This window comes from Vipera berus (genome assembly GCF_964194415.1).
Source record: "Vipera berus genome assembly, chromosome: Z".
Classification (NCBI taxonomy): domain Eukaryota; kingdom Metazoa; phylum Chordata; class Lepidosauria; order Squamata; family Viperidae; genus Vipera; species Vipera berus.
The window spans coordinates 80,211,640-80,272,587 of NC_138205.1; the positions used below are offsets into that span (position 1 = coordinate 80,211,640).

At 38.6% G+C, this 60,948-nt stretch overlaps 1 protein-coding gene across 1 annotated transcript; it reads left to right on the plus strand.

The window, feature by feature from the left end:
- Positions 1 to 18,251: 18,251 nt before the first annotated feature.
- MRPL3 (mitochondrial ribosomal protein L3) lies at positions 18,252 to 60,369 on the plus strand. The gene is made up of 10 exons (XM_081345407.1): positions 18,252 to 18,523; positions 21,442 to 21,623; positions 23,033 to 23,124; positions 24,149 to 24,247; positions 39,318 to 39,417; positions 41,211 to 41,271; positions 46,647 to 46,755; positions 47,940 to 48,017; positions 48,778 to 48,855; positions 60,030 to 60,369. The coding sequence occupies exons 1-10, from the start codon at positions 18,411 to 18,413 to the stop codon at positions 60,180 to 60,182; spliced, it is 1,065 nt and encodes a 354-aa protein (XP_081201533.1). The 5' UTR covers positions 18,252 to 18,410; the 3' UTR covers positions 60,183 to 60,369.
- Positions 60,370 to 60,948: the final 579 nt, after the last annotated feature.

The following is a 60,948-nucleotide window of genomic DNA, read 5'->3' on the forward strand; positions in this document are numbered from 1 at the left end:
GATTGCATACAAATATTATATAATCGGTAAATAAAGGTAGAACATATGTTAAATATACATCAAATGATAATATGCTTCCCTACAAAGTCAATTCTTGCTCAATGACAGACCAAGGAGTTAACTCGGAAAGGCAAGAGGAAAATCTAGAAGAGGTCTGTGCAACTTGTAGAAGGGAAAGGCCCACACTAATAAATCAAAAATCTTTGTGGTCTACAAAGGAATGCTGATGGGCTAATCAATGATTTGGTGACTAGAGGAGCATCTACAGTGTTGGAGCTTGTGGTCATGGTAAGCCATGGAGGCACTAGGTAACATGACTTTCAGGGCAGTGGTGGTGATTTTATTACTTTTTTTTTTAAAAAAAGTCTGTGCTCTGTCCAAGGGTGCTTGGTAGGCTGCATGTACAGGCCTGGTCTAGAATTTATTTTGAAGCATTCAACTATCTAGAGCAGGCATGTCAAACTCATTTTATTTGATGCAACTTTTTATAAAAGAATCGCGATTAATTTGTTTTAATAAAATAATTTAAATCAATTTTTACTTGATTTCAAATTAAATGAATTATGTTGGTTGACAATGAGTTGTTTTTTAGTACTATTGCCAAATGCAATAAACTGGTTTTAGGTATGTGTGTGCACTAATTATTTCAACACCAATACATTTTAACAACGTATTCTATTTGTAAATGAATGCGAATGCAAATTATACATTTTTTTGTGCAAAAATAAAACAAAATAAAAGATTTAAGAGCTGTTATTATTAGTTATCCTTAGATAAAAAAATAATTCCATTATCCAAAACTTTGTTATACTGTATTTAACAAACAGATGCTTTGGGATTAAAAAAAAGACTGACTACATTTGATTGTGTATCACCATGGCATTAAAACAAAATTCGAACAGTGTATGCAAAATAAAGGTTCCCTAAACGTCTGCTGGCTATATCTATACATTTTCCTTGATATCACTCTATTGCCTTCTTTTAGCCTGTTTTTCAACTTCCCAGCTTAAAAAAGGCAAGGCACCAGGAGCTGAAAGTTACAGAGACGGTTTAAGCAGGTTGCTAGGCAACCACACTCGGCCCTTCTTACCCTCCCACTTTTAAATTAGCCTGTAATTAGCATTTCCTTTGATTTGAGCCATCTGAAGGCCCGTTGCTGCAATGCATTCTGGTGCTCTGCAACCTGGCTGCCTCCTTGGTGTGCTGCTCAGGAGAATTTGGCTCTCTGGAACAGTCTCTTTCTCTCTCGCTCTCGCGATGTATATGTTTTTCTCTTTTGACTACTTTCTGGCCACACTGGATGACATCAGTGTCCTCACTGTAGATCTATATCAGGTGGATCAACAAGTCGATGAATTGTTCACTCTTAGTATACAACATGATGTCATTGTATCCATATTTAGTTCTTTTGATTATGGGGCTGAGGGGGTTTAAGTCTACATAACAGTGGAGACAGCATATCATCTTGGTATATATTGCATTTGATGGCCACATGTGAGCTATATTGAGTTGATTTCCATTGTTCTCTTCCACAGTCCCATTGAATTTTTGAGAAATGTCTTAGTGTCCTGATTTTGTATAGCCCCAAGCATTCACAGATACATATGTGTAGCAATGAGACTTGGGTTTTCTTGTAGTCAATCTGGATGTGCTCAGATTGGTCTGTTTAGACCTTGAGTCTTGTTGACTGTTCTGTCTATGAGCAACTGGTGTTTTAAGCCTTTGATGTTGTTCTTAATGCCCTTCTGAGCTGTGCTCATGTACTGGCCCATGTGGTCCTGTAGCTGGGTAGCTACGATGCCTAATAGGATTTTCCATGTTGTGAAGAGGCAGGTTATTGGTTGATAGTACTGTCCTTCCTTGGGTTAGCCATTCTGGGTACAAGCCTGCTGCTAGCAGCTTGTTCACTGTGCTGCTAAGCATTCATGTGCTGCTGTTAGTTTGTTTTAGTAAGTAGAAGTGGGTCATGTCTGGGTCAGGTGCTGTCCAGTTCTTCATATTCTTGACCCACTATTGGATATCTGCTTCTGTGATATCAACTGATTCCTGTTCTGGGAGAATACTAGGATCTGCTCTTGAGTCCTGCAGTCACTTTCCACTGGTATTATGTGTCTTCTCTTTATCCCATATGTTCTTCCAGTAGTGTTGATGCTGGTACATGCTACTGTTGCTGTAATCCTAGAGATGATAGACAAGACAGGCACAATAGTGATACTAGATGAACCTCTCCAGGTATATGTATGTATATGTGTGTGTGTATGTATATGCATGATTGTTTGTGTATGTGTATATATGTGTATGTGTAATACACATACACACACATATATATGTTCAAGAAGAATTTATTCAAAGAAAGATCCAAAACAGAATATTCACACATTTTTATTATGCCACACAGAAAAAGAGTGTGTGAGACTAATATGTAATACATTCAATTCAAAATGTTCTTTGACAAGAAGTAAGAAACGGTCTAGCTAGATGGTCTAGCTATTCAGCGCAGATGACCATAAAAACAAAAATAAAAATACCCTATATAGACCAACCTGAGTTATTCATTCCAGAGGACAAACATACTCTGTGCCTGCTTTCATAGTCATAGGAAGGCCTTTCTGCACAGTCAAGAACATTTCCAAGAAAAGTCAAATGGTAATTGTTACATGTTACCAAATGATAGCTGTTTGCCACATGCTTAAAGCCCCTTTATGCACAACAAATAAAAAGTATGTCCCAGAAAAAAGTAATATATAATGTTGATTTGTTATGATGTACTCAGAGCACAATGGAATGTGGCACACCTACTTTAAAATCTGATCTGAAATGCATCATATTAGAATGACTTTATCAAAAATACCTGTGTATGAAAAATTTGGGTGAGAAGAATGGTGCAATATAAGCCACAAAAAAGTTACATTTTTCTCACAAGCTTTCTTCCATTTAAGGCAACTCAGTCATTAAGAGCTGAGACAGAGTTCTTGGTATCTTGGAAGAAAATCTATCATCCTTCAAAATAAATATTTCCCATCATTAGAGTTGTCTCATTAGCAGGTTAATCTCACCTTTACAAGACAATGAAGTATTTCACATCTGTCAGTCAAATTTTATATTATACAGAAGCTTTCATGTCCAATTCAGAAGCAATTATCCAAATTGATTTTACTGGTAAAGATGCAAAATTTATAACAAGAGATAGTAAACTAACAGGTAGCAATGAAAGTGTTCATATACAAGGCAGAAGCTATCAAATGTAATTGTCTCCACGTCACCATCCATTTCTGACTGAAGGAGTGAGAGGAGGTTATTTTATTTTGCACTGTAGAAAGAAAAATCACTTTTCTGTTTACAAGTTATTTCGGTTATAAGTTTAATACAAATATAAAAATGAATGGTGAAATCTTCTCCCTGCCATGTTTCTTTTTTGGATGCCTCTTCATAGGAAACCTATGCCATTTTGACATTTTCTTTGCTGCTGTTTTTACACTTTCCAAGCTTCTGTTTAAGAACCATGGCAGTAGTTTCCACACTAAATGAGCTGAAAGCAAATGCTTTTTCTGCTGGGAGAAGTAATCATGATAGTGGAAGGTATTAATTAGCATCAGAGTATTAAAAAAGTTTACAGTCTCATTTGATCAGTCCTGCCACTACAGAAAATAAGGGAGGCAAATAATGTAATTGGATATTAGAACTTCTCTGAGTTTTTTCCCATTCAACGTCAGCCATCCCTTCTCTTTGCCAGTTGTTTTTTTTTAAATATTGCTTGAAACAATTATTTTTCAGTCTGGAGTTTCTGCATCTTGCCTGTGTTTCAGTACCAGTTGTTTCCTCAACACCTTCTAGACGGCTTCTCCAAGGTCATCTCCAAAGCTTCCTACACATTTGTAGCTCAGAGACATCTGGGAGACTGCAGATCTTTCATCTCTGCTTTTGTTGAATTAAATTTCATGGGAAAAGGATGGTTAACACAAAGAGCTCTCCAGTATCTTGTCAGTCAGACACAATTTGAGTAGGAGTAGTAAAAAACAATCAAGGAGGCAGCGATTGTGGGTTTGAAAATCTGTGGTCATTTTATAATGCATTTGAATCTCTGCATAGTCATACCTGCCATTTTAACTTTTTTGACACACACACAGAGAGACACTATGGATACCTTTGAATCCGAGTCTTGGACATACAAACTTCTGCATGAGAATCTTCCTTGAAGAATCCGATTAAACTATTTTGCTGAAAGATTAAAAGCTTATCACAATAACCAACATTTCAATACTGTATTTGTAATAAAATTCAAGATGCTCCTGTTTGTTGTTTAGGTATGAGTTTATGCTACATTTTCCCCACTGCTGAGTTTAAGAGTGATTTGCCCACCTTTGAGTCAGCAGAAAAACAAATCAGCATGCAGTTAGCTGCTCTCATTGCTGGTCCCTATATTTCCTGTTACTTTGGTTGCTTAACAATGCTGAACTGATTGTGCATGATTGCTCTGACTTTGCTACACTCCCTCTATTGCATGGGTGTCAAACTTGCCACGTCACATGACGTGTCATGACGTATCACGACTTTTTTTTTTGCATTGCTGGAGCTGGCGTGGGCGCAGCCTCCACATGATTCAGCCGGCCCACGGGCTGGCAGTTTGACACCCTTGCTCTATTGCAAATAATTGGCCAGTCATATATTAACTCTAATGACAGAAAGTGAAGAGGAACTGAAGAGTCTCTTGTTGCGAGTGAAGAAGGAGAGTGCAAAAGTTGGGTTGAAACTTAACATTAAGAAAACCAAGATCATGGCATCCAGCCCTCTCAATTCCTGGCAAATAGATGGGGAAGAAATGGAGGTAGTGACAGATTTTATTTTCCTGGGCTCCAAGATCACTGCAGATGGGGACTGTAGCCAAGAAATTAAAAGACGCTTGCTCCTCGGGAGGAAAGCCATGGCAAATCTAGACAGCAGACTAAAAAGCAGAGACATCACCCTGTCAACAAAAGTGCGTATAGTCAAGGCTATGGTCTTCCCAGTTGCAATGTATGGCAGTGAAAGTTGGACCATAAAAAAGGCTGAGCGCCAAAGAATTGAGGCCTTTGAACTCTGGTGCTGGAGAAGACTCCTGCGAATCCCTTGGACTGCAAGGCGATCAAACCGGTCAGTCCTAGAGGAGATCAACCCTGACTACTCTTTAGAAGGCCAGATCCTGAAGTTAAAACTCAAATACTTTGGCCACCTAATGAGAAGGAAGGACTCACTGGAGAAGAGCCTAATGCTGGGAAAGGTTGAGGGCAATAGAAGAAGGGGACGACAGAGAATGAGGTGGCTGGATGGAGTTACTGAAGCAGTAGGCATGAGCTTAAATGGACTCCAGAAGATGGTAGAGGACAGGAAAGCCTGGAGGAACGTTGTCCATAGGGTCGTGATGGGTCGGACATGACTTCGCAACTAACAACAACAACAACATATTAAGTTTGGCTGCAAGAATCTACTTTCACCTGTAGGCTCTTTGCTGTGCTCTCTTACTTCTTTTTTTTTCATAGGCTAAAAATGTGGATTTCCATATTTTTCTTTTCTGTGTTAGGAAGCCAGTAGGAAGGGAGTCAGTGCTGTCATTTCACTGTTTCAGGCTTAGCTAAAATGATATAATCTATACAATTAAAGTTTTAACAATAGGGGCTGTTGAGCCACCTAGCATTATTGTGCAATACTGATTTAACAGACAGCGTGGTCCTCAGGATTCTCTCAAGGGTCTGCAAAATTAAACTTGCCAGATATTCGACTTCCGGTTTTTGCACCATAACACATGGTTGCGGGATTGCAAAACTCCACATCCCACTGCGGAATTTCATCCTACCAGGGGACCTACCATTCATCCTACCATTGTTTTCATCCTACCAGGGAACCCTAAATGGGTCTGAAGTTGCCCAAAGAGGCGGCAAAGGAAGAGGGGCACCCTGTTGATCACAGAATGGTGGCGGTCGTTCCGTTTCGATCTGGGGGAAGCCCTCTGACCCAACAGGAGAAAGGCTAGCCACATGCCAGCATCAAGCTCAAGCTACTGTAGCCAAAGTCCAAAAGCACTAGCCAGAACAACAGTCAACAGGGTGCTTGGAATTGGTGAGAGTATTTGATCTTTTCTCCTTTATTTTGCAACTAAGTCCCTGGGAAAGATCCCCAAAGCAAGAAAAACCTCCAAAAGTGAGGGGAGGGGACTATGGTGAATTAACCTTTAAGGAGGAAATAAACATATTGAAATTAAATTTAAAATACTACAATCTGATCAAACCTAGAAACTAAAACAAACTGCTAAGATTATATTATATTATATTCTAAAGGATTTTGATGAAATTATAAAAAAAAAGAAAAATAATAAGACTAATTTCTTGTTTGAAAGAGCTGGAAAACAAATATTTGCTAACATCTAGTGGACAATTAGAACATAGCACATTAAAGGCAATGCCCAGAAACAAAGAAAAATCTGTTCCCATGAACTCTAATAACCTTTAAGAAGATAGTTGCTAGGGAACAAAGAAGCGATTGTACACTGGACCAGCTATAAGATTGGAAAGTGTCTGAAGGAAAAGAAATACTTTGATTGTGGTCTAAATTTATGAATTGTTTACAGAAAAAGAAAAACTTTGATCTATGGCTAATCTTTGAAAGGGGAAGTTACAGGAAGGATTTAAGGTGGCTAAATATATTTGAACTGCAATTCTGACTGGTTGATAATTGACCCCTGAAAGAAAGAATTGTTATAAAACATTGATTTTACTGAAATCTTGACAATTGAAAATACAGTGGGTTATAAAAATTATATATAAAGACAAGAACTATACAAAATTAGACTGTTTGGATTTTGAGTTTTGGCCGGCTTGTCAAGGCTAATTACAGAGACTATGGCACTTACAATGGATAACTCCTTTCGACAACATGGATGTGACATATTCATCAAAAAATGACAGAAAAGCACACTTAATATCTGCTCCTGAAGGACTCAGCCTGAAAGATCAAAGACCTCTGCAAGCAACTTTGTTCTATTCCAGCCTACGACCGGCCCTGTTTGAATGTCAGGGGCAACCCCTTTTTATAGTCAACAGGCTGGAAAAATCCAACCAAATTTATTTACAAAGAAATCAAAAGTTCAAACAAGAGTTAAACCAAAAGTACAAACAAGAGTTAAACAGAAATAACAGACCAGGACTCTAGCAGAAGATCTTCAAACGGTTGCCTTAGCAACCAGCACCTCCCACACCTTCCCCTTTTATCAGCAGCCCCAAGGTGTGGCTTCTCATTGTCTTCTCCTCCTCTCACCGAGTTGCCTCATTGCCTTTCTCTGTTCTACTCTGCTGGATTGCCTCCTGCTCCTAGCGTCCCTGAATAGATCCAGCTGTGAATCATCTACGTCTAATACCTCGTGCTCACATGGCTGAGTCTGATGAGGAACATGACGGGAGGGGCCAGGCTGAGAGTCCTGCAGTGCATAGAGCCTCCCTCTGACACCAAAGGCTCTCTAAACCCCTTCTCCTCCTCTTCAGAATCATCAGACTCAGCTGTCGGTATCACAGGCTGATGCTGAATCACAACAAACATTCCAAGATAAGACAAATACTTTCCAAGAGGAAATTTATGCAATGCTACAACAGATACAAATCACAATAGCTTTAAACCAGGAGGAAATTAAACACAACTTTGATAACATAAATGAATACACTTCTAATGCAAATTTACAATAAAAAACATCCAAAGAATAATAGTAAAGAATGAACAAACAAATCAGATATTCGAATGTAAACTAGAAAAAAAATGACTTAATTGGCGAAGCTACAAATGAAGGGAATTATGACTTAATACAAACAAGAAAAAACTTACAAGATTTGGATACAAAAATAAATATGGAAAAGATACCTTATGCATTAGAACATCAAAATAAACCTGAGAAGAAAGATTTAACAAAATGGACACTACTAGAAGAATCACTGTTTGGGAGACAAAAAGCATATATCTTACACACTATGTATCTTCTACTCCCAACAACTACAAAAATACAAGAACTGTTCGACAAGTTGAAAATATTAATTTGGAAAACTATCTGGCAAAGGACAGGCTTAAGAGACTTGAACTGCCCTACCAGATGGAATATTATACGAGCAAATACTTGTTTGAATATGGCTAAATAAACAAATAACTTTGGCTATAAAGGGGCTTTAGAATAACTGGGATAAGAGATATAAGTAATATAGTATTTTTGATAAGACACAAAATGTAAAAATACTGGGATGATGTAAGTGAATGAAAAGTTTGAATTTTAAAGATAAATTAAGTTTGAAAAGATTTAGAATTAAGGAATAATTGAAATATTGAGGGGAAATTAGGCTTAATAAGAACTTTGATAAAAAGGATAGTGATTTAACAAATCAATTTTTACAAATAGAAGCGAAATATAAATTGATTAGAAAAGATGTTATAGGTAGATGTTATGATAGATATGTAGTATAGTATTTCTATAATATATGAAATGTGAAAATACTGGGATGATATATTTAAATGCAAAATTTGGATATTTAGAAGTTAATTACTGAGAATATGATTGATAAGAATTGTTTGAATATTAAGGAGAAACTGAACTTAAACAAGATTTATGAAAATAAGATACATGGTGAATCAGATGATTTTTATGAAAATAACATAAGTTGATAAAAAAAAGTTATATAGGGACATATTATTGTTGGTAGAAATATAGATTATTATTATTATTATTATTATTATTATTATTATTATTATTATTATTATTATTATTATTATTATTATTATTATTATTATTATTTATTGGATTTATATACCGCCCTTCTCCCGAAGGATTCAGGGCGGTGTACAGGGCAATTAAAACACAATATACAATATACAAAGTTAAAATAAATTAAATTAAATTAGCCCTAATAAATAAAACACATTCTAAAAGTTAAAAATTTAAACATTTAAAATCCCAATCCCTCAGTCCAGGCTGGCAAGCTCAAATAACCAAGTTTTCAGGTCAGGGCAAAAGGAGTGAAGGTCGGGAGCCATCCGGACCTCAATGGGGAGTTGGTTCCATAGGGCAGGTGCACCCACAGAGAATGCTCTCCCCCTGGGGGCCGCCAGTCGGCATTCCCTGACCGACAGCACCCTGAGGAGGCCCTCTCTGTGGGAGTGCACAGGACGAAGGGAAGTTGATGCCGGCAAAAGGTGCTCCCGTAAATAATCCGGACCCATGCCATTAGGGCTTTATAGGTCATCACCAGTACCTTGAATCTCACCCGGAAGACAACTGGAAGCCAATGCAGCTCGCGGAGCAGAGGTGTTACATGGGAGTATCGGGAGACCCCCATCACAACTCGTGCGGCCGCATTCTGCACCAGTTGGAGCCTCCGAGTGGACTTCAAGGGCAGCCCCATGTAGAGAGCATTGCAGTAGTCAATCCGAGAGGTCACGAGTGCATGAGTGAATATACGTAGGGCATCTCAGTCCAAATAGGGCTGCAACTGGTGCACCAAGCGAACCTGGGCAAAAGCCCCCTTGGTCACAGCTCCTATATGATCTTCTAAACTGAGCTGTGAGTCCAGGAGGACACCCAAGTTGCGTGCCCTATCTACGGGGGGGTAACACCTCACCCCCCCATAGTTAAAGATGGAATAGAGTGGATAACCCAAGATGCCGGTATGTACAGCCACTTGGTCTTGTCGGGATTCAGACGAAGCCTGTTCCTCCCCATCCAGACCCTTACCGCCTCTAGGCAACAAGACATCACGGTGAGGGCATCACTGGGTTGATTTGGGTTGGAAATAAAAAGCTGGGTATCATCAGCATACTGATGGTACCCCACCCCAAAACCATGAATGATCTCACCCAGTGGCTTCATATAGATGTTGAACAGGAGGGGCGAGAGGACCAACACCTGAGGGACTCCACAAACGAGAGGCCTCGAGGCCGACCTCTGCCCTCCTGCCAACACCAACTGCAAACCACCCAGGAGGTAGGAGGAGAACCACTGTAAAACAGTGCCACCCACTCCCAACCCCCTGAGGCGCCGCAGTAAGATACCATGGTCGATGGTATCAAAAGCCGCTGAGAGGTCTAATAGGACTAGGACAGAGGAATAACCCCTGTCCCGAGCCCGACAGAGACCATTCACCAGCGTGACCAATGCTGTCTCCGTGCTGTACCCAGGCCTAAAACCCGATTGGTAGGGGTCCAGATAATCCACTTCCTCCAGGAACAGAGGGAGCTGATGTGCCACCACACTCTCAACAACCTTCGCTAGCCAGGTCCAGGGCAGACTTCTTGAGGAGGGGCCTCACCACCACCTCCTTCAAGGCGGCAGGGAAGCTACCCTCCCTCAAAGAAGCAGTTATTACCGCCTGGAGCCAGCCTCGTGTCCCCTCCCAAGCTGCATATACCAGCCAGGAGGGGCACGGGTCCAATAAACACGTGGTGGAACTCAGCCTCCCCATGATCCTGTCCACTTCTTCCAGAGTCACAGGGTTGAATTCTTCCCAAATAACATTCCCAAGACCACTCGTCTCCCCTCCATCAGACTCTGCCCAGTCGGAGTCCAGACCGGCCCGAATCTGAGTGATTTTGTCCGCCAGATGTTGACTAAACTCCTTGGCACGACCCTGCAAGGGCTCCTCCCTCACCTCCTGACAGCTGGGCAATTATCTGCGGACGCGATGAGGGCAGTGAAGTAATTAAACTTCACTGCCTCCATCACTGCAAGATAAGACCTCGTGACTTCTGGGTGGCAAGGCTCCGTTGAAGACAGTCATTTTGGCTGTCAGCCCCGTTGTCTCCGTAGAGCCGCCAAAAACAGCGCCGATCAGCTGTTTGGTGGCTCGGAAAGCCGCTCCTCGGGAGAAGAGGAGGGGGGTGAGTGCCCAGGCAGGGGTAGAGCTCCCCTAGACCGCCAGAGTTGAAACTCTGGTGGTTGAAGGGTGTGAGCCCCCCCGAAGCCTGAGCTTGCTCCAGACTCCAGGACGCCTGTGCTCCAAGGCTCTGGAGCAGAGCAGGACGCTGCAACCATCCCTGCTATCGAGAGCGAATTTTGGATTACTTGAATGCAGGCAGAGCTGTGCAGGAGAATGCTGTAATAGCAAGTATCTGAACTTTAACTCAGTAAACTTTGTGGAAAATTTGTAAGCAGTGCGGAAAGTGAAAGTGCGCAGTAGAATTAAGTGGTGTGAAAATGGCTACCAAGTCAACTAAAGTTCCTAGAAGCGCGGGGGCTTCGCCAGTTCAGCAATCTTCATTACAGGCTCTAATGCCCCCTCCTCAGGCACCCGCACCCGCACCAGCTTTAACAATAAAAGATCTGCAGGATGTTTTGCAAGAGGCTTTGAAAAAACAATCTCAGCAAATAGCTGAGCTTATTGAGGAGAAGAATACAGAAATAAGGGCAGACATTTTGCTTGCATTTCAAGGAATGGCTGTTTGTATTGAACGCTTGGATGAGAAAGTGGAAGAACTTAGTCAAAATAATATGAGATTAGATGCCAAAATGATGGATGATGAAACAGTGATGGAAAAGATTGATGATGATTTATTATTGGTGCAATATAGAGAGATGGAGTTTGCTGTGAGAATTAGAGGTTTGAAAGAAGATCCTAAGGAAAATTTGAAAAAAGTATTTTCAGAAGCTCTTGAACAGATTCTGGGGCGTTCAGCAGAAGATATTATGGTGGATATAGACAAAATATTTCGTGTTAATTCCTGGATTGCAAGACAAAGGAAGCTACCTAGAGATGTGGTGGTTTATTTTACAAAGAGAGCAATTAGAAATGAGGTGATTCAAGCCTTTTATAATAATAAATTTACAGTTGCAGAGCAAGAAGTTTTAATTTTGAAAGAGATCCCTCCAAGAATTTTAAGGAGAAGGAAGGAATTTGCTTTTTGGCAGAAGAATTAAGAAGACGGGATATCCAGTTTAGATCGGAGATCCCAGTAGGTATGGTGGTGATGCACGCAGGCACGAGATATTGCCTTATCACAGTTTTACAGGCACGAGATTTTTATGCTGATATTTTGAAGGCAGGCCCCCCCACCATCTATGGAATCTAAAAGGAGGAATGGTGAAGGAGAGCGTCAACCACGAAGCGAAAGTATACAAGGTGCTGAAGGAGTTACCCAGTCGAAAGATGGAGAACTCCAGAAAGCTACAGGAGTGGATCAGATTTCAGTATCAACAGAGGAGGTTAGAGACCAAAGAATGACATGCGCTGCAGCTAGACGAATGAGACAAGAGCAAGAACAACAGAGAGCCATGATTACATCTCAAAAACTTACTTACAGTGAAGCAGTGGGAGGAGCGAAGCCAAAGAGAGTGCAGGTGATGTTGGAAGAGGCGCTCCAAAAGCTTCAGGTCGCAAAAGATGGCGACAAAGCTTCTAACCTGGAATGTTAATGGTCTAAACTCACCACATAAAAGAAAGAAAGTATTTCAATATCTAAAGCAATTTAAAAATGATGTTATTTGCTTACAGGAAACACATATTCGAGCAGTTGATCAAAAGTACTTGATAAACTTTAGGTTGGGCACACAGTTTATTGCTTCTGCACCTGACAAGAAAAATGGAGTTGTTATTTATGTCAAGAATACTTTAACAGCGAGTTTAATCGAAGCAGATAAACAAGGAAGATATGTTATAATTGAACTATTAATAGAAGGCAAGAAAACACTTTTGGTTGGATTATATGCTCCTAATCAGCAGCAAGAAGATTTTTACAATTTATTACACAGCAAGATTATTCAGTGGGATTATAAATCTTGTATTCTTATGGGAGATTGGAATGGCGTCTTGGATGTACAAATGGACAAGAGAGGTTTTTTTAGAAGTACGCCAAGTCATGCTAGACTGCCTAAATCTTTTTTTGAGATGAAGGATGACTTGGAATTGAGAGATGTTTGGAGAGAAAGGAACTTGCAAGAAAAAGACTTTACTTTTTTCTCTGATAGGCATCAATCTTTTTCCAGGATTGATTTTGTATTAATTACTAATGATTTTTTTTTCTAGGATTAAGAAGATCAAGATTTGCCCAAGAACTATATCTGATCATAGTCCAGTATGGTTGGAGATAGAAAAAGATAATGAAGACAGACGGTCTTGGCGTCTAAATGAAAATTTGTTTAGATATCAGGAAAATGTGGAAGAGTGTAAAAAACAGATGAAAGAATTTTTCAAAATTAATATGCATAAAGGTACTCCTATTGAGATGGTATGGGATGCAAGTAAAGCTTATATGAGAGGAGTATTAATATATTTGAATAATAAACATAGACGTAAATTGGAATTTAAGAGGAAAGAATTAGAGGATGAAATTAAGAAAAAAGAAAAGGGTTTAATTTTGAATCCATCTGATGGGAAGATTAAAGAGGTAATTACTTTATTAAGAGGTCAGTTTGATATGTTAATGGCAGATCAAGTGGCAACTAACCTACGGTATGCCAGACATAATACTTTTTGTAATGCTAATAAACCGATGGTTAGCCTATTTGTTAAGGAAGAAACAAAGAGCTTGTAATATAGACAGAATAGAATATAAGGGTAAAGTAGTGTACCAGCAGAATTCTATTAAAAAGACTTTTGTTGATTTTTATTCAAAGCTGTATGCTAGAGATAAGATTAGAGATGTAGATATAGATGGATATTTGCTGGAAGCTAATATCCCTGTTCTTACACAAGAACAAAAGGAAGGGATGAATCAATTGATAACTGATGAAGACATTCTTTTAGCAATTAAACAATTAAAAGTGGGTAAAGCACCGGGAACTGATGGTTTGACTGCTGTTTATTATAAAAATTTACAGTCAGAAATAGTGGAACCTTTAAGAGAATTGTTTAAGACAATTCAATTGGGAGGAGAAGTGCCTCCATCGTGGAAAACAGCCTTTATTTTGTTGATTCCGAAGGATCAGGATGCTACCCAAGCCAAAAACTACAGACCAATATCGCTTTTAAATACTGATTATAAGATATTTGCAAAAATTTTAGCTAATAGATTAATGAAGGTAATGCAGCAAGTGATTCATAGTGATCAAACTGGATTTATAAGTGGTAGACAAATGAAGAATAATATGAGACATATTGTAGATTTATTGGAATTCTTGGAAAGAAATAATCAGGTCCCCGCAGCGCTGATCTTTTTGGATGCTGAAAAAGCCTTTGATCAACTTGGTGGAGCAGTGGGCTAATGCCTCCTTAAGTAACACCAGCTGCCTGCAATTATTGCAGGTTCGCATCCCACCAGGCTCAAGGTTGACTCAGCCTTCCATCCTTCCGAGGTAGGTAAAATGAGGACCCAGATTGTTGGGGGCAATAAGCTGACTTTGTAATTATGCTGCTTGGGGGGGCCCCGAAAGCTCTAATAAGCAGACATATACATAGAATGAAGGCTATTGCTAAGCACATTTGATTTGTGCTTAGATTGTAAGCCGCCCTGAGTCTTCGGAGAAGGGCAGGATATAAATGGGATTAAAATAAAAATTAAAAAAAAACTGGATTGGCAATTTTTGGTGAAAGTATTGGAGAAAATGGAGTTTGGGGGGAAATTTTTACAACCTATTAGGGCAATATATCAGAAGCAAACAGCTCGTATAATAGTAAATAATAGTTTAACAGAAACATGTAATATTGAAAAGGGTACAAGACAGGGGTGTCCATTGTCACCTTTATTGTTTGTCTTAACATTGGAAATATTACTGATTAAAATACGAGATTCAAACGAAATTAAGGGAATCCAAATAAGAGATCAGGATTATAGATTGAGGGCGTTTGCGGACGACCTGGTTATTACAGTAACTCAACCGGTTTACTCAGTTGTGGAATTGATGGAGATAATAATGTTATATGGGAAAGTTTCTGGATTTAAGATAAATACACAAAAAACTAAAATACTGTCTAAGAATATGACTATAGAACAAAAGGTTGCTTTAGAAGAGTTAACGGGATTTGAAATAGTTAAAAAGATTAAATATTTGGGGGTTTATCTGTCAGCTTCAAATGTGAAGTTATATAAGAATAATTATGAAATGTTATGGGTAAAAACACAAAAAGAATTAGATAGTTGGAAGAAATTACAACTATCTTTATTGGGAAGAATTGCAGCAGTGAAAATGAATGTTTTGCCAAAAATTTTATTTCTGTTTCAAATGATACCTATACTTAAAAAGGATTTAAATTTGGAGGAATGGCAAAAAGGTATTAATAAATTTGTTTGGGCAGGGAAAAAGCCACGAGTTAAATTTAAGATAATGCAAGATACGCGTGAAAGAGGTGGTCTTAAAATGCCTAATTTGAAATTATACTATGAGGCTGCTGCTTTGTCATCGATAAGTGACTGGTTTAATTTAACAGAAGGGAGATTATTAAATCTTGAGGGTTATGATTTGTTATTTGGTTGGCATGCATATCTATTATATGATAAAAAGGTGGATAACGTGTTTAAGATACATATATTAAGGTATGCTCTGTTGCGAGTTTGGAAAAAGTATAGACATAAGTTAAATTATAAGATACCAATTTGGACAATACCTAAACATGCAATAGAAAATATAAACATGATTTAAACATGATGAGACTACATATAAGCAAATCTTAAGTTTAGAAAGGAATGTATGGCAATTAAAGCCATATAATATTTTAAAAGAAGAAAAGATTGTACAAACTTGATTCCAGTATGGGCAGTTACAGGCAAGATGGAAAGAGGATCAGAAAGTTGGTTTTTCGATGATTGATGAAAATTTGGTAAAACAAATTAGAGATCAAGGTCAAGCACATATAAAAAGGATATATAATGCATTGATAGAAATCGACTCAGAAACGGAACTTGTTAAAGATTGTATGATAAAGTGGGCCCAGAATTTTCAAGAGGTTATAACAATGGATACTTGGGAAAAGATTTGGGTTAGAAATGTAAAATTTACACAGGCCCAAAATTTAAGAGAGAATTTTTATAAAATGTTTTATAGGTGGCATTTAGATCCTAAAAAACTAGCAAGTATGTATCCGAACTGTCAGCCCAAATGTTGGAGGTGTGGTTGCGAGGATGCAATGTATTTTCATATATGGTGGACTTGTAAAAAAGTTAAAGCTTTTTGGATTAAAATCTGGTGGAATATGCAAAAGATATTTAAGAAAAGGATAAAGTTTTCTCCGCAGTTGTTTTTGTTGGGTATTATTACAGATGCTACTGTTATAGACACTAAATTGATGTTGAATCTAATCACGGCAGCAAGACTTTTAGTAGCGCAATATTGGAAGAAGGAGGAACTGCCGACTATAGAAGAGTGGACTCTGAAAGTTTCTAACTTGGCGGAAATGGCAAAGATTTCAGCATATTTGAAAGAACAATCGCAACAGAGATATATTGTGGAATGGAGAAGATGGATTGAATATATTCAGAATAAATACGGGACTAAAAAGTTTCATCTAGCATTTGAATAAGTAGGGGATTTTTTATGATGCATAATTAGTTATCTGTTATTAGTTATTAATATTATGACTATGGTGAGTTAAAGTGTGATAGAATTTAATGTTTTACTTTTGTTGTTAGCATATTTTAGCCTATGCTTGTATCACTATACCCTGTATTCAGCTCTGGGAAGTTGGGGAGGGGGGAGGGTAGGGTAGGGTAGGGTTGGGGAGAGGGGAAGGGAAGGAGGGAGTTTTTTGTATTTAAAAATGTTTGTAAAACTTTTTAATAAAAAAAGACCTCGTAAAGGTTCTTAACTGCAATCAGTCAGACTCAGACCGGCTGGATCTCCAACAGCTCTCTAGGCTCCGTCTCCGACGCTTCATCTCCCGGAGCTCCACAGAAAACCATGGAGCCCGCCAGGATCTGCGCCGAGACAAGGGCCGCATGGGAACAACACGGTCAAGTGCCTCCATGGCTGCCCTTTCCCAGGCTTCCACTAAGGCATCGACCGAGCTGTGAGCGAAGATGGCAAGTACAGATCCAAGCACCACCTGGAACCGTTCAGGGTCCATTAGGCGCCTGGGGCGGAACCACCTAGTCGGTTCCGTAACCCCGCAACGGGAAGGGGGCGAAACGGAAGGCCAGCCGCAAGAGATGATGATCGATCCATGACAGGGGTGTAATAACTGGAAATCCCCCTCCCAGATCATCAAGCCACCATCCAGATTAAAAAATAAGATTGAGCATGTGACCCCCCCATGAGTCGGGCCCTGAATTACTTGGGTCAGGTCCATGGCCGTCATGGAGGCCATAAACTCCCAAGCCAACCCCAATGAACCTCCCATAAGTCTGGGGAATTCAACCGCCAACCCAGAGAGGATGTCGAGGAGCTTGGGCAGGGCTGCTGCTACACAGGTAGGTGAGAGATACACCAGTAACAAACCCAACTGAGCCCCAGGGCCACATCTCAGGAGGAGTGACTCACACCCGAGTATGAAATAAAATGCTTATAAAATGCTTATATTTAATTTATATATGGAAAATATCAAAAATTATATTTGTTTAATGTTGAAGAAGCAGATACTACTGGGAGAAGATAAGATCAAAGAAATATATTATTAATTAATATGCAAATTATGGAAATATAAAAGTTATTATTGACTGTTAATTAACTATTGATTGTATATTTTTCCCAAAACAATTATGAACCAAAACAACACGCTGTACACTAGGCACTAAGATTATTTTTAAAGAATCAATACAACCTTTATAAAAGTAAATAAATAAATAAAATTGCCAGATATTAAAGATATTTGCAAAATTTTAAAACAATACCATACTTTTTTGTTAAAATAGTTTTTATGAAAAGTATTTTATGTTAATATGGGTTTAATATTGTCATTTTATATTATTCAATAAATACTCTACAAATGTGTCGATTTTAATTTTAAATACAATAAATATCAATAAATACAACCGAAACAAACAAAAATTCTTTTGGTGTCCTCCGTATTTTTTAAAAGTGGGAAAGGGTCCTAACAGCAAAGTGTTTCAAATGGATTATAAAGTGATATAAGAGTAGAGACCTCCTGTATTAGCCCGCGGAGAGAAGCTCGTTCCCTTTTTGTATTGTTTTTTTTGGGGGGGAGGGTAACCCCAAAATGTTAAAACGCCTCAACGTCTCCTAGCTTTCCTGTAAAATCCCTTTTGAAAGCAGAGCCGAATGCACGAATACCGCCTTTCATGCAGTGACGAGTTTCATTCGGTAGAGGCCACTAATCTGACCCAAACTATATTTTTACCCACCCCCCCCCCGAGATGTAGCGGGCTCTCTGGCCTCTGTGATTCTATGAACTAAGTATAAGCAATACCATTTCCTCTGAAAGTGGAGTAAGTAGGAACGAAATATTTCCGGAACTTAGGAACGGGGACTGAGCGGGAAAGAGTTTCTCGGTTGAGCGCTGTTTCGACTGGTTATTTGGTGTGGAATCATGTCGGGAGTTGGCCTGCTGTGTCGTGTAGGGTTGCGGCGGTTGGTACCTGGAGTCCTCGTTAATTCAGTTCCCGGGGCAGCGGAGGCTACGGAAGTTGGATTTAGACGGCGGTAAGTCTGCGGCGGGATGGGGCGAAGGAGACTTTTGTTACGCTACACGTATAATTCTTTTTGCGGTAGGTACTCTTTTGTGTGCAAATAGCTTCCCCCCCCCCCCGCCGCCGCCTGGTTTCCCTTTCACTTAATGATAAGAAAAGTAAAAATCCAATGCTAATCACTCGTCTCTACGCATGATTGTTTGGGTTAAAGCTTTTCTACCTCCAGGAGCTGCACGTGAGTCATACTGGGGGACAGTTTTAATATTCAAAGCAAAGCATTGAACAGTGTTGGGTCATCGGTCCTTCAGGGTCAGTAGTATTTCCCCATAATGTTTCCTATAATGCTATCAAATTAATTTTCCTCTTTTCTCCTTAATGTGATCCCCATTTTCGCTGGGATAGTATTCGTGAGAGAGTAAAAGAATTTGGAAGAGTGTATGTTAAGGATGTGCAGAATATGGGTAGTTGGAAACTGAATCGAGGAAATTAGCACCCTTAACCAGGTTTGCACATGTATCCTTGTTGCTCGCTGTAGGAGTTAGCAGCATGGGATGATTTAATAAAAAGATATATTCTTGATGCAGACAAGTGGGGAAAGTTATATAATTTCAATTTATGAATAATGCAGCCTAAACTTTCACCCCATATAAATTTCTCCCACTATTAATCGAAATGGGACAAGGGTTTCTCAGTATAATTGTACTATACACTTGATCTTCATACATACATACATACATACATACATACATCTTGATCAAACATATATATTTCAAAGACTTAAGTTTATACCAGCATGGCTGGATCTTTTCTATGCTTCAACTTCTCTATTTTTTAATCTCATACTGTATCTCTCATTAAAAGTTTTTCCATGCTTGTAACCTTAAGTTACCAGAAACCCACGGGTAAGTGGCTTGGAATGAAGCTGGCTTAAGAAATTCTTTTTCTTCCACTGGCTAGAGTGAGGACCTGATATTCTGTCTGGACTGTATTTACATGGTGAATCCTGAAGCAGTTCTTTCTTTTAATGACACATACTATTTCAGTCAGTTAGACTATAGGAGTAACTCTTGTTACTTCCATTTGTTTTTTAAATACATCCATTCCCTATTCTAACAGTTCCATCACATTATTTAAAAAAATAATGAGAGCCAGTTTGATGATGTGGTTAAATTATTAGCCTAAAACCCAGGAAATTCTGAATTCTGAGCCTCTTGTAGGCCTAAAAACTGGTTGGATGACTTTGGGCCAGTCACTCTCTTTCAACTCTAAGAAGATGGCAGTTGCAATTCTGAAAATGTTGCAAATCATCATCATCATCATCAGGGACTTGTCCAAGCAAAGAAGACTAATTCCAAAGTGTGCGCACATACACACACACACACACACATACACACACACACTCAGAGAGAGGAGAGAGAGAGAGAGAGAGAATAAAAATGAGAAGAGAGGGAAGAGAATTAGACAGTTTGTTCCAGCACAAATACAGTTCCTAACTGATTCCTGAGGGCAGTGTCATCCTCCACTACATCCTCTCTCAGTTCACCATGAAAGCAACCTCCACTTGTTGGTTATGATTCAGAAATATAATTTCTGTTTTATACTGCCTCACATAGAGCTATCGGGTTTAGCTCTTGCCATTCATTTCATTTCACTCCAGTTGCTTATGTGTGAAGTGTGAACAACTACATACCTTTCATTCACTGTCTGCTGACTGGTTTTTGGTTTCTCCTGGTTTCTAGCCTGTTGCCTTTAACTACTACAGTATACCAAACTGGCTTTCTTCACTTCTACATGCTTTCTCTTTGTAGACCACTTCATTCTCAGGTTTCAGATCTGCAGCAGATTGAATTAAGGACCCTAATTCCCCATTTCCCAATTGTGGCATTGTCCATGTACTGAGAATTCTAACGCAAGAGTTCATTAATAAGATACATCAAATTTGTATTATATCAAATTTCTTCCTGCCATCAAATTTCATGAAATGATACAACGTAGTGTTTTAAGATTGTATTTACAGTATCTACATGTTTAGCAATTATGAATTTGCTACTTCTGGTTTTATTCCAAGATTGTCAGTTGAATGTATTAATAATGAATGTTGCTCAGTTCATATGATCAAAAGATGCATGCATCTAAGACCTCCTGGGATCAAATGGTTCCAAACATTTATGACTGCTAGAGTGATGAAGAAATATTAATGTAAAATTTAAATGCCTATATTTATTTTTACTTTGTTATAATTCAAATTAATTTACATAGAATTAGATCTACATTTTACGTTATTTTTTTCTAATCCAGCTTCCTTTTTGGAGCGTAGCTCCCTGCACAATAATTCTTAAACTGTGGGTTTCAATTACTCTTTTTCCCAGTCTTGAATAATGATTTACCTCCCCCTTCCTTCCTTCCAAAATATTTATTTTTACACCATCATTAGGATTGTATCCTCAAGTCACAAACAAATAATTACAAATTGCTCCATAACCTACTGGATATGCCAGTTTGGTGTAGTGGCTAGAAACCAGGAGACCAAGTGTTCTAGTCCTGCCTCAGGCATCAAGCCAATGGGTAACCTTGAACTAGTCACTTTTTTTTTCCTTCTAAGAAAGAGCCAATGGCAAGATGCTTCTGAAAAATACAAATGCTCCAGTATTTCAGTCAAAATCTAGGAGCTGCCTTTGATCTAAAAATTTTGTGCATTTTGTGCATTTCAACTGATAATGCTCTGGGAACCTAACCCTCTCCAGTTATATATTTTTTTTCTTTTAGGGTACAGACTGCAAAAGTTTCCTAGTCATGTATTATGATAATTATTTCCTGAACCTTTCTTTATTATTGGTAGGTTGGGCAAGAAACCAAGTCAAGATTATTGTACTGGAAGTTTGAAAATGCAAGCATGCATTTTTCTGAATTCATTTTTCTTCTCTTTGGTAGGGGTCTGTGGTTGGTCACAGTTCGGCATATTATTTACAACAGCACATGGTGGGATGAGCATCTTTCAGAAGAAAATGTTGAGTTCCTTAAGAAACTTTCAACAGAAGAATATAAAGCTCAGACTGCTAGTAAACTTAATCCTCTGAAAGATGAGCCTTGGCCTCTGCACCCATGGGAGCCAGGTTGGTATACAAAGAGATAAAGTAAACAGTTATTCTGGATATGATTCTGTTCTTTTACCTCTACTTTAATATATATTTTACAGTAATTGGTGAAAGTCTAAGCCAATTATTATATAAAAAGTCAAATAATTATTTCAGCAAATACCTAATATCCAAGTCTATCTATCAGATAGTAGTAGCTGCCACCTAAATAAACTTAAATCATTAGATGAGTTAAGACAAGAAAACATAAGTTACTCTTGGTTTCAATATACCTAATTGAAAGCTAGGTGGAAGTTAGACCAAAAGGTTGGCATCACAATTACAGATCAAAATTTAGTAAAACAAATTAGAGATTTAAATTGTGCACATATAAAGAGGATATATAATGCTTTAATTGAATTGGATTCGGAAACGGAATTAGTTAAAGATTGTATGATAAAGTGGGCACAAAATATTCAGGAACCAATTTCGTTGGACACTTGGGAGATAATTTGGGTCAGAAATGTTAAATTTACTCAGGCTCAAAACTTAAGAGAAAATTTTTATAAAATGTTTTATAGATGGCATCTGGATCCCAAGAAGTTGTCTAACATGTATCCTAATTTACAGTCTAAATGTTGGAGATGTGGTAGTTTAGAAGCCACCTATTTTCATATGTGGTGGACTTGTAGAAATATAAAAGCTTTTTGGATTAAAATTTGGTGGAACATTCAAAAGATTTTTAAGAGAAAGATAAAGTTTTCTCCGCAATTGTTTTTATTGGGTATTGTTGTAGATTGTGATGTTAAAGAAACTAATTTGATGTTGAATATGATAACAGCAGCACGGTTACTGGTGGGACAATATTGGAAGAAGGATAGTTTGCCTACTATAGAAGAATGGGTGCTTAAAGTTTCGAATCTTGCAGAAATGTCTAAGATTTCTGCTTACTTGAAAGATCATTCACAGGAAAGTTATATTTCAGTTTGGAGGAGATGGATAGATTATATTCAGAACAAATATGGGACTAAAAAGTTCCATTTAGCTTATGAGTAGATTTTAGTGGGATATTGTTATTGGTACTTTGAATGTAGTTATGTTAAAGGGGAGTTAAAGCACATTATGAATTTGGTTAATTGTATATTATGCATAATTTTTATTTAGAATATGATTATTATAACTGTAATCCTGTATTTAGCTCTGGGAAGTGGGGGGGGAAGTGGGCAGGTTTGGGGTGGGGGGGATTTGGGGATATATTGTAAAATTTTGTTTTTGTAAAACTTTAATAAAGTAGTAGCTGCCACCTAAATAAATTGCTAAATGTGTTGCAAGATGTTTGTAGAATCTGTACATGCTGTGAATTAGTTTAAGAATTAATCTGCCATGGCTTTGTGAACTCCAGTAGGCTTGAAATTTAAGAAAGGATTGTTTTATTCTTTTATTCACAGGTTCTAAAAGAGTCGGTCTTATTGCAGTAAAGTTGGGGATGATGCCATTATGGACCAAGCAGGGTGAAAAAATACCTGTCACAATGCTTCAGGTAGGGCAGAGAATACATAATAGTTACATTTAATTTGTTATGTATTGCTCTTCACATAAACATTTCAATACAAAATCTTAGTCCAGGTGGCAAAAAATAAATTCAGAAAGAGAACTTTATTTTGATCAGTGATCAGTAAAAATACAATCAATAGAATGATAAAAAGTAATAATACTTACCCAAACAAATAAAGCAGTATTTTTAGAATAGAGGGTGGCTGGATTTGCTTAAAAGCTGAAATGCTGGTGATGTTTGTTCACAGTGTGCTAATATATGCTGCCTGACAGTTCCAGCTTGGTTTCCACTTAGAAACACTATAATATTCATGAATTTCCAAAAAAGAAAACAGCATCTTCTCTGAAGTGAGATTTAACAAATTTAGAGGGTCCCAACCTTCTTTATCTTCCAGAAGGCTGTTGAAGCCTGGTTTTCCTCCCAGACATTTGGTCTAGTAGTGCTTAAGGCATCTTGTTAGAAAGCAGGCGATCATCAGCTTAAGTCCTGCCTTAGCCAGTGGGTGACTTTGGGCCAGTCACTCTCTTAACCCAAACTACTTCACAGGGTTGTTGTTGTGGGGAAAATGAAAGAAGGAAGTCTGTTGGATATGTTCTTCACCTTGAGTTATTTGTAAAAATAATAAAGCTGGTGTACAAATAAATAAAATAAAAAATATGTGTATCTGTTTTCATGGAAACACTGTATGGTGCCTCAAGTTTATTTCTTTTTTTGGATTATTTTAATTGGTTGAAAGGTCTTTATGATGATTTTAGAATTGTTTGCTGTCCAGAGTTATGCACTCAATATGGCAGTCATATAAATAAATAAAGCTGTGTGCACATAAACATACCAGAATAGAATCTCACTTCTTATCATCTACAATTAGATGTAAAAGATTGTTGAAGCCAAAAAGAAAAAAAAAAGTTTAAGGTTAAAGCTAAATGTCTTTTTCTCAGTATAAGCCATACACTGGGATTACTTCATGTACAGAAACTAATATGTGATAACTCTGAATCATTTCTTTTAGGTTCAAGACTGCCATGTTTTAAAATACACACCCAAAGAAGAAGTTGATGGAAAAACTCCGAGTCTAACTGTTGGAGGGAAAAATGTGTCTGAGTTTCATGTAAGTCTGGCTTATGTTTCCTTTTGAAGTGGGACATCAGTTTTTATTGCACGCTCCAACGGAATGCATTTTTAGAAAGAAGATGTCAGAAAAATTTAGAAGACTGCCTTTTTTGTTTTTGTCTTTTTAAGGAAACTTATTTAAGAACCTTTTAGAGACTGAGTGCCCAAACTGGGATCCCAAACCCATTTATGTATCACCAGGTGCCAGGTGGGCATAGCCCATTAGATGGGTGTGGCCCATTGGATGGGCATGGCTGCGGTGGTCACGTCAAACTGGATGGGCGTGGCCACCTCGATATTGCTCGTGGGGAGGGACACCTGTGGGAGCTGGGCATGGTTGGGTGAAATCCAGGGGGTCTCTGGCGGGTGGGACGGTGGGCAGGAGGCTCATCCAATGGGGTGAGAAAGGTGAGGCAACGGCAGGGCAGGGGTGCCATTGCCGCAAGGCAAGACGAGGCAGTGGCCGGGGCAGCTGCTGACAACACCATCAGCCCCCGCACACAGCGAGCGCATGGGGGCCAACTGTGTCCATCAGCAGCAACAGCCTGCTGGCCCCTCAGTTTTAGCACAAGGTGGCTGTTTGCTGCCAGCCACAGCCATTTGCCACACCCAATGCTGCTGACATGCTGTGGAACAAGCCAGGCGGAGGTAAGAAACCGGTATACCAGTTTCTTAACCACCGCCCGGCTTGTTCCACAGCCTCATGGCAGTGGCATTGGGCAGGAGGTGGCAAACAGCCAGTTTCAGTGCAAGGTGGCTGTTTCCTGCCAACCGCAGCCATTTTCCGCCTTGCGCGTCACACCTATCCACGTCACAAATCTTTTCTGAAACTCACTGCAAAGGAGGCTCGACATGAAGGATGCCAGCATAACTCCCAGGAGCCAGAGGGGCGCCTCATGGCAGTGGCACTGGGCAGGAGGCGGCAAACGGCTGGTTTCGGCGTGATGTGGCTGTTTGCACCAGCTGTGGCCATTTGCCTTGTGCGTCGCACCCAATGCTGCTCCATGAGGCCGCGGAACAAGCTGAGCAGAGGTAAGAAACCAGTATACCGGTTTCTTACTGCTGCCCGGCTTATTCCACGAACTCATGGCAGTGGCACTGGGCAGGAGGTGGCAAGCGGCCAGTTTCTGCACAACATGGCTATTTGCCTCCGGCCGTGGCCATTTGCCACCTTGCACATTGCATCCACCCACATCACAAATCTTTCCAGAAACTCACCGCGAAGGCTGTCCGGCATGAAGGACGCCAGCACAACTCCCAGGAGCCAGAGGAGCACCTCATGGCAGCGGTACTGGGCAGGAGGCGTCATATGGCTGGTTTCAGCGTGGTGAGGCTGTTTGCCACATCATGTATTGTTCCCATTGCTGCTGCTGTGGAACAAGTAGAGCCGGTTTCCCGCTCACCTGCCCATTCAGCTACAGTTTGGTGGCTCTGTAGGCAGAGTTGTGAAGTTCTCTTCACAACTGACAGAGAAGAGAACTTCGCAGCTCTGCCTACAAAGCCAGGTGGAGTGCCGAAGGCTCGGGGAGGGCGGGCACTGAAGTGGGTAGTCAGGCCATTGGCAAAAGCAACGCGTCTGAGGGGAAAGCAGCCTCGGAACAGGTGGGGCAGGTAAGAAAAGAAATCCTTGCTCCACCCAGAAATTGCCTTTTTTTCCTTACCTGACTTCCAGCCCTGTGCCGTTTTTCCTTCGCAATCTGCCGTCACCGCCGCATGCAAGGAAACGAAATTTTTTTCAGGGAAAAAATCAATTCCTACTTCTCATGAAAGGTCGCAAAGTGAGAATTGCTTGATTGGCCTTTTTTCCCCCAAACAAATCTTTCTTTGTTTCCTTGCACACGGCGGCAGCGGATTGCGAAGGAGAAACGGCACGGGGCTGGAAGTCAGGTAAGGAAAAAAAGGCAATTTCTGGGGGGAACGAGGATTTCTTTTCTTACCTGCCCCACTTGTTCGGAAGCCGCTTTCCACTCAGACATGTTGCTCTTGCCAATGGCCCTACTGACTTCAGCGCACTCTCTCCCCACCTGCTGATTTGGTCGGCCTGCCACCCCTCACCTCAATACCCTACCCACAGCAACCCAGCACGGTTGCCGTGGGGCTGCCAGGGCCGGCCTGGCATGAAAAGGGCATGCGCCCCACCCTTCCGCCACAATGCAGGGTAAGGTTGCTACCCCCGCCCAGATACCCTCACCTCCCCCCAAAATTTTTTTTACTAACTTGCCTTTCAGCTGCATTCCATTTCTCTGTTTGCTTCTTAGCCTTCGTTGCGTGTTTGTGAGACTATCGGGGAAAAAAAAGTTCCATCAGACTTTCTAACTTCTTGAGATCTTGCGAGATGTTAGAAAGTCTGATGGAACTTTTTTTTTACCGATAGTCCCACAAACACGCAGTGAAGGCTGAGAACCAAACGGAGAAACGGAATGCAGCTGAAAGGCAGGTTAGTAAAAAAAAAAAACAACTCTTGGGGAGGCGGGGGTGGCAACCTTACTCTGCGCAGGTATTGATGTGGTTGCTCATGGACGGAACTGAAGACCTAGTACTGGGGCGATGATGCACGTGCCCATAGAGGGGCTCTGTATTCTGCCTGTGGCACGCATGCCATAGGTTTGCCAACACTAATAGGTTTTTTCATAGTGTTTTGTTTATTTTGACTGATGATTAAACATTAGCTCAGAAAACTTGTATGTACTACATGCTTGAGATCTCCAGATTTGAAATCCATTCCAAATTTTTATTTTTATAACTAATCCTCACTGAACAACCACTCATTCAGTTATGGCAATACTGAACAAGAAGGACTGACAATGGGTCTTTGTGGTTGCAACCATAGCAGCTTCCCTTGTCACTTGATCATGCCTTGGGTGCTTTTATCACATGTAAAATCAAATATAAACTTTGTTTATCAATCTTTTCTGGCATTATACCTAATAAAAATAATCATGTTTTCCCAAATATTTTCTAGCCAAGTATGTATTTTTGTCCAATATCCCTTTGCTTTAACAAATGTCCACCAAACACGATAATAAGTACCTGGCTTGTGTTTACATTTCCAACATCTATCTGACATATTTTTAAACATTTTTGCTAATGTTACTGGTGGCAAGTGCCATCTATGAAACATTTTATATAGGTTTTCTTTGTAAGAGGTTGACATTGTCAATTTATAATTTCTTTCCCACATGTTTTGCCATTTCTCTAAATCTATACTGTATCCAAAATTCTTGCCCATGTTATCTTTGTTTCTTGTTCATTTTCCATTTTCAAATTCAATAAAAAGTTATACATTTTCTTAATTAATTTCTCATCAGAGGTTAATAATATCTGATCAAACAAGGTCTGCTCTGTATAAAATCCATACAATTTAACATCTTTATCGTATCTCACTTGCATTTGTAAATATGCCCACCATGGTAGATCAATACCCTGAATTTCCATCTGTTGTTTAGATTTTAAATTCCATTCAGAATTTAGAATATCTTTATATGTCCACATTTTCTAGAAACTGACTAAATTTGAATGTACAAATGCTTCCATTGTTGAAAGCCATCCTGGAATTTTCAAGTATATTTTACATTTTATTTTTTCCCATGTTAGTAATTTTTTGTTTTTGTTAGTTATGAAGTCGTGTCCGACCCATCGCAACCCCATAGACAACATTCCTCCAGGCCTTCCTGTCCTCTGGCAAGTCAAAACCTCCATTTTCCTTAGCTTCTTGTAACATTTTCAGTTTAATTCTAGCTTTCTTTCCTTGCCAAATAAATGTCAAAATTAGGGAATTTAAGTCTTCAAACAAATTTTTCTCTAGTTTTATAGGCATCGTTTGGAATAAAAATATTTTTGGTAATATATTTACTTTCACCGTAGCAATTTTTCCTGGTATCGACAGTTGCAAGTTTTTCCCAGATCAAATTTTATTTGATTCAGTAATTTTATATAGTTATCTTCTTTTAACGTTGAACATCTTGCTGTTAGATATATTTCCAAGTATTTAACCTTTTTGACTATTTGTAATTCTATTTTTTTAACATTTTTTTTATCTGTAAGAATTTTAACTATCATTTTAGCTTTTTCTCCGTTTATCGTCAGTCCTGCTGACTCTCCAAACTGTTCTATCTTTTCCAATAATTTAGGAATCATCTCTAAAGGTTCTTCTAGGATGAACACCAGATCATCTGCAAATGCTTGCAAAGTATAAGTCACCTTTTATTTCCAGTCCTTTAATTTCTGGGTCTTTTCTAATATTTCTTTTAAAACTTCCAAAGTTAAGATAAATAACAGTGGAGATAGTGGACATCCTTGTCTTGTGCCTTTTCTTATTTTTTTTAACATAGATCCTGTTTACAGTTCTTGTTTACATTTGTTTTTCCCACAATGTTCATGACATTCTTACTGGTTAGTTAATTATATTTAAATATTTAAATATTTCTTTTCATGTAAGTCATCCCAGTACTTTTACCTTTTTTTAAGGAATAAATAAGTCTAAAAAAAAGAAAAAAAGAAGAATAAGAGTAAAGTAAAATAAAAAGATAGTATGCTACTTAAAATCCATGTTTCCTATAAGCTAATACATATTTATTTCCAAAAATTTTCCATTCTTTTTTACCATAATTAAAAATATATTTAATCTTTAAATATTCCATTTAATAAATCCAGTCATCTAATCTTTTATCTCTTATTCAAAACATTTTTACTCCATTGTAATTTTCTTAAAGTCAATCACATTTAAATATCTAAAACATTTCCTTTATATAAGCCATTCCAACTCTTATATTACTCATATCAAGAAATAAAATAAGAAGAGAGAAGAAAAAGAGAGTACTATGTTACTTGAGGGGCTCTTTCCTCTTAAAACAAAATTCATATCCAAAATCTTTCTTTTTAACCATAAACAGGTGTTTCTTTTTTAAAATATTCTCTCTGATAGGTCCCATCGTCTGTTTTCCTAATTTTCACTTTAGTCTTTTTCTTTTGCCCAGTATCTTTCTTAATCAGTATGTTCTGGTGAAACAAAGAATCTTTCCATATTCTTGTAAGTGTTGCTGTAGATATAAAGGTAAGTCAAGTACAATATCTTTGTAAGAGGTATTTGCCTATTCATGTTTTTGAAAATCTTTTTCTTTCTCTCTCTGTTTCTCTTATCATTTTTTGTCTCTTCAGTTCTAGTAGTTTTCCTGACATCTCTGGAGTCCATTTTGTCCAGTCTTTTTTCTTATCCTCAAATTTGGTTTGTGGTGTTAAAGTATAATGTGCTGTTACATCAGCTATAAAGTATTATGCAGTGCATATTGTGCTGCCACCATGTAGTTGTTTGGGAACTACAAGCCAATCCCTCCCATTTTGTGATGTACTTCCTCCTCCTTCTTAACCCTGAATGTTCTATCATTTCCTGGGCACCATTCACATGCGGTCTGCTGTCATTGTAGGACCATTACTGTCTTTGACCTTGAAATACCGTCCATTTCATCATTACTACATCTTGTCTGCTGTAATCTTCTCTGCATGCAAATAAAGATCCTCATGGATAATAAAAAGGTAATTTCATGAGTTCAGCTATCTGCAAGACTGTCAGCAGTGATTGTATCCACTTACACAGGCCAGGCACAGGGGTCTCAGCAAGGGGATACATCATTAAACAACGGTTGGAGTCAGAATATATAATTTATCTTTTCCAAATCCAGTATTTCTTGTAAAAAAAAATTCACTTGGGTTAAACCATATTCTTTCTCTTGTTAGGTTCCATCTTTAAGTCTCTATCCTCGAATTTGTATTCAGTTATCTGTTTTATCTGTTCCTTCTCTATTGTTGTTTTCTTGGATTTTTGTTGTTGTAAAGTTAAATTGGAGATGAATTGGTTTATATTTTCAAAGTTATTTTGGATTTCTTTGTGGTTTGGAATCGTTTGATTTAGTTGCAGCATATCATATGTCTCCTCTTGAAAAGTATTTATTTTTTCTTGCTAAGTTCTTTGTATAAGTCTGATTTTTCATGATGGCCAAGAATCCAAGTTTTCTTTTCTCTAAATAGCTTTAGAGTCAAGTTAAGTAGATACTTGTAATCCAGAAAGTTCAAAAAAGTTTTTTTTTGTTCCCTAAAGTTTAAAAGTCTCTCTTAGTCTGCAGCCCAGATTGTTTTCTTTTTTGTCACAGCTGTTCTCTATTGTTAGACCTTTGAAGGTCACAAGCACAGATTTTGCCAAGTCCTGTATGAAATTCATAGCTGTCATAAGTCTTCATCCATCACTAGATGTCAGCACTGGTTTATTTTTCATATTTTCAAAATAAACAGTTGCCTTTAAAATGAGAATCTTAACTATTCAGCAATTTCAAACTTATCCATATTTAGGTTTTAAAGTCATTTCATTTCAATATGTTTTGGTTCTCCATAAAAGTTTTAATTCGCCGCTTCTGTTAGTAAAGGGTGGGGCAAAGATTCCCCTCCTTCACTTTCGGAGGTTTTTTGCTTCTTGGGATTTTTTTTTCTTTAGGAAAATTGATAAGTAGTATAGATAAAATCGATAAAATGTTCTTAACCAGATTCAAACACACTGTTTACAATCAGCTTAAAGCAGTACTTTTGACTTCGGTCGCTTGTAGCTTGGGGTAGACTCTGAAGTTAGGCTAGCCTTTCTCCTGTTGGTTTCTGGAAGGCTTCTCTTGGACCGATTGGGTCGACCACCATCTCTCTGTGGTCCCCGGGACTTACTTCTTTGCTGACTGTTCATGGTGGCTTCTGGCCCATTTAGGGTCCCCTAACAGGAAGAAAATTAGCCAAAGGGCATGGGCCCCCGAACCCCTCACCTGCTGCACTACTGCACAAGACCAGAAGTCATCTTGTGCCTTTTCTTATGTCAAAGTTCTCTGTATAATCTCCATTTACAATCACTTTTACTGTTTGTTTATGATATATTTTCTTAGTCATATTTATAAAATTGTGTCTAAAGTCCATTGTTTTTAGTTGTTGAGTTATAAATTGCCAGGATACATTATCAAATGCCTTTTGAGCATCTAGAAATACTAATGCCAATTGTTTCCCTGGATGCATTTCATAATATTTCAATATTTCCGTTATAATTTTTAAGTTATTTTTAATTTGTCTCTGGTAGAAATCCATTTTGATCTGGATGTATAAATTCAGTTAGAAATCTTTTCAGTCTGTCTGCTATTATTGAAGCAAAGATTTTTTATTCCACATTTAGTAATGATATCGGTCTGTAATTTTTTACCTGTGTCAAATCTGAGTCCTCTATTGGTATTATTGTGCATATTGTGCATATCGGCATCTCGGACTAACCAGTTCATTCCACCTTTAACGATGGGGGGGTGAGGTGTTACCCCCCGTTGATAGGGCTCGCAACTTGGGCGTCCTCCTGGATTCACGGCTCAATTTTGAAGACCATATAGGTGCAGTGACCATGGGGGCTTTTGCCCAGGTTCGCCTGGTGCGCCATTTGTGACCCTACCTGCACCGAGATGCCCTACGCACAGTCACTCATGCGCTCGTGACCTCCCGTTTAGACTACTGCAACGCTCTCTACATGGGGCTGCCCTTGAGGACTACCCGAAGGCTTCAACTGGTGCAGAATGCAGCCATACGAGTTGTGATGGGGGCCTCCCGATACTCCCATGTAACACCTCTACTCCGCGAGCTGCATTGGCTTCCGGTTGCCCTTCAGGTGAGATTCAAGGTGCTGGTGATGACCTATAAAGCCCTAAATGGCTTGGGTCCAGGATATTTGAAGGAACACCTCCTGCCAGCATCAAACTCCCTTCGTCCAGTGCGCTCACACAGGGAGGGTCTTCTCAGGGTGCCGCCGGTAAAAGATTGCCGGCGGATAACACCCAGGGGGAGGGCCTTCTCTGGGTGCGCCTGCCCTCTGGAACCAGCTGCCCGTGGAGCTTAGGACCGCCCCTGACCTTCGTTCATTCCGCCGGGACCTGAAGACCTGGCTCTTTGAGCTCTCCGGCCCAGGCTGAGAATTTTTAACTGAGGTTTTTAGTTAAGGGATAATTTAATCTTTTTAAATTGTTTTTTAACTTTTGTATTTCGTACTGTTTGATTTTAAATACCCTGTAAACCGCCCTGAGTCCTTCGGGAAAGGGCGGTATATAAATTTAATAAAATTAAATTAAATTAAATTAAAAATTAAAATAATATTTGCTTCTGTCCATCTAAAAAAACACTTAAAATTCTATCGCACTTTAACTCCCCTTAAACATAACTAGATAACTAAATACTAATAACTAAATAATAATACATCTTATAATATTAATACTTATTCATATGCTAAATGAAACTTTTTAGTCCCATATTTATTCTGAATATAATCAATCCATCTTCTCCATTCCACAATATGTCTATTGCTATTCCCTCATCCTCTTAATCTGGCTTTTCTTTCTCTTCTTCTGTTTGTATAGTTCTTTCCTCTGTTGTTCTTTCTGTTTCTGGCCTTTTCTATCCTCTTGTTGATGTTGTACTCTTTCATCCAGGCATGCTCTGTTTCTTTCATCAAAGTCTTCTGCCTTCCAAACTGAATCCAATTGATATCTTGTATTGTTGATTAAGGTCTTGTATTGTTGATTAAGGTCCCTTTTGGCATTAACCATCTAAGGTTTACAGCTTTTGCAATTAATTTCGTACTTAAAAAGTGATATTGTCTTCGGATGTCCCTTATTCTCTTAGGAATCTGCTTCAACACGACAATTTTTTTCTTTTTATATTGTAATGGATCATCCCTATCTATTCTCAGTATCTCATCTCTTATTGTTTTCTTTATAAATCTTACATGGACTTCTCTGGATAATTTGTGTTTCCTCACGTAGCTTGAATTCATTTGAAATATTTCATCTGTTTCCATTTGTATCTCCTCTCTTTCTGTTTTTTAGGGCCTCCGCCAGTAGATTAATAATCACTTCTGCTATGTCTTCATCCTTGTCTTCAGGTATATTTTGGAATCTTAGAATTCCAAGTCTGAAATTGCTCCTTCTAAGCTTTGATTTGCTTGTTCTAGTCTTTCATATTCTTCCATTAATGCCTCCATTTTTAAATCAGTTTCTTCTGATTTGTCTTCCATTTTCTGAATTTTTTTGTTCATTTTTGGCAATTATTTGTTGATGGAGCTCAAATTGTGTCTTTATGTCAAGCATTTGCTCATTTAGCTTATCAAACTTTTTTTTATCTCTTCATGATTTTTCTTTATTGATTCTTGGATTAGCTGTAGTGTGGCTTGCATCTCTTTTTGAAAGCTGTTTGTTTATCACTGTAACATTGTTTCAATAGATCCCTGACTTGCTGGACTAGATATTCCAGAAGAGGGTTTTCCCCCCTGTAATTTTAGTGAGATTTGGTGTACTCATTTTTCAACTGAGCAAATTTTGTAAATCCACAAAGAGGAAAAAAACCCAACTGCCTCCAGCTATAATCCAAACGTGAAATAATCAAACTGCTTCAGGATAATCCAAATGTTCCAGTTAGTTTAAAGATGTAAAAAGCCCTCTGTTTCCAAGTAGTTTCTAGTATGGAAGATATGATTATAGAAAGTCTTTTCTAGCATAAAGTCACATAGAATTCTTTTGTTTAGAACAGGTGTTATTTCAAGTTCAGGAGCTTCTCTGGTTCTTTTAGTATTGTTGTAGTATCTCCTTTCACCACTAGATGTCCGTATTTACTGTATTGTTTATATCCAGGTTTAAAAAAGTTCTTTTTAAATTGCTTTCTCACATAAATTAGATAAGAAAAAAATTTCCACAATGTAAGAGCTAACCAAATTTTATTTAAATCAGTCCCGATTCCATTTTTGTACATTCTTTTGTATTCCTTACTTTCGTTCCCCCATTTAAAAATTTTCACCGCTTTTAACTCCCTTCTTCCCAAATCTTCCCTGTGTCTTTGCTTTAGAAATTTTCTCCAATCAGTGGATTTGTATTTCTGTGCACAGGGAAGAGGAATAAAAAGAAACAGTCTCACCCAGTTGTCAGCACGTTGTTGACAATCAGCTGTTCAGCTGCATGCCACGGTTTTTCGCTTTTTTCCTGGTTGTCTATGACTTGGGCTGCCTGTGCATTTACAGACAGCCTTTCTTCCATCCGTTTGAAGATGTTCCTCAGTTTATTTGGGTCGACTGCCATCGGCTCCAAGATCCCAAGGCTTCCCTTCTTTGTCGCCTCTCCAGGGTAACTTTCCGACCTGTTGAGGTCTCCACACAGAGTGAAATTGGGCTAAGAAGCCAGGGTTCTAGTTCCTTTCGCCCGTCTCATGACACCAAACCAGAAGCTCTTAATGTTATGACCCTTTTTGTGGTTATCATTATGTGAATGCTGTGGTCGTTAAGCAATTTTTTTTCGAAGGGCCAGTTTTGTCAAAAACTGGAAACATTAGAAAAACTAAAACCCAATCATGTAACCATGGGATGTTGCAAACAGCTATAAATGCCAGCTGCTGAGTACTCAAAAGGTAGTCAAGTGACAGCAGAACTTTGAATCTGGGTTATAATTATCCCCCAGGTAGATCCATTGCACCTTTAAATGGTAACTACAGGTGGAACTCAAAAAATTAGAATATTGTGTAAAAGTTCATTTATTTCAGTAATGCAACTTAAAAGGGGAAACTAATATATGAGATAGACTCATTACATGCAAAGCAAGATAGTTGAAGCCGTGATTTGTCACAATTGTGATGATTATGGAGTACAGCTCATGAAAACCCCAAATCCACAATCTCAGAAAATTAGAATATTGTGAAAAGGTGCAATATTCTAGGCTCAAAGTGTCCCACTCTAATCAGCTAATTAAGCCATAACACCTGCAAAGGGTTCCTGAGCCTTTAAATGGTCTCTCAGTCTGGTTCAGTAGGAATCACAATCATGGGGAAGACTGCTGACCTGACAGTTGTGCAGAAAACCATCATTGACACCCTCCTTAAGGAGGGAAAGCCTCAAAAGGTAATTGCAAAAGAGGTTGGATGTTCCCAAAGTACTGTATCAAAGCACATTAATAGAAAGTTATGTGGAAGGGAAAAGTGTGGAAGAAAAAGGTGCACAAGCAGCAGGGATGACCGCAGCCTGGAGAGGATTGTCAGGAAAAGGCCATTCAAAAGTGTTGGGGACTTTCACAAGGAGTGGACTGAGGCTGGAGTCAGTGCATCAAGAGCCACCACACACAGACGGATCCTGGACTTGGGCTTCAAATGTATTCCTCTTGTCAAGCCATTCCTGAACAATGAACAATATCAGAAGCGTCTTACCTGGGCTAAAGAAAAACAGACCTGGTCTGTTGCTCAGTGGTCCAAAGTCCTCTTTTCTGATGAGAGCAACTTTTGCATCTCATTTGGAAACCAAGGACCCAGAGTCTGGAGGAAGAATGGAGAGGCACACACTGCAAGATGCTTGAAGTCCAGTGTGAAGTTTCCACAGTCTGTGTTGATTTGGGGAGCCATGTCATCTGCTGGTGTTGGTCCACTGTGCTTCATTAAGTCCAGGGTCAATGCAGCCGCCTACCAGGAGATTTTGGAGCACTTTATGCTTCCTTCCGCAGACGAGATTTATGGGGAAGCTGACTTCATTTTCCAGCAGGACTTGGCACCTGCCCACACTGCCAGAAGCACCAAAACCTGGTTCAATGACCGTGAGATTACTGTGCTTGATTGGCCAGCAAACTCGCCTGACCTGAACCCCATAGAGAATCTATGGGGCATTGCCAAGAGAAAGATGAGAGACATGAGACCGAACAATGCAGAAGAGCTGAAGGCCGCTGTTGAAGCATCCTGGTCTTCCATAACACCTCAGCAGTGCCACAGGCTGATAGCTTCCATGCCACGCCGCATTGAGGCAGTAATTGCTGCAAAAGGGGCCCAAACCAAGTACTGAGTACATATGCATGCTTATACTTTTCAGAGGTCCGATATTGTTCTATGTACACTCCTTGTTTTATTGATTGCATGTAATATTCTAACTTTCTGAGATTGTGGATTTGGGGTTTTCATGAGCTGTACGCCATAATCATCACAATTATGACAAATCACGGCTTGAACTATCTTGCTTTGCATGTAATGAGTCTATCTCATATATTAGTTTACGCTTTTAAGTTGCATTACTGAAATAAATGAACTTTTGCATGATATTCTAATTTCTTGAGTTTCACCTGTAAGTGATAGATTACCGTATTTTCCGGCGTATAAGACGACTTTTGAACCCCTGAAAATCTTCTCAAAGGTTGGGGGGTCGTCTTATACGCCCAGTCGCCTTATACGCCGGAAAATCAGTGGGTGGCGTCTGGCGGGAGCCGGCAGGGCAGTCCTGCGCACGGGCGCACTCCCTGGCTGTTCCTTAGCAGCTGGGGAGTGCGCGCGTGTGCAGGACTGCCCTGCTGACTCCCGTCCGACGCTCTTCGCTCTTGAGGCAGCTGCTGCCTCAAGAGGGAAGAGCCGGCTCGCTCTTCCCTCTTGAGGCAGCAGCTGCCTCAAGAGCTTAGAGCGTGGAGCCGGCAGGGCAGTCCTGCACACGCGCGCACTCCCTGGCTGCTCCTTAGCAGCTGGGGAGTGCGCGCGTGTGCAGGACTGCCCTGCGGACTCCCGTCCAACGCTCTTCGCTCTTGAGGCAGCTGCTGCCTCAAGAGCGAAGAGCGTGGAGCCGGCAGGGCAGTCCTGCGCATGCGGGCACTCCCCGGCTGCTCCTTAGCAGCTGGGGAGTGCGCGCGTGTGCAGGACTGCCCTGCCGGCTCACTCTTCCCTAAGAGGCAGGGAAGTCCTGCTCCCGTCCGACGCTGTGCTTCCGCCGGGCGGTGCTGGCCGAGACGAGCCAGCAGTCAGCCGCCGTGAGTGCGGCGCTGAGGGGCAGCAGCCCCACGCGCAGCAGCAGCCGCCGGCTCAGCAACAGGTCCGAGCGCAGGAGCCGCACTGCCAGGCTGCCCAGGAAAAGCAGCCACACCGAGAGGCTGCACGCCCAGTCCAGCTCCATGAGGGGCAGGGTGGGAAGCCGGTCGGGAAGAGCCTCGGCCGACGGTGAGAGGGAAGCGGCACATGAAAAAGAGGCTGCGGGCGGAGTTGTCCCGCCCTGCGCCGAATGGGAGAAGTTCAAGGCCTGGGGGAGGGGAAAGCAGGAGGGGCGCCGGCCGTGGCGGGTGGTGGCTGCCCTCCGGCGCTGCCTGCCGCCCGGGAAACGCTGCGTCTCGGGGGCCAGCAGAAGCGTGGGAGCAGCGGGAGGGCCGGCGGGGCCAGTCGGGCCTTCGCCTCCTCTGCGACAGACAGGGAGGGCAGGGCATGTAAGTATTTTCCGGCGTATAAGACAAAAAACCTTGAAAAACTTCTTAAAAGTAGGGGGTCGTCTTATACGCCGGGTCGTCTTATACGCCGGAAAATACGGTATAAATTTAGAAATATAAGTTTTTATATAAGTTACTTTAATTGTGCATTAAATGGAACCAAATCTCACATGGCATGAAGTAGTAGTCATTTTGTTTTCTGGCAGGGATCTGAAATGCCCCCATCTATGCATTTGGCATCAAACAGTTACACAGAATTAAAAGTTGTTTTTAGAGAAAGAGACAGAGAAAAGTATGAAGGAAAATTCTGGAAGAACAGTTTTGGCTAGCTGGCCAATTTTAAAATCATTCTTTGATCTAATGATCTCTTGAATACATTTTCCTAAATTAAATCATGCCATGCCAAATTTACAGACTACAGTGACTTGATTTGCCAATATACTACCCAAAGACAAGTTGTGATTACAGTGAAGTCTAATCTAAAGAATGGATACTTTTAGTGTTAGAAAATCTTCTGAGAGAATTATTTAAATTATTTTAGCTTTGATCTCCACAATGATCTTGTGAGACTTTTCTGTGCAGGATTGTAGAGGATTAATCTACAGAGTTTCTGTCAATGCAATCTGTCTTGAAAATTAATCTGAAAGATCAGGCATTTTGACTGGCAAAGCTTTGACAGCCATTGGTTAATGGTGATTATCCAAGTGTGCTATTGCTGTCAGTCATATAAATTGCTTTTTGCAACAATTCATTTAACCACAAAATTCAACTATGTTCACTTCTTGTATTTTCATTTTCATTCATTGAGTTTCTATTTAGTTACTACAATGAGAAGGAAGCTCAGAGGACCTTTTGAATTATTCCACAATGAAATGTTGATAAATGTTTATGTTCTTCTATATATTGGCTGTAACTTAAGCAGCAGTTATTAAATTTGATTTTCTTCTTGTGAATTTAGGCTAAAATTCCTAACTTTATAGAGTCTGTCTTTTAAGACTGCCATTACAATATTGTGCTGAACTTAGATATCATACTTTATTTTGTAAAAAATATATTATCACTTATGCAGCACATGGATTATATTTGCGCAGCGCTGAAAAAATGAAGTAACACCATCGAATGAAGCGATAATTAAGAAAATACTGGACTGTGTGGAAATGGATAGACTTACATTGAGAATTAGAGAAAAAGAAGATACAGAATACTTTCAAACATGGAACTTATTTTATCAATGGTTGGAAAAACGAGATAGAGAGTAAGAACTTAACTTTTATGACTTAAGCGAAAGTCAACCCAGATAACACGTTCATTAAGCAGAAATGAATTGTAATGATAGAAAATTAATAAAATACTGAAAGAAAGAAAAAAAGAAAGAGAAAGAAAGAAAGAAAAGAAAAAAGAAGATTCATTATTATGACCAAGGCCATCTTGGCAACCTGGATTTTGCAGTTGATATTGCCCTATTTAAGGAAGATAAAGGAAAACTACTACAAGTGACGGCTACCTTTAATGAAAAAGCAACCAAAATTGGCCTCAGGATAAGCGCCAGGAAATTAAAGGTCATGTATGCAAACTACACCGTACAGATAGGGAATCATACTGGGATCCCAGTGACTTGAAAAAGTAGAAGGATTTACTTATTTGTGAAATCTCCCAAAGTGGAGATGCAGAAATGGATGTCAAGTGCCTCATTGGAAAAGTAACATCTCTTTTCCAGAAGATGAATAAAATCTGGCCCTTTAGGTCCTTGAAGCTTTGCGTATTATATAAATTCCACTTTTTTCTATGCTTACTGTAGTTTTATGTTTTTTTCAGAAACGTTCTTCTGTCATGGAGATGTACAGAGAAGTAGGACTCCCACCAAAACAGAAAATTTCAGTATTTCGAGTGTCATCTAATGCTGTCATTAAGCCAGGTAATGTTTAACAAGGTGCAGAACTAGGAGTATATTTTTTCAATATATTCTCCCTGATAATTAAAAGCTACTTAGCATAAGAATAACTATTTGCTAAACTAGAATTCTACTACTCAAAAAAGTAATATATACCATGTAAGTAAAAGGGAAGAATTAGAAACTACTCATTCTCTGAAGAAAAATTATGAAGTGACTTTTTTTTAAAAAAAAAATAATAAATTGGCTAAAGCAGAAATATTTTATTTAGTTTAAACCTAACTCATAGCAAATATTAGCTTATTTGTAATATTTAATGATTGACTGAATCGTGGTCATGGACAGGAGGGAAAATAAAAGTTAATACATTAAAAAAAGATCACAAAGTGAACCACATAAAAGATACTTCTAATTACTACTGAAAATAAATATTTCTGTATTTTTTTTAAAAATAGCAGAAAAATAACATTCAGTGATAACATACACTTTTTAAAATACAATTAGTCCTTGACTTATGACTGGTAACTTAGCAGCCATTCTGAATTACAGTGGACTGTCCAAAAACTACTTATGACATGATGAGGAAGTTATGGCCCCTGCACTGCTTCTGAAGTCATTCCCCCTTACAACTGACTTCTGCAACACACACTTCTGCCTGTCTCCTCACACACACACCTCAGCACACCAGATCTCCACAGGCATTGTCTCAGCTTCCCACCCCATCAGACTCCTCACTTATCTTTCAAAGATCTGTGGAACTCCAGAGCTGGATTAGGAAAGAGAATGAGTTGCTTCATCCTGTGGCTGCATGGGTGATTCTGGAAGCAGCCACTATTTTCTGAGCAGCCTCATTGAATTGTAGTCTCTCAGAAAATGGCAGCCACTTCTGGAATTGTACCATGTGGCCACATGACAAAGAAAATGGTTCTGCTTCCCTAACCTGGTCTGTGCAGTGCTGCAGATAGCACTGGAGCATTGAAGGTCTTCAGAAGGTGAGTCCATGATAGTTGGAGTGGATGCCCAAGCCCTGCTGGGATCTTGTGGGACAGGAAAAGCAGATCAAAGGGTTGTGGGGACCCCCAAGGGGCAGAAAGCAGAGCAGTAAGTGTCTCAAGTGATGGGAGGCTCTAAGCAGGTGAGCCTGATCTGCATTAGGCCTCGCAGGTTATCCTCACCCCTGAGGCACCCAGTGCTCTGCTTACAACCTGCACAGTTACTTAACAGCTGCAGCAGGGAAAGCATGGGGTTAAGCAAAGTCATTTTCTTAATGCCTGTCGTGACATGCAGTTGTAACGGGCAGGTTCTATTACAGTCATAAGCTGAGGCACATTATCTTTCATTTTTCATTAGACAAAAGTTTTATTAAATCCCAGCAAATTGTGAATACCCTATAAAAACCATCTCATTTTCCTATTAAATATTGGTGCAATGGCTAGGAGGCAATAAGTAGAATGGAATATGAAACTGGTAATTGATTCAGAATTGGGAAAAGTATGTGTCAAGATTATATACTCTCACCTAATTTAATTTATAGACCAAATGATAAATGCTATATTAGAAAATAGCAATTAAAATCACTGCGAGATACAGTTTTGGATATGTTGATGACATCACTTTTTTGACTGGAATTGAGAAGTATTTCAGGAATCTCATGTTGAAGGCACAAGAGAATTCAAAAAGTGGTTTTAATATTTTGGGGGTGGGACGTGGGAGGAGAAGGAGGTTTGGCCAAGGATCTGTGCCTGAAGGCCCCATTCCGGGTTTCCTGTGAGGAGTTTTTTAGTTAAATTGTTTAATCTTTCTTCATTTACTTTAAGGTACACCTCTATATGCAGCTCATTTTCGCCCTGGGCAGTACGTGGACATCACTGCTAAAACGTCAGTTCCAACTCTATTTCTTTATGTCCTAAAATTTTAAGTATAATTTAATTAGCTTTTCTTTGAAGTCTCTTCTATTTTTAATTAAGCTATTGATAGGATGCTCTTCAAACATTCCTAACTGATTTAAGTAAAAATATGTATAAAATACATTAATGAGGTTTTATAAATATTATAATAAACCTGCTTCTGGAAATCACACTTTCTTTCCTACTCTGTGACAAAATGGTATTGAGTTAGTTATGGATGGGTTGTCAGTAGAATAAAGCAGCATAAGTTACAGCACTGAGAAATAAAGCAAGATAGTTGATCTATCTACTATCTTTCATTATATAGCATATTAATACTATTTCAGATGATGGTTCTTGTTTATGGAACAGCCTTAATAAATGATATTAAAAATTAACAAGTCTGATCTGTAAAGCATTTTTTCCCCTACTATACTGATAATCTCTTCATAAAATTCTTTTCCATTCCCCTGGCTGCCATCTTGATACTTTGGATTTTAGGAGTAAATCTTAGGATTGTATTACTTTGAACGCATTACTGATTGGTACAAAAAAATCCATTTAAGAAGAGAAGAATTCTGCCTTTCTGTTGTTGTTCAAATCATCCTTGACTCCTAACGGGCAAGTCTCTGCAATTTTCTTGGCAATATTTTTTGGTTTGCGGTTGCCCTCTTTCTAAGATTGAGAGAGTAATTTGCCCAAAGTCATCCAATATCTATGCTTTCAACTGTTACAACAAATTGGCTATCATTCTAGTTCTTTAGCCAGCATTTATATACATTAGATTTTAGTTTCTGTTGTCTTTTTAAAATACAGGACAAAATTTACATAAGTGCCCTTCCACTATAATATGATTTATAAGTCAGTAGCTTTGTTGTGAAATGACATAACTAAGAATTAGAGGTTTATTGTATTACTAAGTTATAGGCCTGTTGTATTTGTTCAGTTTTGTCTTCATTATCTGATTTCTTTTTTTTCATCTTTATGGCTTACCAGTGGCAGAAAAGTAAGAAGGCCACTGGATTTATTAGGGTTAGGAAAGTTTTTGATCTGTTACCTAACTAGTAGAATGATGACCTATTCAGTTAAATAAATTATTCTGATTCCTTAGCTTTACTAGGAAAAAGTACAGTTTTTAAATTATGAACAAGCTCAAGCAGATTTTCATTCAAAGCATTACATATTTAACTTTTTTTGACGTCAGAATTTCATGTTCTGTATTGCAAAATAGAATTCCACATGTAAAGAAATGTGTATTGTGTAGACATTATGTTTAGTGAGGTGGACCACATAAATGCAAGATTTACTCCAAATATGGAGAATAAAGATGAAAATGTGTCTAAAAGGTCTGAAGGTATCTAAGGCAATTTATTATTTTTCGTTGCCTAATTTTTCATCATGTAAAAAAGTATGTCCATGCAAAAAATGTATTGCATTGAAAGGATCCATAAGAGAAACAGTGTTTGCACCACAGTAATAACCAGCAATCTACAGGCTATTAAGAGCTGAAGTTTTCCATTTCCGTATTCTTAGAAGTTGTTAAAACCTGAAGAAAAATGGTTCCAGGAGTGCTGCCACTTATATGTATGCAATTTGTGTGTTGAAATTGCTTTTCGATTTTATCCCATCAAAGGCACTATTTATGGGTTATGTGGATAATTCCCATCTTTGCTGTTTTATAAAAAAAAGGGCATCTAGATAAAAATACTGAAATGGACACTTAGTTCTTTGTTACCAGGGATTATATTGCTTAAATGAACTTGACAGAGATATGGTCAACAATCTAAGACTAAATCTAGTTGCTTCATGTTTTGACTTCCTCTAAACATTTCTCTTTATCTCTTTATATATATCTATATATCTATTTCTATATATCTATATATACATAGACACACACATACACATACATTCCTTTTATAAACTAAGAGACCCTAGGTGGGGTTTCTAAAAAAAAAAGGAGATATTAAACACAAAATTGCAAACATGTCCAATAAGGCAAAAAAGAATAGCAGGAGATATTTGGCAAAGTAAATCTAGAGACTATCAGGAAAGCTAAAATTTAGCATGGACTGAAGCAGAAATAGATGCTAGGATCAACTGAATAGGTTTTCTTTTTTAAAAAATATGTTAAACATTTATGACACCCACATTATTTTTTTATTTTTTTTTTATTTTAATTCCATTTATATCCCGCCCTTATCCGAAGACTCAGGGCGGCTTTACAAACTTAGCAGTAGCCTTCATTCTATGTATATGCCTGCTTATTAGGGCTTTCACACACACACCCCAAGCGGCATTATTACAAAGTCAGCTTAATTGCCCCCAACAATCTGGGTCCTCATTTTACCTACCTCGGAAGGATGGAAGGCTGAGTCAACCTTGAGCCTGGTGGGATGAGAACCTGCACTAATTGCAGGCAGCTGGTGTTACTTAAGGAGGCATTAGCCCACTGCTCCACCAAGGCTTATAAATGGTAATGTTCTAACACAAAACAAATAAAAAATGGAGGTCAGCTCGTCCTCGATTCAGTTTTCTCATGATTGAAGCTAGTGTTCTTTAGCCATCAACATTTTTATTAATATTTTATTTTTAGTAACAATCCTGAATCTTTTCATGTCATATAATTTTTTCATATTAAAAACTAGTAAGGTAGAAAAAATGATTACCAAATGTACAAATTACACAAGTTTGGGATAGATAACTAAAACCCTGGAGGGCTGAAACAACATTCAAATTGTTATAGTTATTGACATTTTAGAACCCTTAATATCCAGTATAACACTTTTACAAATAATTTGTAAATAAGATTGCCTTAATCATTTCTGATCCTAATTTCACTTAAAATAGTTGAGATTGGAAATCTTGAAAGTCTTCTAATTTTTTTGGTGGTTGCAGGGTTGGTTTAAATCTGTTTAAGTCATTGGTTAAAACAAATCCATATTATGATTGCACTGGAAGCTAGAAGGGAATGTCAATATCTTCTGGTTAACTATTGTTTGCATAATTTGTGTTTTTTACATTAATCTTATAAAAAAATTAAAGATAACAAACTAAGGAATTAATATAGAATAAAGAACAAAGACAGAAGTGCTGAAATTACAAAAAGAAATTCAAGAGGCTTACTGTTTCCTTTACAGCAAATACAAATATGATTACAAAGTTAAATCTTTCTGCATTATTACAGAAAAGCTCATTTTTTTTCTATGATCCTTTTTTGTAATTATCAAACTGAAAAATTATAAGTGCGTATTTTCTGTTTGATGCAAAAAAAATCTGTAAGGGGTTATATTTCTAATCAAAATTGTTTTGCACTGGTATGCTCCTAATTCATTGAAAAGTTCAACGATAAAAATGTACAATATATTTGGGGTTAAAATATCTCACGTTGGCATCACTAGTAATGTTCTATGGTGATGTCTGAATGGCCTACTCAGACTTTACCACCTCTAAATTGGATGTTTTCCATGAAACATGTAATGAACGACTTATTTCAGGGTGAGACCACTGCCAGTAAGATTGGGAAAAATGCAATTCTGGCATCAGGACACTTCTAGTGAGGTCTAAGAGTTGTATGTCTATCTTAGTTATCCAGGTCGTGACTGTCCCCAAAGTGCTTTTCAAAAGGCAAAAGGACTTCTTTTGGTTTTTTTTTTCCTTCTTTTCTTTTGCTTCTCATGAAGAAGTGAAACATCTTCAAGGAAAAAACGGAGAAAGTTCACTTGCCTTTTGAAAAGCACCTTTGAAACTAAGCGTTGTATACACTTTTACTCAAAAAGTAATGCTGGATGGCTATTCATTCTTTCTGTTGAGATGTTGCTTTCAGAGTCTTCCAAGAGTTTATTGGTATGTTGTAGGTAATCCTCGACTTAGAACCATTTGCTTAGTGACCATTAGAAGTTATAACAGCACTGAAAAGAGTGATTATACCATTTTTCACACTTACAACCATTGAAGCATCCCCATGGTCATGTGATCAACATTTGGATTCTTGACAACTGGTTCATACCTATGATGGTTGCGGGGATCATGTAATCACCTTTTGTGACTAACTGCTTCTGACAAGCAAAATCATTGGGGAACCAGATTCACTTAACTGTATTTCTAACTTAACAACTGAGTGATTCATTTAACTACTGTGACAAGAACAGTTGTAAAATGGAGCAAATCTCACTTAACAACCATCTTGCTTAGCAGTGGAAATTTTGGGCTCAGTTGTGGTCATAAGCCGAGGACTATCTGTATTTATAACAGCTTACAGAATGTTATCAGATAAATAGGGATTCTACCCTGGACAATTGACATATTTAAAAGCCTTGTTTCAGGAATCGTTTGGGATTGCTGCCTTGCATATTCTCAAAATAATAAGTTTCAGAGGCCATAAATGTTAGGGAATTTTATTTTGAGCACTCTGAATAAAACATAAGCAACATAACTGAAACATTAACAAACTTTTTGTTAATATTAATGCTGTAAAATTTTAATAAAAACTTTTCTAACCATTATATTTTCAAGCATAAAAAAGGGCTGTTAACTTAAATAATCTTATTGTACACAACTCAGAGTCCCTCAAACAAACAACAATATAGCAACAGGAAACCTATTCAAGAGCCAACAGTTTTATTGCTTTACAAAAATGGTACCGGTCTTCATAGGGGAATCCCTAATCTTTTCAGAAGAACAAGTCAAAATAGGAAATAAATATAAATGAGGACAAAAAGGTTAAAGTGACAAGACTGATTAGGCAAGGATATAAAAGGAAAGAGAGGAAGAAAATAACATCTAATCCCCAACAAAAATCAGTCTACATAGCAATATTTTAATACATTTGCTGATTGTCAGTAGTATGGCTGTTGTTTTTCATCTAAATCAGAAGGGAAAACTGATAAATGGAATATACTTCAGTTCTTAAAAGATGTTTAAACTTTAATGCCTAATTGACTGCTGATCAGGTTACAAAATTCCTTTTAAATGTTTGATAACAATTATGGGTCAGTACAAAATAAATTGAAAATTAAAACATATAATTCCCAATTATAGGTAGTGACAAGAAGAGTAATATACAAACGTGTGAAACCTCTGTAGGTCTAACAAAAAGCCACAATTAGCAACAAATAATTGTCTTGGTTTGTTGAAAAAAAGACATCTTAAAAGCTGCCAACTGTTAATTTATAGTGAACATTACAAATGAAAAACACAGTACTTAGTTTTATTTTTAATTAGCCACGTGCAGGTTTCATAGCAACATTTCATAAAAATCTTATGCTGAATATGCAACTTGTATAATAATTCTACTAGAAAATGTAATTCTTCTATCAAATTGGTTTGTGGTTATTTAAAAATCATTTAATTTGGCTTGTTTGCTTTCAGAATTGGCAAAGGTTTCCAAGGAGTCATGAAAAGATGGGGATTTTCTGGTCAGCCTGCTACCCATGGGCATACTAAATCACACAGACGACCCGGATCAATTTCTAATTCTGCAAGTATTCTTGTTATCTATATTATTTTGATCAGTTCAGAGAACATACTAAATGAAAGCATATACTGAATCTGAACATCTTGGCAATATAAAAATCTTCATAAGATAATGCTGCCCCCACATGTTGACAGAGATACAGATTCTGAGTAAATTTAATCACATTTTTTTGAAAACTATATAAATTGCCATGGGGACTATAGGGACTATAGGTAGACCTTGACTTAACAATGGAGCCTCCAATTTCATAACTACCTTGTTCAATAACTGCAATCCAAGCTCTCTCCATTGTATGACATTACCCATTGATACGCAGAAATCTGCTGTGGATTGGGAGGCATCAACTAGCTAGGCCCACCAGCTCACAAACCCTCTCCCCACCACATCAGATCCACTTACTTTTCCAGCAATTCACTCCTTTGTGCATGTGGTCCCATTCCCACAATAATTCTAAAGATTCAGAACCTTTAGTGGTTTCCTTCCCCAGAATCCACCTCTTTTGCTAACATTCTTCTCTCTGGAGGAGAAAATACTAGGGAAGCCAGCATTGTGAAAGGCTCTGCACTAGCTTCACTCATGGTTTCTTCAGATTTGAGGTCTGTTCTGTACCTCAAGCATATGGGAAGATTTCCTTTCCTGCAGAAAAGGGAGGGGAAATCCCTTGGTACACAATGGAATGGATCTCAAATCCTTTATTCCTTCTGTTTGCAATCTTCACTACCAATTTCCCCAGAAGCTAGTAGAGAATATTGCAAATAGCAGTCATATGATCATAGGGCACTTGGCAGTACAGTTACAAACACAAACTGATTGCCAAGCTCTCTGGGTCATAACTGATGTTTTTGGAGGCCATAGTTAATTTGAACTGTCGTGAGGTGAAGGAATATCTATATTAACAGGGAAGAATGCAATCATATTAGCCATTTAATGGGCTCCATTCTTCCATGGTATTCCTATGCCCAATAATAAAAGCAGGTTTTGAGGATCTTTGGGAAGGCCAATGGGTTGGGTCCAACTTCACCTTGGGGTGAGTAGTGCCAGGGCAATAAAGACCACACAAAGCCACCCGATTGACAGAACTTGCAAGGTTTGATGTCTAAACCTAGTCTTTTACCCTCTCTGTGTTGGAGTTCACAAAGGGATACTTTCATAATATATGTCTAACTTCATGTTGATTTGTAAGACAGGGTGTTTCAAAGGTCTTCAAGGGAAAGAAAATGCCAGGACTCTTAGGAAATGTCTATCGGACAGCTAGGGGTCTAAAGGTAAGGCTGCTGAAGAATATTTCATCTGATTTGATAAATTAACTTCTTAGTGCACAAGGATTTCTATGTAATAAAGGTTGCATATTCAAGAAATTCAAAATAATTAATTGAAGAGGCCACTGTCATTTTCACCTGAGATGAAAAACAAATCCTTGCCTTCTCATACGATGAAAGAATTACACTATTTCAAAACTAGAGAAGGACCTTCTTAGTCCTCTTTTTGCCAATGTGGCTGTTAATAGAACCCAGAAATAAAAACACACAAATTTCTCACATGGCCACCTTGTCCAAGCATAGATTATGCTATTAAAAATTATCCACCACTGGACTGTTAAACAAATTGATGGTATATAGCTGTAGATATAATTTCAATAAACCCTGATCATATTTCTAAATGACCAGAAGCTGACACAAGCTTTATAATGCACAAAGTTAATCATGAAATCTATAAATTTGAATACAGAAAGTCTCTTAGTTGCTGAAGAATGCAATCCGAAGCTATTTCTGCCAAATGTTGCAAAGTATTTACTTAAAGGGAATACAAACTTCTGTCCCTGCCTTATTTACAGATGGATTCAAAACCATAAACAACAACTATATAACCATTTTACTTCTATTGAAAGAGACTACATAGCTGTCTTTTTCTTAAGTTTCTGTTCTAAGAACAGAAAAAAATGTCTTTTGTACTTTAAAAATAGTTTGTTATATGTCAATAACAACAACATGTTTTAATTCCCACTGGGTAATTTTAATCTTACAGATATGGCAGGTCAATGTGAAGCACAATATTTTATATGTACACGGAAGTGTTCCTGGTCACAGAAATTGCTTAGTAAAGGTAAGTTTGGTACTTGGATTTGAACAGAGAATGGCTGACAAAGTACTAAATTTTATTTTCAGTATTATATATAAAATCCTCTGACACAGAGACCTCTGCTTGTTTTCTACTGTTATGTTAGAAGAAGCTGAAATATTACTACTATGCTTTGAAGAGACCTTTGTTTCCTCCGTATGTTATAATTATTTACACATATAGAAACCATTTAACATATCTTTACTTAAAAGCTACAGGGCCTGAATTCACATGCAAACCACAGTTTGCAGTGTGTGCGAACCATATTAATGGGGTATCATTTCCCTTTTAACAAGTTAAGAGTCTTGCATTCTAACTCTTCTTTAGAGAACAATAAGTCAAAGTTTCTTGTTAGCTACCACTGAAGTCCTGGGTTTTTCTTAGATAGCTGACAGGGAAAACCAAGGTGAAACACTGAATAGCATGTTCCAGTACACTGCTTATTCAAAGGCAAGCCAAAATCCTTTCCAGGACTAAATTCCCTTTATTTGCAAAAAAAATGACCAATTAAGACATTACAGTGTTCAATTCAGTACTAAAGCATGAATACCAACCCCGAATTACAAGATATTTAGGTCCTTAGCTGCACAAGTAAATGTCATAGCCTTATATAAGGACTTGGTAGTACCAGCTACTTATTATGTCATATATACATGACCTATATCGGGTTATTTATTCAATGGATTTCTAGGGCTGCCCAGTCCAAACAATAAATCTACTGAATGTGATATATAACAAAAACAAACAGAAAATATCCATTCTACATTTAAAAGAAACCAGCCTAGAACACCCACTCCGTGTTTGGTGGCTACCTAAATTATGAACCATTTACAAATACAGTTGCATTGAAAATGTGTTTTCTGACCAATGAATGCATTTATGACCCAATTTTATGCACCTGACAAAAATGCATGCCACTCCCTGCTTGTTAAAATGCACATGGCTCGTTAAGTGCACATGAGGTACCTCAGGGTGGGGAAGGCTATGGAGGGCCTAGTGATGAAACAGACCTCCAAGGTCTCCCTGACTCACTAAGATACCTCATGCTTCCCCCTCCCTTCCTGCCACGCCAGACTCACTTACCTTGCAAAAATCCTCTCTGTTGCGATTTTTTTCCCTTTGAGGAAGAGGAGACTCGGCTTGGAAATGCTTTTCGCACTGACAATGGAAGCTCCTGGGTGCTGTAATATCACACAAGTTCAAAAGAAATCATTGCCCCAGAAGCTTCCATTCAGGAGGAGAGTGTTGGTTTCATTTACTTGCCTATGGAGTAAAGCGTGGAGTCAGGCTCAGGAACCAATGTCGTCCGTGGCCAGGGTGCGCTGCTTGCTCACGTGCATCAGCCTTAACTTGAGGGCAGGAATGAAGCCTTCAGCTGAGCAGAGAGACATCATGGGGTGAGTCCCCTTGCACCCGCGTCCAAGTTGCTTGCGGCTGCGGTAGCCATCTGAGCTGCCATGATCTCTCCTCCCCACACAGTCACCCAGCCTGCCCAAACTACTCCTTGCCTGACTGGCCGGTAGCCCAAATCCTGACCGCTCTTCTTGTCATTCTCCCAATTCAAGTGACCATAGTGGCTTAAGTATCTCCACTCTGTATGAAAGGAAGAAACCAAAGGCGCAGAGCAGGATTGCTCTCAAGAAGACCCAGGTGCGCTGCTCACTTGCGTGCACCAGCCTTATTGAGAGCAATCCTGCTTTGCACATCCATTTCCTTCCACTCAGATGGAGCAGAGAAACTCAAGCCACTGCTGCTCAAACACTTTTTATCTGAACAGAGAACTTGGGGACATGGGGAGCTCCGTTTGTGAGCAAATGGAGTGGTTGAAAACACAGAAAATCGCTGCATTTTCAGGACTTGCATTTGCACACAGACTGAGTTCTCCATTTCCCCAAGGTCTCCGTTTGGATAAAAAGTGTTCCGGTGGTGGCGGAAAGGAGTTGTAGAGGGGAGCAGGAGACAGACACTATGTTTGCACAGAAAATGAAAGTTTCTGGGGTCCATGGTCTCGTGAGAGGTTCAGATACTCATTCTCTGCAAAAGAGGATGGGTGCCTGAACTTGCGCGACATTATGGCATCCAGGAGCTTCCTTTGACTCTCCTCTCCCTCAAAGGCAGAAATCGCGGCAGAGAGGAGACAGGTCATCTCAAGGTGAGTTCAGGGTGTCAGGAAGGGAGGGAGAAGCAGTTGTGTGGAGCGGGGGGGGGAGGGTATAGAGTGAATGTTGCAGAGGCTCTGAGGTCGGTCGTAAGGGCAAACAACTGCTGTGCTTCAACATTCATAATTTGGGGATTTTCTCGTAAACACTAGGGGGCACTTATCGCATACCTTTGAGCGTTAAGTGAACACTCGTACAGTCATTTAAACTGACTTTAATTTCAAGAGCCTGTGCTAATCTCCCAGTATCTTCTGCTGTTATCAAAATTCCTTGATCTTTGTATATTTTCTAACTGAGCCTGCAAGATTTATTGTTTCTGTAGTTCCTGGGAAGGTAATTAGAGGAGAAGATATTTTTGTTTTATATCTCTTGTCCTAATCGATGCCATACTGTCTCCTATTCCTTAAAACAATTTATTTTTTTTCAGCTGTGCATGACATGCAAACCATATCTATAAAGGAAAATTGCTTTGGAATGTTCCTATAATCCCTACATCTATACTTTCCATAAGAGTCAGTACTTTGTCCTACTATGTAACCTTTGTGCATAATTTTTCTACCCCCCCCCCAAGAAATATCCATGGTTGAAAATTCCAGCAATATATGAATGTCATTCCCCCTCCCCCACTTTGGATTGCTGTTTTGTTTTTAGAGTGAGTTCCAGAAAAACATCTTCTGCTTAATTGACTATGCTAAAGCCTTCAATTGTGTGGATCACAACAAACTGTGGCAAGTTCTTAAAGAGATGGGAGTACCAGACCATCTTATTTGTCTCTTGAGAAACCTATATGCGGGTCAAGAAGCAACATTGAGAACTGGACACAGAACCACTGATTGGTTCAAAATTTGGAAAGGAGTTCAGCAAGGCTGTATACTGTCGCCCTATCTATTTAACTTATATGCAGAGCACAACATGAGAAAGACAGGGCTAGATGAATTAAAAGTTGGAATTAAGATTGCCGGGAGAAATATCAACAACCTAAGATATGCAGATGATACCACTCTAATGGCAGAAATTGAAGAGGAACTAACAAATAGATGGGGAAGAAATGGAGGTAGTGACAGATTTTATTTTCCTGGGCTCCAAGATCACAGCAGACGGGGACTGCAGCCAAGAAATTAAAAGATGCTTGCTCCTGGGGAGGAAAGCCATGGCAAATCTAGACAGCAGACTAAAAAGCAAGAACATCACCCTTCCATCCTGCGTATATTCAAGGCTATGGTCTTCCCAGTTGCAATGTATGGCTGTGAAAGTTGGACCATAAGAAAGGATGAGCACTAAAGAATTGAGACCTTTGAACTATGGTGCTGGAGAAGACTCCTGCGAGTCCCTTGGACTGCAAGGCTATCAAACTGGTCAGTGCTAGAGGAGATCAACCCTGACTGCTCTTTAGAAGGCCAGATCCTGAAGTTGAAACTCAAATACTTTGGCCACCTAATGAGAAGAAAGGACTCACTGGAGAAGAGCCTAATGCTGGGAATAGTTGAGGGTAAGAGAAGAAGGGAACGACAGAGAATGAGGTGGCTGGATGGAGTCACTGAAACAGTAGGCGTGAGTTTATATGGACTCCAGAAGATGGTAGAGGACAGGAAGACCTGGAGAAACGTCGTCCATGGGGTCACAATGGGTCGGACACAACTTCGCAAATAACGATAGCAACATTGCTAGATAAATTAACAGGCCTTGGTGAAGGAGTATGCATTGCTTTCATCAAGAAGCACAAGGAAGATGGCAAACAAATTCTAAATGACCACCAATAATTTAATCAATTTTAAGGTTACTAGTCATGTATCAACCTCACCACTAAGAATTGCAGGTTATGTATCAACATTTTTATTATATACATGTTCTAAATTTGTGCTCCTCTTTCTCTAGTTATGGGATTTTGGATTTCATTGTAAAACATACAATGAGGTGTTAGTGAAAATACTAATTTAATTAATGTATTATCAATTTTCTGTTCCCTTAGTTGCTACCTTTCATTGGCACAGCTACTATTACCACCCAGTGAATTTGAAAATCTTTATCTTCTATCATGGTGCACATTTTTGAAGGCAAATATTGATCTGCTTGATTCAAATGTCTTCATTTTAGGCACTTGCCACCAAACAAGAAACAGATTTTTCATGATCCAGGATGGATTTAAAAAACAAGCAAATAACATAGTTTTGTGCTGACTGAACCACAATTATAACCCAAATGTCTCATTACTTGTGAAAAAAATGTCCTTAATAAAGTTCCTTCAGAAACAAAATAAGTACGGAAACAAAATGCAACTTAACTGAATATAAATGCACTGGGAGAGGGATGGAGCAAACTTAATGACAGCTTTTTTTCAGTTCCATTTCTCCATACTGCATTGAGAACTTAATAACCTAATCTGGCCCAAATTCCTTCATTAAATAGTAATATTACATTAGAAGTGTTAAAATTGCTACAATGGAAACGGGAAGGCCATTCTTATCTTTCAGTTAGCCAGAGAAAAACTTTGCACTGAAGATGAGCTTGGTCCAATCATCAGCCAATAAATGGGGAGAGGCATGTAATTTCTATTCCCATCTATCCCCAGCAAAAACAGTGTCCACTGTAATTATAGAAGCCACAGTGACTGTCCTCCAGACTGTTATTTGCCAATTGGCCATTCCCTAACAGAGTAACAAACAGGATGAGACTATCATGAATTCATGTCTGTTTTCAAGCAAATGACCTTTCTTCTTTCCATCCTTTTCTCTATCTTCTCTTTTAGTCCATAAGCCTGGAGGCAAGCTATGTCTTATTTTTATTTTATGTTCAGCACCTGCCTAATTGTACTCTATACTGAATCGTAAATTCTGATTTAAGAGAATATTTTTATTGAATGTGGAAGCTAATGAATAAAAATAATTGGCTCCTGGTTTGCGATCGCGGCGCCAGCAGATGTGCAGGGCGATTGCTCTCTCCGCCGTCCAGTTTTCTCCCATCGGGGGACCCTGAAAAGGGTCAGAAGTCACCCTGAAGGGGTGACAAGCATGAACAGGATCCCTGACTGATCGTGGAAGGGCGGGAGCCCTTCCGTTTGATCAGGGCAGCTCTTCAGACCAAATGGGGAAAAGATCGGCCATCAACATGGCCCATCACTAAGCTGCTACCAGGCGAGGCCAAAATTACCACCAAATACAACAAAAGCACAGCGGAGGAATTGGGTGAGATCCTACCTTCTTTGTATTTTCCTGTAAAAGTTTCTTGAAACTCCTTCCCCCCCCCTCTAAAATGGCAGTGTCTAACTACCTAGGGGAAATAAAACCCTGAAAAGAACAACTAAATAATTGGGCTTGCATTTTCTGGATATTTGGGGTCCCCAAAAGTTCGTATTTCTATGGGGACCTATTACCTTATCTACTTGTAAAAAAGTTGAAAAAGAATTTAAATTGGATAAAAGCCTACCTTGGATTTTGAAAAACACTTTAAATGCTATTGGGGACATCTTGTGGCGAAGCCTGGTACAGCAAGTGAATACCTTTGACTAAGAGTCCTGCTTACAGCCTAGACTTGTCCTTGATATTACCTAAAAAAGATAAAAAGCTGAAACAGCTGGGCGGTGAAACTGCCTTTTAGGAACAGTGGAGCTGAACACTTAGTGACTCTTATTTAAAAATAGCCTCCACCAAAGGACTATCTGTAACCATCCTAGAAATGGAGGAGTACCACCAACAAATTTCAGCTAATTATAAGCTTATACTTGAAAAAATCCTTGAAGCTACTGAGATAATTAAATCCAGACTGAAAGACAAAAGCGCCAGCTTAAATCTACAAAATGAAACCTTGACTTCAACTAAAGAACTTACAATTCAAAAAGCAAAAGAGGAAGAAAGTAATATCAAGACAGAGGATTTTAAAGAACAAGTACAATGTACTGAGAATTTTGACAGCCAATTAAAGAACTTACAACCCAAAAAGCAATAGAAACGGAAGAAAGTAATACCAAGACAGAGGGTGCTGAAGATCAACAAGTACAGCATACTGAAAACCTAGACAACCAAACAACAACTACAACAAAAGAGCCTTGGTGGAGCAGTGGGCTAATGCCTCCTTAAGTAACACCAGCTGCCTGCAATTAGTGCAGGTTCGCATCCCACCAGGCTCAAGGTTGACTCAGCCTTCCATCCTTCCGAGGTAGGTAAAATGAGGACCCAGATTGTTGGGGGCAATTAAGCTGGCTTTGTAATAATGCCGCTTGGGGTGTGTGTGAAAGCCCTAATAAGCAGGCATATACATAGAATGAAGGCTACTGCTAAGCTTGTAAGCCGCCCTGAGTCTCTGGAGAAGGGCGGGATATAAATGGAATTTAAAAAAAAAAACATTGGACATGATTTTTCACTTAAACTAGATGAAACTTGAGGAAGAAGACCAGACCGAATTAAAGATAAATATACCAAAGCAAACATGGAGATTTGAGCCACCAGGGCAGCAATTTAATGATTATAAATGGGCCAGTTCCTGTGCTGTTATATCAGCTATAAAGTATTATGCAGTGCATATTGTGCTGCTACCATGTGGTCGTTTGGGAACTACAACATTTATGTTAATCCCTCCCATTTTGTGACGTACTTCCTCCTTCTTAATCCTGAATGTTCTATCACTTCCTGGATACCATTCACATGCGGTCTGCTCTCATAGTAGGACCATTACTGTCTTTGACCTTGAAATACCGTTCATTTCATCCATCTACTACATCTTTTCTGCTGTAATCTTCTGTGCGTGCAAATAAAGATCCTCGTGGATGATAAAAAGGTAATTTCATGAGTTCAGCTATCTGGCAAGACTGTCAGCAGTGATTGTATTCACTTACACAGGCCAGGCACAGGGGTCTCAGCAAGGGGATACATCATTAAACAATGGTTGGAGTCAGAATAGTTCCTTTGGAAAACTGATAACTAGATGGTCTCCTTTGATTCAAGTAACATGTACAGGAATGAAGGGAGATTCATCTGATGATTTAAAGGCACTGGTTGGAAACCTGGTTGGCATAAAAAGAAAGCTAGAGTTAGATTTAAAAAATGGGGGTTTTCGATTTATAATAGAAGAGCCTAAAGTCTCAACTAATGGGCTAAAGGGAGATTTTGAGATGAAGGGAAATATGAATATAGATTTAAATATTGTGGAAAATGATAAAAAATAAGAGATTAGTTGGTTTAATATTTAGGATTTAGACTCACAAGGGAAATGAAAATTAACTATTAGGAAATAGCTTTGAATTATAACATAGAAGACTTGAGACAATAAAGGATATCTTATTAGTAAGTGGTGAGGTACTAGGACAGTGATGGTGAACCTTTTAGAGACTGAGTGCCCAAACTGCAACCCAAAACCCACTTATGTATCATCGGGTGCCGGGTGGGTGTGGCCCATTGGGTGGGCGTGGCCCATTGAGTGGGCATGGCCCATTGGGTAGGCATGGCTGCGGTGGTAACATCAGACTAGGTGGGACTAAAAAGTTCAATCAATCAATTCCAACTTTGCAAGATCTTTTTTTTCCCCGCAAGAAGTTGACTGATTGAACCTTTTTTTGTTTTTGTTTTTTGCACACGGCAGCGGAGGCCTAACGTGAAAAGTTTTATAAAAACCCAGCTTGAAGGCCTAGGACTGGGATGGTGGCGCGCGTGCCCACAGAGAGGGCTCTGCATCCCTCCTGTGGCACGTGTGCCATAGGTTCGCCACCACAGGACTATACTTTTGCTCTATTCCACGTATTTTGAAGAGCATATCAACTCCACAGTGATTTGGAAAAAGTGCTTTGAATCTTGCCTGAACAAAGCATTTCTCTCTTATTGATTAAAACTTACCTTTTTTATTTCCATGCATGAATCAAAAACAGCAGCACTTTAATACAAGTTTTAGAAAAGCTGCATTCTGTACTAGGTTTGTGCTGAAGTACGAACAGCTCTAAAAAGTGTACTCAGAACTTTCTGATGCTTTAAAAATGAGCAGATACTTAATATTTAATCCACATGCAAGTTTACAGTATTATTTAGCGAAATGTGCTTATACTCGGTAATATTGTAAGATCACTGTAGCTGACTAGTAGCCTTTTGTCTCATAAAGACATTGGCTGAAATTATGATATAGAAAAACTAGGAGAGGCTCTTGCCACAGAGCAAGAAGTTTGATCCTCCTTTTGTAGTCATATGAAAAGAGACTCTGTACTTATAAGAATATAACTTGTTTCTTTTTGGCTTAGAATAAGTATGAACTCATGTATTATGACCTAATAGGCTGTCCAGTTAAGGTTTGTTCAACAAATTACTTTTAAAAGAAACACTTAATTCCACTTCATATGTAAACAAAGACCACTAGAAACCCCATGAAGCCATTATTTACTTCCAGTTCCAAATCACTCTTAGCTAATAGCCCATTTTTATGCATGTCTGGAGGAACAATTAAATTGTTGTAAGTCAAGGGAAAGTCAGGTTCATGTTTCAATCTTAGCCATAGAAATTCTGACTGATTTTTATCACTTTTCTTGATCCAACAAACCTCCCAGGATGATAGTTGAGAAAGAAATGGAGAAGGGAGTGCTCTGTGTCCTCTACTATATATAATCCTGAACAACTAAATAAATAACAAATGAATTCATTGAGTCTGGATCTTAAACTAATATTTTTAATAGAAGACTTTTTTTGCTGGAGGCTTTATTATCAGCAGGTATAAAAACAGTGCACTGATGTAATCTTTAGTTGCTTGGCAACCATTAAACCAATGTGCATTTTGACAAATGTACATTTTTAGAAGGCATTCTTCTCAGTAAACTGAATGAAGCTTAAATGAATGGCATAAGTTCTTTCTGAAAACTTAATTTTTAAAAAACTTGAAAGTTACTATCTTTAAATAGTGTATGGTTTCATGCTCACCATGCATTCTATCACTTGAATAACAGAAAAACTATGCAGAGTTTTGTTTTTCCTATTTTTAATGTAAATAAACTGAAATTTATAATACATTAATCAGCTTCTTGGTTAATAATCTTTATAATTTTATAAATCTTATAAACTCTTTAAATAGGTGGTATATAAATGTATTAATGTACAAAATAACTAGTTCAAATACTGTGTAGTGAGGGCTGAGATGTAAACTTTAAATTAGCAAACTGTAAAACTTAGATTTTTGATTTTTTATGAAAAATGATGTTAAATCATTGCTTACCAATGATCTTTTGATTCCTTGCTGTATTCCCATACCTGAATGAAGCAGAATAAATAAAGCAGGAAAAAAATAAAGCAGTATTAAAAAAATAGCAAAATACTGTGTTTTGTGCCAATTCTATAGCTTAATTTCATTGAAAGATAAATTTGTCATTGGAGTATGACAAATAGCAAAACTATTTCAGAAATGTTTCCTTGTTTGTGACAACATTGGACAATGTTCTCTAATTTGACAAGAAACTGTAGCGTATATATATGTTACAAAGCTGGCTTTCCTTAGCTCATAATAGAGATGTGACTGTAAAAAAAAATTCTGAGGCATGATGTGGTTAAACAGTGAGTTGTAGCTAACAATGTTATCAGGTAATGTAACAATGTTACAAGTTAATGTAGGTAGTAAATAAGTGTCTGATTCACAAATCACTTGGGCGAGTTTATTCACCTGCTCAGCATTCAATAAGAACCAGTTAAGGTGTCTTACAGAAAGAAATTCTGTGCTCCATAGCCTTTTGGTGATTTGTAGTATTTTTGCTGACATGAAATGCTTTTCTTTGCTACATAGGTATCTCCAGCTTTTTAATGTGTTCTTAAAATGGTTTGGTTCAACAACAGTATAAGTCAGACATGTCAAACACAAGGCCTAGGGGCCAGATCCGGCCCATGAAGTGGTTTCATGTGGCCCCCGAAGCCATCCTGGAAACAGTGAGGCAATGGTCCCCTCTGCCTTGGCCCTGACCCAGAGACCCTCCTTCTGCCAGAGACCCCCAGATCTGTCCCACTCCTGCTTAGGCCCCCACAGGCACCCTTGATGCCAATGATGTAGAGCTGGCCATGCCCACCCAGTAGGCCATATGCAGCTGTGCCCACCCTGGCCATACCTACCCAGCCCCCCGAGGGCAATCACAATGCTGATGTGGCCCTCAATGAAATTGAGTTTGACACCCCTGGTATAAGTGGTGATTTCACGTGCTACCCAAACATGTTTCTCATATTGCTCAAGTTATTTTCAGTTATTCTGCTTTGTGGAATTTTGGTGGTTCACACTTGAAAACTTTGCTTTCAACAGCATAATTTTGTTGGTTTGTGTGTGTGCATGTTTCTTAATATAAAATACAAATAGAAATAAAGAATGGAAAAATTTGAAAGAGGGGGAATAAAGGGGATAAAATGAGGAAAGGGGGGCAAAAATAAAACAAAAAGCAGTAACTGCTGACTATTTTCAAGGTAGTAAAATACGTAGTAAAGTTATAATGCTAACTTTTTAGTTTTGCCAAATAATAGCCACTAGCCATTTCTTTAACTCACTTGTCAAAAACCAAAGTTACAGGTTTCACTGTTTTTCTGTTTCACACAGAAGGTCCAGAAATGGTTTCCAAATAAGTGCAAAATTATTTATATTCTTGTCCTTAATGCAGTCAGCTTCATCACCTCTGCCAATTCCATCATCTTTTTAATCCATTCCCCCACACTTCTTACCATTTCTGGGTGCATAGAATTCTTGTCATCATGTATAGCAGCCAAATTCCACTTTCCCCCCCCCCCAATTCTTTAATAATGATTTCCATTGTAAATTCATTTTTAAAACTTTCTAAATTAAACCATGATCTATACCCAATATTTCTTGTTACATGTCCACCATTTATGATAAATGTTTGGTTTTTAATTGTTAGTTTTGTTACTAGTGACAGGTAAAAAACAAAAACAATAATAAACTTTTAAAGGGCAGCTAGTGCCTATTTTATTGGGAATGTTTTGAGTTATGTGCAGTTTTACTATTTGTTATGTGGACGTCTTTTTAATTCCTCTAATTCTTATATTCTAGGTCACTGACACAGTTTTACCAACTTACCAAGATGACCTTAAGAATCCACCATTTCCAACATTTTTTGCTGATGCTGAAGAACTGCCTGATGAGCTGTATGACGAGGAGCTTTTCCAGTTCACTGAACCCTCCATCACACTCTCTGAGTCCTGAAGAATTAATAGCTATTCTCCCTTCAGTCTTCAAAACTAAACAAGCCCTCACTGAAGGACCTTATGACCTATTTAAGATGGTGTTCACATAATGCTGCATAATTATTGTCAAGCAAGTTTTGATTTCCAGATAGATTACTAAATAAAAATAGAGAAGCATTCAGTAATATGTTAATACATTAAAATGATTCATATTATAAACAAGTATGTGTTTTTTATGTTGTGAGTAATTTAGAAATATTTGCTGGTTTGCACAGAACACATTTCCTATTGCACAGAGCCATCGTGTCTTTTCATGGCAGATTTCCTTAAGCTCCTTGGTTCAACAGACAACATCCAATAGCTGGAAAGAAAGAACTGGCAGGCATCCACATTTTCCTAAAATATGAGATTGATATACAAATTCAATAAGTTGGTGTCAATGAACTTAATAGGGCTTGCTTCTGATTAACATTCCTTTTTTGCTAAGAAAGAAAAAGGTAGTGTCTGAAACATCTCTTAAAGTTTACCTCTGCTTTCAAAAGTTTACGTCCTCAATTATGAAGGAAAATTGCTTTGAAATTATCAATATCATTCTAAAACTATTTTATCCCTAATCATTCATAGGGTCATCCAACCATTGTGGTTGCACTTTCTTGTTGAGATAGCTGTCACACCTTGCTTTGCTGTCATACCTTGCTTTGAATGCTTATGAAAAATATCTGGTCAGTCCATGTGGAAAAAAGATAACAATCAGTATGATTCCTTAATCAGTTCCACCACAGCTC

Coding starts and splice junctions, on each gene's coding strand:
- MRPL3 (XM_081345407.1), top strand. CDS start 18,411: ATGTCGGGAGTTGGCCTGCTGTGTCGTGTAGGGTTGCGGCGGTTGGTA. Junction 39,418..41,210: donor TAATGCTGTCATTAAGCCAG/GTAATGTTTAAC, acceptor ATTTACTTTAAG/GTACACCTCTATATGCAGCT. Junction 41,272..46,646: donor GTGGACATCACTGCTAAAAC/GTCAGTTCCAAC, acceptor GTTTGCTTTCAG/AATTGGCAAAGGTTTCCAAG.